At 35.0% G+C, this 72,089-nt stretch overlaps 4 protein-coding genes and 3 pseudogenes across 7 annotated transcripts; 5 read left to right on the top strand and 2 right to left on the bottom strand.

The window, feature by feature from the left end:
- The first annotated feature begins 18,883 nt into the window (after nucleotides 1–18,883).
- LOC120194553 lies at nucleotides 18,884–21,864 on the top strand (annotated as a pseudogene).
- A 5,709-nt stretch (nucleotides 21,865–27,573) lies between these two features.
- Nucleotides 27,574–31,319, top strand: LOC120194551 (probable protein phosphatase 2C 55). 4 transcript variants are annotated; one of them, XM_039196824.1, is made up of 6 exons: nucleotides 27,574–27,700; nucleotides 28,202–28,994; nucleotides 29,087–29,411; nucleotides 29,842–29,991; nucleotides 30,730–31,020; nucleotides 31,260–31,319. In XM_039196824.1, the coding sequence occupies exons 2-6, from the start codon at nucleotides 28,207–28,209 to the stop codon at nucleotides 31,278–31,280; spliced, it is 1,575 nt and encodes a 524-aa protein (XP_039052755.1). In that variant the 5' UTR covers nucleotides 27,574–27,700; nucleotides 28,202–28,206; the 3' UTR covers nucleotides 31,281–31,319. The 4 variants fall into 4 exon arrangements, with proteins under 4 accessions (XP_039052755.1, XP_039052754.1, XP_039052753.1 ...); XM_039196823.1 differs by having other exon boundaries at nucleotides 28,169–28,994; XM_039196822.1 differs by lacking the exon at nucleotides 27,574–27,700 and adding an exon at nucleotides 27,786–27,813 and having other exon boundaries at nucleotides 28,169–28,994.
- A 691-nt stretch (nucleotides 31,320–32,010) lies between these two features.
- Nucleotides 32,011–33,601, top strand: LOC120194566 (annotated as a pseudogene).
- A 1,059-nt stretch (nucleotides 33,602–34,660) lies between these two features.
- Nucleotides 34,661–35,547, bottom strand: LOC120194556 (annotated as a pseudogene).
- Nucleotides 35,548–36,824: 1,277 nt separating this feature from the next.
- LOC120194554 (probable GMP synthase [glutamine-hydrolyzing]) lies at nucleotides 36,825–39,547 on the top strand. Its single transcript, XM_039196826.1, has 4 exons — nucleotides 36,825–37,418; nucleotides 38,190–38,331; nucleotides 38,499–38,640; nucleotides 38,949–39,547. The coding sequence occupies exons 1-4, from the start codon at nucleotides 37,028–37,030 to the stop codon at nucleotides 39,246–39,248; spliced, it is 975 nt and encodes a 324-aa protein (XP_039052757.1). The 5' UTR covers nucleotides 36,825–37,027; the 3' UTR covers nucleotides 39,249–39,547.
- Nucleotides 39,548–41,339: 1,792 nt separating this feature from the next.
- Nucleotides 41,340–43,278, bottom strand: LOC120194555 (protein BRASSINAZOLE-RESISTANT 1-like). Its single transcript, XM_039196828.1, has 2 exons — nucleotides 42,977–43,278; nucleotides 41,340–42,505 (listed from the first exon to the last, which is right to left on the bottom strand). Exons 1-2 carry the CDS (start codon nucleotides 43,220–43,222, stop codon nucleotides 41,810–41,812), a joined length of 942 nt encoding a protein of 313 aa, XP_039052759.1. The 5' UTR covers nucleotides 43,223–43,278; the 3' UTR covers nucleotides 41,340–41,809.
- A 15,484-nt stretch (nucleotides 43,279–58,762) lies between these two features.
- On the top strand, nucleotides 58,763–70,557 carry LOC120194560 (NAC domain-containing protein 82-like). The gene is made up of 8 exons (XM_039196831.1): nucleotides 58,763–58,806; nucleotides 59,266–59,309; nucleotides 59,456–59,624; nucleotides 59,740–59,966; nucleotides 60,071–60,193; nucleotides 60,397–60,739; nucleotides 60,817–61,051; nucleotides 70,530–70,557. Exons 3-7 carry the CDS (start codon nucleotides 59,462–59,464, stop codon nucleotides 61,047–61,049), a joined length of 1,089 nt encoding a protein of 362 aa, XP_039052762.1. The 5' UTR covers nucleotides 58,763–58,806; nucleotides 59,266–59,309; nucleotides 59,456–59,461; the 3' UTR covers nucleotides 61,050–61,051; nucleotides 70,530–70,557.
- The last annotated feature ends 1,532 nt before the right edge of the window (nucleotides 70,558–72,089 follow it).

Genomic DNA, 72,089 nt, shown 5'->3' with positions numbered 1-72,089 from the left:
AAGTTTTGGGAAAATGGTCACCATCTGACGTTAACAAGGGCTATCGGGTACAGATAACATGGTTAGAATCTTAATTCCAAGTGACGACAGAGTCTACTGAGGTGGAGGTTATTTTCGTGTCCCGAGCATTTCCTCTCAAAGTGATCGGAGGGGTATTATTACCAGATAAATCCGATAATTTGGCGTGCACTCAGTGTCTGCAATATTTACAAGACTTCGTTGTGTGTCGTAATACCAGTTGAGGCTCGACGATTCTAGCCTTTGTGTACCGGGAGCTTTGCAAGGCTGCAATTGTCCAGCCAGGTCAAAAAGCCGATGTATCAGGTTGTCAGATATTGCTACAGTCATGGACTTGATACCGATTTCTATTTTTGACGCCAATTACATCAACCCCGGTTGAGTTTCCGCTGGTTGCAAGGCAATTGTTTAACTTCGTTCGTTTAACCTTTTCTTTAATTTCATTAATTAATTAATTTATAATATTTTTATTTTTAAATATTTTAGACAACGTCATAAAATATCTGAGACGAAGTTGGCGAGTGCCACTGCACAAGACATATGGATGAGGATCGACATTGTCGATCGATATGTTATATGATATACGATATTTTTATTATTTTTTTGAATTTTTTAACTTTATATATACTAACTTTGATATTTAATATTTACAGTTTTCTTGACATCCGCATGTTGATAAGGAGATCAATCAGTTCTTGTCGGATCAATTTTTAAGGGGTCTCACTTATGGTGTGTCATGGCGATGTTATTGTATTATGCGATTGTTGAGTGTTACGCTGTTGAACATATATTTTGATATAACAAAAAATGCAAAATGAATTTGAACTTAATTGAATTTGCTCAAGTATTTCAAAAATAATTCAAAATCCAACAAACTTAAAAAATATGTTTCAAAGTTTTTAAAACATCAAAAATATGTTATATTAGTTATTTTATTTTTATCAAATATTTTTGAGTTGATTAAAATGTTTTAAAGTATTTAAAAAGGTTTAAAGCTTTTAAAATATGAAAACACTATTATGTTACTATTTGACACTATTCTACTATTGAATATCGATATCGGGCTGTAAAAAAGTTAAATTTGAGCTTGTAACGGATATTTTGAAGGAGTATTGTTACCCATACTTGAGTATCAATATAACTAAGTGCATGAGCCTAAAATTGCTCGAAAATTCACCTCCAAACTTCCTCAACGGCTATAAACCGCTTCAAACTCATTTATTCTTATAAATACACTTCAAGAACACTTCAAGAAGTAAGAGATGAGCATCCAAAATTAAAGATCAAGAGAAAAGAGCTTCAAATCTTTATTATTTTATTTTCTCTTGTATTTTTAGAGAGTTTTATTGTAAATATTTAGTGTTCGTCTTTTGATAGCTTAATTGTGCAAATATATTTACCTTGTGAGGTTTTTCCTTGTTTGCTAAATTTGTATTTCTCTAAGGGAGAGTGTAACTCAAAGTTTAGGAGTGTAAACTTTGAGGGAAATGATTCACAAGATTTTGGGGTATAAATCTTAGTGAATGGTGTAAGGTTACTCTTTCCCCTCAAAAGAAAGACAAATTAGTAAATTTATGGAAAATCATTAGTGTGAATAGCTAAGGTAGTATATGTAGACTTTATTGAGGAAGTCAAGCTACTATAAATCGTTGCATTAATTTTTTATCTTTCGGTTGCTTCCACCACATTATCTTGTTTGCCAATTCAACAACTTCTTGGTGGCTTTCAATTGATCGGTTCGAGCTCAACACACCCCGCTGATAGAGTGATGCGACATAGCACTAGTCGATTCCTATGCATATGGTTGATATGGACGCGCTCCATATAATCGATACGCTTGGGAAACATAACGAAAATTAGTCTTTATATATAAATGAATTCATTTTTCTTTTAATTTAATTTTTATTAAATTTTATCCGGCCGAACTCGTCAGCTCTAGATGACGAGTTTTAAGTGACCATTGTTTACCGTTCTATCTGCCTGTTAACCAACGACAAAAATTTTTAGATCTCTATTTCTAAATTTCTAGATTCATCTTGAATAGGCCCCAAGCAAAGTTGGCTCTTGTTATTGTATGTTATATGCAAGAACCTTTTTCTAAAGTTGAAAAAAAAATAAAAAAAGGTGAGACGAATGTGCCTGTCTGTCTGTATATTCAAGGTGGGCCTTTTCTTACTTATTGCCATTGGAATCAGGAAACTAAAACAAAAAAGCTAATCAAATTGGTGATGATTACTCCAGGGCATATCTTTCGATTTCAATACCTTTCTTTTGTCCTTTTTTGACAGCTGCTCGCCACCTTACATTTTCTATATTTGCAGTACATATCTGTTGAAGATGAAAATAATCATGAAAAAAATCCAAAGCTTTGGGTTTTCCTGGAACCGAAACCTGTTAAAACTAGATTGCTTCATAATATAACTTGTTGCACATCATGTTGTTCTGTTTTAGAACCAAAAGCTCTCCTCTCTTTTTATCCCCTAATCTGCAATATTTACTTGCACCCTACAATGGCAGACAAAGGAGAGGAAAACAATTAATGCATTGTGCTGAAACGGGAACACCCAAAGGGCCAGCCGATGGATTTTGTTTTTTTCATTGAATCGAGAATACCAATAATAGGATGTATCTCGGATTTATATGGTGTTGAATGTTGATACATAACCATCAATCACATCCACCTTGTTACACAAGTTGAGCGCAAATGTCGTACCTATGAACTTACATTCCTTTTTCAGTCTTCGTACATGTTACACAAGTCGGTCTAAATGAATGTTCAAACGATGAGCTTCTTTGGTGAGTTTTGATTATTCGGTTTTCGTTGTTGATTAAGCTTTACATGTTTCCATGGTAATGGATGACCGAATATTCACGTCGTTTTAATATTTTTCTCTCTCTCGTTGGCCGTGATATCATAATTAATTACCTTTTAATTTTTGCTACTATCAAATAATACTAGTTATTATTGTAATATATTGGATTTAGATTTAAGATTACGATGAACTTATCAAGTGGACTTGGAGTTAAAACGATTGTTGTTTTTCTTAAAAAATTACGAGTTGAAGTAGCTACGTTTTGCAAATGTATGTTACCAACTACTACAAAATATTATAAATAAATACTCTCGTATAATTACTCTAAACTGTTAAAAAAATGAAAAGTGTAGTTTTCAAATGTTGATGGGTGACTTGAATTAAAATCGGTGTGATCATAAATAAAGGTAATATAGAAAATGAGAAGCCAAGCTCTATGATTAATTAAAGTTAAAGAAAAGGCAAGAGAATAAAAAAGAAAAATGATATCCATTCATGCATGAATCCCTTTCTGATCTTTTATACCCTCGGACTGCAACTTCAAAGAAAGTAAAAAATGAAATAATTATCCCAAGTTCAATAAATTTGTGGATTATGAGCAATTAATACATGGCCCTACTACTTTAAAACATAACACCTTTGAATAATCAAAATCATCTAGGCCGTTCACTATGTAATCATGCTTAAAGACATGTTAGCGTTGTCAATCATACTGAAATTAAGTGTTAACTTTTTTGGCAATGGCCGGTGCCTTTTTCTCACTACAAAACAAACTTTACTTTGCCTTTTTATACGTTTCTAAATTAAACAAAGTTTGACGCCCTTCTTACAATTTTCAATTAAAAAGTTCCAAAAATATGAATTGTTTTTGGATTTGTTTATGTAGTAATAGTATTATACTTGTTTCTATCTTTAACATTATAATGTTATCTTTCTAGACACTTTCGTTCATCTTATGTTTGTTCCCGATGCATGACTTCTACATGATGATATTACAAGTACGAAGATGTTTATGAGAAAAAAAACGATTAATAAATGTATTCGTACGTACATCTGCACACTATATTTTGAACGTGGGGTTCAAAATTTGATCAATCCCTGCACGGGTTTAATTATTATTTTTATCTAATATTTGTTGCATACATCTTTTCGAAGTATTGATTAGATAGAAACAAGTTAACCCCACAATTTTGGCACTTCTCTTTGGCCCCGAATATTATTAAGGTCTTCAATCTCCATCTCAGTTTGAGACAGCATAAATCCATGATAATTCATGAAAACAATTCACGGCCTCACTGACATTTGTCGTCACCCGTATCATGTAACGTACGGACTACACGATACCCCAAATCAAATGTATAACATTTATTATTTTGACTAGATTTACATCTTATAATAATATTTTATAAAAGAGAATCATTTACGAGTTGCTCTTTGGATAATATATCCGAATTAAACCGCATCGAAATCAAAGTACATATGGAAACGCATACTCATAACGGGTGATAAAAAACATCTTTGCTTCTTTTATATTCACGGCCTGCAATTCTTCAAATTTCTATTTCAAGAAGGATGGATTATTTACCCCCAAAAAAAAAGAATTATGAACGCAAAAGTGAGACTTTTTGTATTTAAATTGAAATAATTTTATTTACCAAAATTGGGAGTGTGATACAAATTCCAGTCTTCACAAGGAAACTCCAAGGATTCAATAAAAGGAAAGGCATGAAATCATAATGGTCGTTTTGACGAAGGATCATCGACATTCTTATATAGAGGAGTACACAAAAACCAAAAGAAAACCAGCTGTCTCGGCATTATCAAGATAAGGACAATAACTTTGAGCATAATCACCAGAAAGCCACCAACTTTCGGACCGAAATCTTTCAGCTTTGTCTCGTTGTGGATTGTTCGTCCTTATCTGTTCAAGGCCATGCCATTGCTGTTACTCTAATATAAAAACAAATAGCAATCCTTTAGAAATCATCTTTTTTACGGAGCAATATTATTTTATTAAATAGAAAAAAACAAATACATGTAAAGGTAAATAGGTGAGTGCGACCTTCAACAACACCGGTTGATTTTCGAAGAATATCAAATATGGGTAGTTCAATAAATTATCTGTCTCTTGAATTATATTTACTTTTTTATTTGTAAATCTGTTTACTGTTAATGTCTAGTTTTAATATTTATTTTAACGTCATTAATTTTGTTATTGACATAATTGTATTATGTAGTATTTTAATAATAATTAAATTAAATATTGTTTTTAATAATGTTTTAATTGAATATAGTAGTTAGATACTAAATCTTTTACTCAAACGATTTTGTAATTTCAAAATTATTTAATATTTTTTTAACTTTTACCCTGAAATAAGAAAAATGAAAACCTACAAACCCTTTCGCTTTCTTCCGAACCATCTAACCACGAAAGCACCAAAATCAGTGACGACTTCGGTTCCTCCAAATCCGAGATAGATGTATTATATTATAATAATCGTACTCTAATATGGCAATTAGTGTTAGTTTATTGCTCAGTTGTGCAAAACACAAGTTGAATGGGATTTCAAAAATATCATCCTTCGAGAACTGTAATTTTGGATTTATCAAGGGGTACAATGGACTTTTTGTTTGTGTCTCAAAAGGGTTTGCAAAAGATAACAGCACAGATTATGGTGGGGAGGAAAAAAATTAGCTTACCTTGAGGGACGTGAGGTTAAGAGTAGTTTCAATAAGAGTTTAATAAAAGTTTTTAAAATAATATTCTTTTTGGGTTTTTTTTCCCTAAACGACAAGTACCGTCTAGTCGGGTAGTTATGTGGTGCGGCGTTTAAAAAACGATTAATATATGGCGTGATCGGTTAAATAAGTGATCAGTTAAAATTTAGACCGGTTAAATTATATTATTTAATCGAAAATATTATAAAGTACAATAACATACTAGGTAGCGCTTATATAATGTAATAGGTAGTGCTTATATTGACCTATTTTATAAGTAAACCGATATATTTATACCGATAGCATTGCAAATTTACCTATTACATTATAATATGTTGAAAGTGTCTATATTTTGTTATAAAAAAGATCGATACTTTTTTTAAAGTTATATAATTTATGTTTCAATTTTTTAATAGTGTTTCATGTTTTCCACCTATAATATTAATTTAATAATTTCATTTGCACAAAAAATTATTTGATTGTTTTGATATTTTATAAAATAATATTTAAAATTTAAATTTAAATTTAACAATATTAACCAAAGATAATAATAAATATGTAATATATATGTTTATTGTTTTTAATTTAATGATAATATATATTATAACATAAAAATAAATCATTAGATACATATAATTACTAAATTGATATCTTAAAACTCACTCAAAAGATAACCTTAAATTAATATTTTCCACAGTGAAATAAGTATGAACACTTTTATAAAAAGGATAGATATTTTACAATAAAAACACTACCTATTACATTATATAAACGCTACCTATTACATTATATAAGTGCTACCTATTACATCATATTTTTACCTATTATTTTGAAAGTGTCCATACTTTTTATAAAAAAGATCGATACTTTTTTTAAAGTTATGTAATTTATGTTTCAATTTTTTTAATAGTGTTTCATGTTTTCCACCTACAATATTAATTTAATAATTTCATTTGCACAAAAAATTATTTGATTGTTTTGATATTTTATAAAACAATATTTAGAATTTAAATTTAACAATATTAACCAAAGATAATAATAATATGTAATATATGTTTATTGTTTTTAATTTAATAATAATATATATCGTAACGTAAAAAATAAATCATTAGACGCCTATAATTACTAAATTAATATCTTAAAACTCACTCAGAATATAACCTTAAATTAATGTTTTCCATAGTGAAAAAATTATGGACACTTTTATAAAAAGGATAGATATTTTACAATATAAGCACTACCTATTACATTATATAAACGCTACCTATTACATTATATAAGCGTTACCTATTACATCATATTTTTACCTATTATATTGAAAGTGTCCATACTTTTTATAAAAAGGATCAATACTTTTTTAAAGTTATGTAATTTATGTTTCAATTTTTTTAATAGTGTTTCATGTTTTCCACCTACAATATTAATTTAATAATTTCATTTGCACGAAAAATTATTTGATTGTTTTGATATTTTATAAAATAATATTTAGAATTTAAATTTAACAATATTAACCAAAGATAATAATAAATATGTAATATATATGTTTATTGTTTTTAATTTAATAATAATATATATCGTAACGTAAAAAATAAATCATTAGACGCCTATAATTACTAAATTAATATCTTAAAACTCGCTTAAAAGATAACCTTAAATTAATGTTTTCCACAGTGAAAAAAGTATGGACACTTTTATAAAAAATGATAGATACTTTACAATATAAGCATTACCTATTACATTATATAAACGCTACCTATTACATTATATAAGCGCTACCTATTACATCATATTTTTACCTATTATATTGAAAGTGTACATACTTTTTATAAAAATGATCGATACTTTTTTTAAAGTTATGTAATTTATGTTTTAATTTTTTTTAATAGTGTTTCATGTTTTCCACCTACAATATTAATTTAATAATTTCATTTACACAAAAAATTATTTGATTGTTTTGATATTTTATAAAATATTATTTAGTATTTAAATTTAACAATATTAACCAAAGATAATAATAAATATGTAATATATATGTTTATTGTTTTTAATTTAATAATAATATATAACGTAACGTAAAAAATAAATCATTAGACGCCTATAATTACTAAATTAATATCTTAAAACTCACTCAAAAGATGTACATACCTAAATATGTAGTTATTGTACGTACCTAAATATGTAGTTATTGTACATACCTAAATTTAATGATAATATATACTTGTAGTTATTGTACATACCTAAATATGTACTGCGAATTTAATGTTGTACCCACCCTTTAACTACCACTACCAATACCACATCCTATTGAAAGCAGCACGACTGAAACATGTTCAAAATGAACCTTTGCTTACATCTCCATCAACTCCTGGACCACTGAACTTGCACAACAAAATTTTTGCCATGGATAATACTGATGTAGACAATGTTAAGCCAACCGAGGAATGCCATGAAGTACATAATGTTGATGAATCTGACAGATTGGTTGGTCAGCTCTTCTGTTCACGTGATCAAGCTTGGTACTTTTACAAGGGATTCGCACGGGAACATGGGTTTAGTGCACGTAAGGGAACAACACGGCTTGACGTGGAAGGGAATGTGAAGACATAAGAATTTTGTTATTCCAAAGAAGGGTTTCGAGTATCAAAAGTCAATAATGTTGATCGTCAACGTGCTCATACGCCATTCACAAGAACAGGATGTAAGGCTAGAGTCGTAGTTACAGCAACAAATACAAACGATCAGTGGGTTATAAGTAAGTCTAATCAGAAACATAATCATGCATTGTACACACCTGCTATGACACCATTTATGCATTCTAATAGAGCTGTAAGTAAGGCTGATATCGATGAGGCAACAACATTGAAAGAGGTCGGTGTTGGCACGTCACAAGTAATGAACTATTTAACGCAGCAGGCAGGGGGCTATCATAATGTTGGATTTACACATAAAGACCTCTACAATGCACTTCAAAGAGGTAAAGCAAAGGAAATCGTCGATGGGGATGTGAATGCGCTTATTGCCTACTTTGATTATAAGAAACATGATGATCCCGAGTTTTTTATGACATACTCGGTAGACGAATCGGGGGCATTGTATAATCTTATTTGGTCGGATTCTACATCGAGATCAAATTACACATGCTTCGGTGATGTAATTGCGTTCGACATAACGTACAAAGATAATTTGTATGGTCGACCAATTATGCCTATTGTTGGTGTCAATCATTACCATAACATAATTGTGTTTGCCACTGCCATAATCGCTGACGAGACGTCTCAATCTTTTGAGAGGGTGCTACAGAATTTTTTAGAAGCCATGATGAATAAATCACCTATTTCAGTTGTCACCGATGGGGATAGGGCAATGCAGAGGGCTATCAAAACTGTTATCCCTTATGCTAAGCACAGATTATGTTCTTGGCATCTTTCTCGCAATGCACAAGCTAACATTGGTAACCCAAAGTTTACAGTAGCATTCTCAAAATGCATGGCTTCCTGGTGGACAACCAAGGAATTTGATATTCAATGGCGTTCGATTGTTTCAGAATTCAACGTCCAAAAGCTTCCATGGGTGATTGAGAAGGGAAATACACGACACTTATGGGCACAAACATATCTAACCGGTCATTTCTTTGCCAATATTCGCTCAACACAAAGGTGCGAGTCTACGAATGCTTCACTAGCTATTGCACTGAAACACAAGAAGACATATTTAGATGTTGTTCGTGCAATTGAAGATGGAATTAGTAGAATGCGTATGAACGAGTTGAAAGCGGATTACTTAAGTTCCCATACGAAGCCCTTCCAGATCACAAAACTGGTCGACCTTGAAAGCCATACCGCTGCGATTTTTTCCCGCGAATCTTTTCGTGTGTTCCAAGATGAACTTATACAGGAGACATTGTACCGGATTGAGGCAGAGATTAAGTCCTTATCAGATGAATGTCAACATTATATTTTGTCAAAGTACGCAGAAAAAAATAGGAAATTTGAAATTAGTTTTGATTCTCGTACGAAAACTCTAATTTGCTCCTGCAAAAAATTCGAGACCGTTGAACTTCCGTGTCGCCATCAACTTCACATTTTGAAGCACTTGGACTACACATATTTGCCCGAGACTTTGATTCAAAGTAGGTGGACTAATGATGCGAAGGCTTCTGCACCCAGTTATGTTGATTTGAATGTGTCTCCAGAAGTGATGCAAATGGCAAGGTTCGCTGCTCTACGTTCAACGTCAAGTAGGTTATGCTACATTGCATCAAAGACAGACGAGTCTTTCAAAACTGAAAGAGATGAGATGAAAAAACTAATAGAAGAATTAGAAAACTCGTTTGGTTTGAATGATTCAGTCAACCAGAGCATTGTAGTAAACAACGTTCGTGACCCTCAACGAAAACAACGCAAGCGAAAAGAAGTGCCGAAGAACAAGGTCGATAAGAAAATTAGGCGATGTGGGTACTGCAACGGTGAGGGACATAACAAACTAACATGTCATCAAGTCAAACTCAGTTTGAGTACAAGCACACAGCCTACATCAACTGATTTTTTCGAAGACGGAATGGAATGACAACGATCTCCATATATCGTAAGTATCAACATGACTCCTATTGTATGTAAATATAAATATTTTGAATGAAGAAAAACCGCGTTACTTAAAATTAGCGACACAATATTAAAAAGTGTCGATATAGGTTGTAGATATATTCGCTCATAAAACCGGTATATTTATACCGGTTATATTACAAAATTATCTATTACATTATAATTCTGGGTTCCGATGTGTAAATGTTGACACTTTTTGACAATGTATTGACATATTTTTCTTCCAATCTGGACATAAAGTACCGACACAATATTAAAAAGTGTCGATATAGGTTGTAGACCTATTCGCTCATAAAACCGGTATATTTATACAGGTTATATTACAAAATTATCTATTACATTATAATTCTGGGTTCCGATGTGTAAATGTCGACACTTTTTGACAAAGTATCGACATATTTTTCTTCCAATCTGGACATAAAGTACCGACACAATATTAAAAAGTGTCGATATAGGTTGTAGACCTATTCGCCCATAAAACCGGTATATTTATACCGGTTATATTACAAAATTATCTATTACATTATAATTCTGGGTTCCGATATGTAAATGTCGACACTTTTTGACAAGGTATCGACACATTTTTCTTCCAATCTGGACATAAAGTGCCGACACAATATTAAAAAGTATCGATATAGGTTGTAGATCTATTCGCTCATAAAACCGGTATATTTATACCGGTTATATTACAAAATTATCTATTACATTATAATTCTGGGTTCTGATGTGTAAATGTCGACACTTTTTGACAAGGTATCGACACATTTTTCTTCCAATCTGGATATAAAGTACCGACACAATATTAAAAAGTGTCGATATAGGTTGTAGACCTATTCGCTCATAAAACAGGTATATTTATACTGGTTATATTACAAAATTATCTATTACATTATAATTCTGGGTTCCGATGTGTAAATGTCGACACTTTTTGACAAGGTATCGATACATTTTTCTTCCAATCTGGACATAAAGTATCGACACAATATTAAAAAGTGTCGATATAGGTTGTAGACCTATTCGCTCATAAAACCGGTATATTTATACCAGTTATATTACAAAATTATCTATTATATTATAATTCTGGGTTCCGATGTAAATGTCGACACTTTTTGACAAGGTATCGATACATTTTCTTCCATCTGGACATAAAGTACCGACACAATATTAAAAAGTTTCGATATAGGTTGTAGACCTATTCGCTCATAAAACCGGTATATTATACCGGTTATATTATAAAATTATCTATTACATTTAATTCTGGGTTCCGATGTGTAAATGTCGACACTTTTTGACAAGGTATCGACACATTTTTCTTCCAATCTGGACATAAAGTAGCGACACAATATTAAAAAGTGTCGATATAGGTTGTAGACCTCCTTGATCTAATCCGACCTCCTTGACACGCTTCCAACCGAGTTTTTCAACAAAATCTATCCGCTTTTTTAATAAATACCATGTTAATCTTGCGGGTTAATCGACAGGGGCGTCATGCGAAAAATCAACTTCCTTCTTCTTCAACAGATGGGTGATGACACATCCATATGGTAGTGTAGTTGAAATTGTTGCTCCCTTTGTGACCATATATATAATTGTATTAAATATGAGTTTTGCAATGTTTGGAGCCGTTTTGGATTTATATTTTGCTATCCACTAATAATCGCTGTCTCGAAGCGTTGAATGTTTTCCCCCACTAGGCCGGATATACCATGTGAGCATTTTGTGAAACACTCTCGACTCTACATCGAGGTGAATTGGGCTATTTCTAGCAACCCGTTTAATTGTAGACCAATCTACACCATTTTCATCTGAATCCCCTTTATTCGCTACACCTAAACCCTCCGCCATATTTTCTGGAGATATATATATATCCTTCCCCATGACATGTGTATTAATTCCTATTATATTAGTCTTATTAGGCTCGTGCTGTAAGGAAGCATTGTTGTAGAAGGCTCTAACTAGGTTGGGATAATATCTTGGTTCTACACCAAGGAATTCAAGCCAACCCCAAGATGTAAATGTGGATTTAAAACTAAATGCATATTTATAATCAAACAAGAAACCCAGGTCAATGACACGTTCGGGACGAATCTTCCTTACTTTAAAACTCGTCTGCCATCTTTGTTTCTCCATATCAGATCTAAAGTTCAGAGTTTCGAAGGACCTGATTTCCTCAGAAGAATTGTTTGTTTCAGAAGGAGGTTGTGGTTGAGAAGAACTAGGTTGAGAAGAGCTTTGAGAAAGACTGCGCTTCTGACGCTGACGTTTTGGAGCCATTTTGGTTGGATGCTATTACAATGGAACACAAACACATTCAGGAAAAAAACTCCAATATAGAAATCAATCAAACCCATAAAATATCGATAAATTTACCTGAATATCTGATCGTCACTGTTATGATAACGCTAGTATTCTTCGGAGAGGAAGAGTTATCTTCTGCCTGCTTGCCTTTATGTTTAGGGTTTTTCGATTTAGAGTACTATATATAATGAACGGTGGAAAAACATTTGATATTTAATTAGTATCGACAAAACATTAACAGTGTCGATACATATTATATATCAATTCTCTCATAAAACCGGTATACTTGTACCGGTTAGATTGAAAAATTACATATTACATTATACTTATGGGTTTCGATGTTTATGGGATCGACACTTTTTATATATGGATCGACACTTTATTGTTGCACCCTGTTTTCCATTCATTCTGGACCAAAAATATCGACATAAAATAAAAAAAGTGTCAACACATTATTTAGACATATTCTCTCATAAAACCGGTGTACTTGTACCGGTTAGATTGAAAAATTACCTATTACATTATACTTATGGGTTTCGATGTTTATGAGATCGACACTTTTTATATATGGATCGACACTTTATTGTTGCACCCTGTTTTCCATTCATTCTGGACCAAAAATATCAACACAAACTATAAAAGTGTCGACATATTATTTAGACCTATTCTCTCATAAAACTGGTATACTTGTACCAGTTAGATTGAAAAATTACATATTACATTATACTTTTGGGTTTCAATGTTTATGGGATCGATACTTTTTATATATGGATCGACACTTTATGGTTGCACCCTGTTTGCCATTCATTCTGGACCAAAAATATCGACACAAACTACAAAAGTGTCGACACATTATTTAGACCTATTCTCTCATAAAATTGGTATAATTGTACCGGTTAGATTGAAAAATTACATATTACATTATACTTTTGGGTTTCGATGTTTATGGGATCGACACTTTTTATATATGGATCGACACTTTATGGTTGCACCCTGTTTGCCATTCATTCTGGACTAAAAATATCGACACAAACTACAAAAGTGTCGATACATTATTTAGACCTATTCTCTCATAAAACCGGTATACTTGTACCGATTAGATTGAAAAATTACCTATTACATTATACTTTTGGGTTTCGATGTTTATGGGATCGACACATTTTATATATTGATCGACACTTTATGGTTGCACCCTGTTTGCCATATTGTAAATTTGCCTTTTACTTTAAAGTGAATTTTGTAGTTATTGTACATACCCTCAATATATATGGAATGGCCATTCATTCTCGCACATGATGATAATTATGATGACATTTGGTATAATACAGACAACAATCTCCATATATCGTAAGTATCAACATGACCCTTAATGTGTATAAGAAACATGTACAACAACATACTGCTAACTTTTCTCATCTCATTCATAATTATATTCACATACAAAATTATAAATCGTATACAAAATTATAAATCTTATACAAAATTAACCCTACATTTACATCATTGCATCCTTTTGTTATTATTATGTATCATGGCAGCTTTTGTTATCTCCTGTCTTTGTTGATTTTGATTGTGGCTTACGAGATCGTTTAATATTCGCGATCGATCCCACTCTCCAACAACCTATATTCAAATTGTCAGAACGTTAAGTATTGTAAACTATAACATTCAATCTACGACTTTTAACAATTTTACCACAAACGAATTTTTCTTTCCACTTACAAAATCACCAGTTGCCCCTGTAGAACCGATCGATTCCATCCACATCATCACATACATGCCGCAATCATGTCTGTTACAAAATTTGAAAACCACACATGTCAATTACGATGAATACTGCATAAATTAAGCTTTCTATTTGTGATAACATCTCATACCCATTCAATTGCTTATTCTTCTTATGCTCCACAAATTTGAAATTTTTCAAGGGATACTTTCCTAGAGATCCACAGGATTCAACCCAAATACGTTTCTTATTATAAAAATCTAATATTTTAATCTGCATTAAAATAGAAGTTATGATCCAAAAAAAATATGCATTATAATTTACATAATGTCCTTTCATACATACATACATACATACCAATCTCTTAGCATCCTTCACTCTCTGTTTAGCTGCTTCAGTTGTAAACATACTATCATATATTGTTGCAACACGATCTACCATATCCAACACCAACAGATACCAATGTGAATTATGGTAGTTTATTGTGATCATGATCTGCAACAAATTTCACACCCAATTTGACAAAATTCAACATTCTATATCCGAAAACATCATTTGCAATTGGTATGGTGTCTTACCTTCTCACAGTCGGTGAATTTCACATAGTTATTCAGTATGGGACCCCAGAAGGTAGCAATACTCTCAACACTTTCTTTGTTGTTGGCATCCAACGCCTGCTGCTGCAATTACGCAACAAACATTATTAATTTACCGTTTATAACACTACTTATCTCCATTTATTAATTTAACTCACCGCTAAGTGGTATGGAAGGTAGCCAATCCTCCGAAGTGACTTCTGAGAATCGTAGCATACTGTCTAGGCGAGCAAATAAATAACCTAACAAAATTAATTACACAATCAGAACATATTCAATAAGTTTTAACATTTTCTACTTTCTACTTACCACACCGCCAACCCATTCCGTAGGCTTCAACGTTGCAACGTCGTATACACTAGCGAATTGATTTCCCATTGAGATTACAGAATATCTCTATGAATCATTAGGATTAATATGTTGTCATGAAATATTTAAATATAACTCACAAAGCAATATATTTCACTTACTCCGATTCTAACTCACTATTCCATAAATAATCACAAATTGCAGCTTCGATGTCATCAATTCCGCTTGGAATATCCACTTTTTCAACCTACAATTTTGCATACAAATTTTTGTCACAACAACATAATAAAAATCAAATTAAGTTTTCTTTTATTCAACTTACCTTCTGCTTCTTCTTCTGGGGTGCAGGACATTCCGAATCCAAATCTGCTGATATAACACTCTCCGGTGTATAAATGACATCGACTTCATTCCTCCTCATTTCTTCCATCTCATCTTCTTCCTCCTCCCTCTTTTCTTCTTCATATTTTTTCAGTTCATCGTATTTTTTTCTACATAGCTCTTCATCTCTTTTATTTCACCCTTCAATTGATCTCCTTCATCCAAGTATTTATCAACCACCCCCTTCACCCCCGTAAGTTCACTCCTCAATTCCACAACCTCCTTCACCACTCCCTCAAATTTTTCACCTGCCGCCATCTTAATATCACCCCTTAACACCCCAACTTCTTTCATCACTTCACCCCTCAACACCTCTACTTCTTTCACCACTCCATCTATTTTTCCTTCCACTACCCCCTTATGCCTCTCAAGTGTATCTTCGACTCTCTCAAGTTTCTCTTCGACTCTATCAAGTTTCTCTTCGACTCTTGATTGTCTTTGCATGATATCAAATTGGATTTTTTTGATATCAGCCAATTCAGACATCAAAATGTCGAAGTTACTATGTTTTCCCTCACCGTCGTCCCACTCACCGTCATCCCCCAATACAACCATCTCTCCTTGCTTCTCCTCTGCCTCTACTGCCTCCTCTACATCCTTGCCAATAACCTTCAAAATTAAATTACAATATTAAGACATTGATTATATTCTTAATATTATTTAATTACATTTATTACCCTTTCTTGCTTCTTCGCTCTATCCAACTTCAACTTCACCATCACTCTAACCACCTCTTCCTTCCCCCATGCACGGATGCGTGCCACTCCGGTTCTTTCATAAGCCGGCACTGCCTCACATCCCGACCAAAAATCGAACAGTACAACCTGCATTTATAATAAAATTTATATTTTTATATAAAAACACAAAAAAGTTCTTCAACTCATTTACCTCTAAGATTGCTATGCACCCTTTGAGGTATCTCTGGCTGCCCTTTTTAAAGGTGATTATTGATTCAATCAATCTCGAATGGATATATTCAGCCCAATTGAATTCACCCTTCAAGCCTTCATCGCAAATGAGCTTCATATGTTCCTTGTTCGTTGACGTATGACCCGTTGGACAAAGAAAGATATCAACAAGGTATAATAGAACTCTGGCCTTCAGCTCATCCCCAACGTAAGATCCACTTTTTATTTCCTCTTCAATTTCAGCATATGTCACCTTCTGCTTCAAACCATATTTGGAGGCAAGTGTTTTCCAGTCCTTACTCTTACAGACTTCTACAATACTTTTGCCTTCATTTTCTACCCCCAATACGGCTGCAGCACATGGGATCCCGAGAGGAAATGAAAAATCACCATACTTAGCAATACATTGTCTGACATCAAATTGCGCCATCAAGGATTGACACAATTCCCTCCGAATAGGTCGATCCCTTACTCCTACCAACGATCCAAAACCTATTTCTCCCAGCACATTCAACTGACCCTTCTCCTTAAGGTGTTTAATTAATGAATTCACCCTTTTAATGCTGCATCTTGTCGACACTTCCTACATTTTTTAACAATATAATGTTATAGTTCTTATATTTTATATTAACGTATTTACAAGTTTAATGAATACCTTATTTTCATGTGCTTTCCTCCGTTCTTTGTATTCTTTACTATCATTCCTTGACTGTGTGATGTAAGGTTCCTTTTCAGCATCACTCATTTAATTCCATTTGGACCTCACATCTTTTGTCACCTAATATTAAACATAAACGTTTCTTAATCAATACATTAACACTAAATACTACTCAATGTCAATTTTATTTTACATACCGAACCGCTCTGTGTGCCATCTTCCTTCATCCTTTTGCATTCGGCCATACTGTCAACATTTAAAATTTGTAATCAATTTAAAGTTTATCGATACTTTAATCCAATTACCATTTCAACAATAATAACAAAAAGACATTAATACTTACTAGAAGTACATATATCCACCCTTTGGTTGCTTTCGAGTCTCGACCTCAATTTCAAAGTCATCTGCGCCACCAACAATTTTCCAACCCATTGACTCCATTTTTCCTTCATATATCAGTTTACGCAAATCAAATTATTTTATTACATACACTTTATTCAATATACAAATATAGATAACTACTCTTGTGGTAAAACGGTTTTCTTCAAAAGAATTTGAATGGCCACTACAAAATGTGTCGGCACATTTATACAACCTATAATATCATTTTGTACCTATAATATTTAATAAAAGTATCGACATTTATATTTTACCTTCAATATCACTTTCTACCTGCAATCGGTCCCAAATGCTTGTTTACTCCAAAACCCCAAACAACACTTAAAAACCCTATTCACGATTACTGTAATAATAAAAAACTAGGGTTTCGACAATATACTTTTCGATTCGACTGCATCAACAACAAACAAACTTCGCTTTAGAAACGTCTTCTGAAATGCAGCAACAATTACGCTTCGATTTCAAAAACTCGTCCGTTCTATCGATTTTCAGAGAATATTTATATATGGCCTTTATATTTTCATCGAATATGTTATTTATATTTAATCGATACAAATACAAATGTGTCGATACTTTTATGTCAGGTGTCGATACTTTCGAAAGGATAATTACCTATTTCTTTGAAAGTGTCGATAATTTATTACACGTACTTACGAAAGTATCGACACTTTCAATATATCCGGTATCATTTTACCGGTTTTATCATTTTGATACCGGTTTTATCATATTTTTTACTGTTATATCGTTGTGATCGATATATTTTTTTAAAGTATCGACACATTATAGGCGCTAAAACTGCTTCTCTTTTAAATTCACAAAGTGTCGATCCTTATATAAAGTATTAACACTTTCAATATATCCGGTAACGTTTTACCGGTTTTATCATTTTGTTACCGGTTTTATCATATTTTGACATGGTATATCGTTTTGGATCGATATATTTTTTAAAAGTATCGACACTTAAAACTACTTCTCTTTTAAATTCACGAAGTGTCGATCCTTATATTAAAGTACCGACACTTTAAATGTATCTGGTAGCGCGTTACCGGTTTTATCATTTCAATACCGGTTTTGTCATAGTTTTACCTGTTATATCGTTTTGGATCGACACATTTTTAATTTGGATCGATACGAACCGACAAGTTAAGTTTACTGGTTGCACAATTTTTTAATATTTCTTCATGACTTAGACCTACTACATTATTATTAATCAACATTTACGGTAGCGCTAAATCAAATTTATTAAATATCTTTTAATGTATCTGGTAACACCGTATATTAGTCGTATATTAACCCGTCTTTCATGAGACAATCCCCGCCTAGTCCCGACTGCTCCCGACAAATGTCCAGTAAACTGGATATTTTGACACGTGTACGGTCAGATTTTGAAACGCAGCCAGAACTCTGAGTTGAAAGACAGCTTACACCTTAACTCATTTGGCGCCGCTTTAACTCTCTCTCTCTCTGTTGCTTGTTTACTGTTTTCTCCCTTTCTCCTTCTCTATCTATATCTGTATGTATATATTATGGAAATGAAGCCGCCTTATGGGACCTCCCCGTGCTCTTCAGGTCTTGACTCGACGACGACTTAGTTGAATCGAGGGGGCTTTTATTTTTCTTTTACTCAAACAATCGCCATTTACTTGGACTAAAAACTTTTTGTCCTTTTCTTTTATATCATTTTTCCTTTCGAAAAATGAAAACAATTCATAGTCTTTGAAACTCAACCATCATTTGGTGAATCCTTGTATCAGAAGCCGGGATTTTGTTTGTTTCATAGCTGAAAACAAAGAAACTTTTTGATTGTGTTTCATTCGGATTTTAAGTTGATAAAGAACATGGTGGAGTTCGAAAATTCATCGCCGGTGACAGTTTCTACAGCTTCTGGAGAAGCCACTGCTTCTTCTTTTGGTAATCAGATTCAAGATACTCAACTAATAGGAGGAGGACCACCGAAGAAGAAAAGAAATCTTCCTGGGATGCCAGGTGAATTATAATACCTTACAAAGACCACCTTTCTTTTTTTAATATCAATGATTTTGAATTTCCAAGTTTGCTTATGGAGTTGTGAAAAAGAAAAATATCTTTTTGGATTCATTTCAGATCCAGATGCAGAGGTGATAGCTTTATCTCCAAAGACCCTACTAGCGACCAACCGGTTCGTTTGTGAGATCTGTAACAAAGGCTTTCAACGCGATCAGAACTTGCAACTCCACCGACGGGGTCATAACTTACCATGGAAGCTAAGGCAAAGAACTAGCAAAGAATTCGAAAGCGGGTCTACGTGTGCCCCGAACCGAGTTGCGTCCACCACAACCCGGCTCGAGCCCTCGGTGATCTTACCGGTATCAAGAAACACTTTTGCAGGAAACACGGGGAAAAGAAATGGAATGCGAGCGGTGTTCTAAAAAATACGCCGTTCAGTCCGATTGGAAGGCCCACATGAAGACTTGCGGCACCCGAGAATATAAATGCGATTGTGGCACCATCTTTTCTAGGTATAACACAAGTACAAAATCATCCGTTTTCCATTCATAATTCAACTCTTTCTTTAATATATTCTTTTTTTTTTCTGGATCGTTCTGGGTTTTAACCGTGGATGATGATGACGATGGTATTTTGAAGGAGGGATAGTTTTATAACGCATAGAGCTTTCTGCGATGCGTTAGCTGAGGAAAGCGCAAGGGCCCAGACGCTAGCAGTTGTTACAACAGAAGGAAACGTTAATGCGAATGGAAATGGTGGAACTATGGTTGGAGGAGCAGCCGCCGCTGCTGCTGCAACGTCACCGCCTCCTCAGCCTTTAACACCGTCTACCACTAGTGTAGCTTCACCGGGTTTATCAATTCAGAGTTCAGGTAAAAGAAATCAGTGCGAGTCTTTTTTCATGTATATATACACATTTATGATGAAGATTCCCCACTTTATTTTTGTCTTTTATTGATTTAGATTTGGTCAAATTTAAGATAATGGTAGAGGGTGTTTCCTTTTTAAATCGTTTTTGTGTATGAGAGTCCATTCAAATGAAGTTTCTGGTTTGTTAATGGCTCTGTTTTATCTCTTATTGTTGTCGTTCTCGTTTGTATATTTAGTCTTAGGGAACCTAACAAATGTGGTAGGTGAGAGAGAATCAGCAGCAGAATATAATAAGAGAGATGTTGAGTAGTTTAGTTTTGGGTTCACGAGCAAGATAATTAAATAGTATCAATAAATAAAGCTCATTGATCAAAAAGCAAAAAAGGGGTGAACTGATCAGAGAAAGAAAGGAAGCCATTATTGCCTTTTGCTTTTACTTCTCAAAGCTTTTCAAGTTCCATAAAAAAAGGGCCATAAAGAAAAGCCCTTCCATTTGATTTGTTTTTTCTTTTTGTTCTTTTCTGCTACTTAACCTTCATTGTTTTCTTTCTTAATGGCTTACAGAAATACCAGAAAACCCAATGACACTTTCTCCGGCAACTCCTGCAGCAGCTAGCACCTCTACTTCGAACGCCAATGTTTTCGTTAGCATTTTTGCAGCACACTCTCAACCATCTAAAATATCTGCACCGTCTTCGTTCCTTCAGGCAACGACACCATTCGAGCGCACATCTCTCTCTCTTTCGTCTCCTCTTTACCTCTCCAACAATGGTTCCTCCATCTTCACTGGACCTGCAAACGACCATTGCAACTATGCTCCAACTCCGCAGCCCGCCATGTCGGCCACTGCACTGCTGCAAAAAGCTGCCCAAATGGGTGCCGCTGCATCGAACCCTTCCTTGCTTCGTGGTCTGGGCTTGATTGTATCAACGGCTCCTTCCGCTGGTCAAGATGCTAACATTAAGTCCGAGAGCAATGTAACCACCGCTGGTCTTGCCCTCGGCGTTGTCTCAAATGGAAGTTCTGGCTTAACTAATCCCATGATGGGATCATCCTCGCTGTTTGGAAACAAGCCTACAACGCTCGATCTCCTCGGCCTTGGCATGGGTGATGGCGGAGCTTCCTCGAGTGGACTATCTGCGCTGCTTACTTCCTTTGGAGGTGGCTTCAATGTCGGAGCAGCAAGTGCAACATCATTCGGTGTAGGAGGGAGTAGTGATTCGCCTAGGGAAACATGGGACGGTGCACCTGAAAGAAAACCCAATGGCTCAGCCATGCTTTAGAGAGAGATTTGAGTTCCCCGGTTAAGGAATTGAAAAACAAAAGCTGCAGCTTAGAGTCCAAACAAAGGAGGTTGCATGTTTAAAGTTGGACATTAATTTTGGGTTTCCTTTTATTAGTACTTGCATTTGAAGTTTAATTTCCTTTTGAGGTAAACCCTGGGAGGAGATGGGTTTGGGGGAAAAGGTTGTTCAGGAGCTCCTCTAGTTAGCAGCTTACAGCTAGCAAATGTAGCACGAAATATGATGCTAATATATACAGTTTTTTTGGGTTTATTTATTTATCCACTATTGTTTCACTTCAGCTCCGATTCGACTGTCAACTCAGGGTTCAGTTTCCCAGAAATGAACACAACAAAGCACACTTAAAATTATATGCCAACTCTCGTTGAAACCTCCATATAAGGTTATTTATGCGTATATGAAATTATGATGGGCTATCAGATTTAAATAGCGGTCTTTTAGCGTGATTCAAATCCTTTTTCGTTAAATCTGAAGTGAGAGCGTTGGTCTGGTCAAACGAAGGGGATGGGGTAGTCAATTTGAAAACAGAAGATGTGGGGGACCCTTTGGAGTTGAGATTTCAGAACTGAGGAACCCTATTTAATGAGGTGAGTCGGCAAAGCTATAAGTGCATGTGTTTGCCTGGCAGCTGGGCCCTTTTGCTTTTATGGATGGTGGGGTTGTCTTATCCTGCTGTTTCAAACGATTACGCCCTCCGAAGAGGATTGGGAAAATCGACCGAATATTATGATAAATGAGAAACAATTGTTCCGTGGGATTCACGCGTTGGTTGTAATCGCTGACTCGCTGCTGTTATGTGTGATCGACGTTAGCTTTGCCTAGAATGGGAGTTTCGGGGGCAAAAAACCATCAAATTTGGTCCTTCAACGAGGAAAGCGCCATTGAGGTTGTTTAATGCTGCTGAGTAATCAAATACTTCAAGAAAGGAAGAAAATCAGAAAACATACGATCATGAACTTGGAACCAATCTCATGCTGAGATATTTCGATGCATCAATAAATCCATATAATAAATGTTTGTAATAATTTAGCTAAAGGATAGTTGTTTTTTTTTTAATTTTAATTAATCCTTTAATGCCCTTTACATAAAAAAAATACAATAATTAAATTTAAAATTACAGGTTTTCGTTGGTACATTGGTCCATAATCTTTCTGGTTTAAATTGAAATTAGAGAACTAGTTAGATTCATGCTGTTCTAACATACTGGTGAAGTATGTAGAGTCAATGGATAAGGTTATTGTTAGATCATAAATATGAAATAATGTAACGGTCCGCATACTTGGGTTTGCAATGTGCACGCAAAAGCTCGCAGAAAAGATTCTGTGCATAATGTTGGGTTTGCCCAAACAATCAAGCTTGCCCCATTCTTTGAAGGAAGAAGCATATCTCATTTAATTTAAGACAATCACTTAAATTAAAATGATAATTTAGATATTAGTTGAATTTGAATTCCTTAGATAAGATAAGGTCTTTCATAGGATTTCATTTCAATCTCAATCATTTATCTAATTTAATTTAGGCCATTGGATCTAGGGAAACTTAACTATAAATAGGAGTCTCCCTCATTTGTAATCAATCATTCATTCTTTCAGGTTAATACAACTCAGACATTTACTCTAATTTTTTCTCTTGTTGCTTTACTCTTTTATTTCTTAGCTTTATAGCTTTGATTCTCTAAATTTGTTCTTAAACATTCTTGTTTTGTTATGTCTTGGCGGCTTGGATAGGCCCGATATTGTTTACACTTACATAATATTGTCCAACCTTGGTGACTTTTATGAGCTCGTTGGTTATTGCTCCGCACCTTTGATTAACCTGAGGGGTTGGTTGTTGCTTAGTGAAATTAATTCTCACACGAAGGACGTGGTTAAGACTTATTTAAGCGCTAATTCAACTGAAAAATCATTTAAAGTCGCACGAATTAACTAGTCGAAACTCTAATCCCTTGACAATAAGAATAAATATATTAATTGTCAAATATTATCGATTCAGTATGATGCATGATCATTTCTTACACCAACAATCAATAAGAAACAAACTTGTATACCAAGCATAGGACCATGGAGTATTATCTCTAGGGATGATAATTTAATCTAAAATTGATAGATTTCAGATTTTGACCTGTTTCGATTGCGCCAGATTTTTTTAAAAAGAAAATTTGGGTTGTGGTCAGGCCAGTTCAAGTGGAGAGTAAAAAACTTCGACCTTGAGGATAATAATGTAATTTCTTTTTAAAAAATTAATCAAGTCTTTATTTTATACCAGATCAGGTCGAGTTGAGTTAGATTTATACTCTAAAAATTTGGATCGGGTCAAAATCGAGTGGAATATATATTTCATGGTCAAGTTCGAGTGGAAGATATACAATTTAGGGGTTGAGTCGAGTTCGAGCATAGAATACATATTTTTTTGATCGAATTAGGTTGACCAAAAACTTGACCCAACCCAATCGTTTGTCATCCCTAATTATCTCTCCTTTCTAAGCTAAAAAGCTGCTTATTTTCCCATGTGCTATTTAATACTAATAATCCCCAAAGTCAATTCTATACAGAATACCGAAGGGTTGTGTTTTTATTTTGTATGCTACAAGTAGACCATGTAAGTCCAAAGTAGTTGTCAATGCATTACTTGTAAGGGTTAAAATATGGAGGGCCTGGCTGCCGTCAGATCTCTATGCTACAAGAACTGCAGATGGAGTTTTTCTAGGTGGTTATAAGAAGTATTTATATCCCAGGGTGCAGGTAACTTTTACCTTTTTCATTTAAATTCACTTGAGAAATTAAATTTTATTATGTCAATAGTATTCAAAACCTTTTGTTAAGGGATTTTTAGATTGTTATGTCAGAACTCCAATAACCAGAAAGTTATTGCTTTGGGTGACGTGTGTTATTCTAGTCTCAACATTTGTCTTATGACCCACAAGAGTATCTTAGGAGCGTCTCAGCTAAGTGGAGCATAATTCGTAGATTGTGTACTTATTATGGTTTACCTCATATGTCGAGCAATTGCGTGGTTCACACTGTTGATTTGAACAGGGAATCATAGAATATAGGGTAAATCACACATTTAATACTTAAACTATTAATTTTGATATGTTTTAGTAAACATTTAATTTTGTTCAAAATCATATCTAACGTTTAGTTTTAATTTCATTTAGTACTCATCGTTAAAAACTTAACGCGTTTAATATCTAAAATATCAATTTTGGTCGTTTTCGTACCTAAACTTTTAAAAAAAATTCAAAACTTAACATTAAATTTTTAACAGGGATAAAATTTACAAAAAACTAAACTTCAAGTATGATTTTGGTATTTTTTAAAAGTTCAAGTACTAAAACTGATAGTTTAGACATTAAACGCATAATTTACCCCAAAATATAACCCAAATTATAGATGAGTGTCAGCTAGGTGTACAGTATATGATGGAAAAATAGTAGCAAGGGATGACCTTCCATGTCGTAATCAATCCATACATGATAAGTAATTGCATAAATAACTGCTGTTCAGGTTTCTGCCTACTAGGAATAACAGAAGAGGGAGGTGGAGGGAAACTCGTGAATATGTAAGGGCAATGATCCGGTCTAACAGCAAGAGAGGAGAAAACTCTAGTCTACTTTGCCTTCTGATGTCTGATATAAGAATCGGGATGACAAAGAAGAGATGTTAGGTGAGGAAGAGATAATAAACGAGTGCAAGACCTTTTACTTTGCAGGAAATGAAACGACCGCTATTGCTTTATCATGCATTTGACAGATTTGAAGACTAAGTTTTTATCCTCTGGTAACCTTCAACTTTAATGTTTAAACTAAAAAAAGATAAGATTGAGTAAATGATTTTTATGAACAGGTGAGCATGGGAAGCATGCAAGGGTGTTAAGCTAGAAAAGCTCAGTAATGTTCCTGCACCAGCTTTAGTTTGCCAGTGACGGATCCAAATTTTTTTAAAAAAATCCAAAATAAATAATATCATATTCACTAAGAAAAAAGTTACATTATCCAATATAACAATCCATTCAAAAGCATAAAAAATTACTAATACTAAATAATTACAATTGTTCTTGACGACTTTTCATTCCTTGAAATTGTTTCATAATTTCTTCGTCATCAATTTAGAGAAAAACATTTCTTTCTATATAAGTAACCAGCCAATCATTTAGAAATTGATCACCGATATTATTTTGTAACTTATTCTTCACGATGTTTATTTTAGAAAATGTTCTTTCCACACTTGCAGTTGCTACGAGGAGAATCAACACCAATTTTATTAGCAAATAGACTTGTTGGTCAAACTCAAGAAACCGATATGAGATCGAAATATGTTGCACATGATGATAGTAAAAGATTTTCATCAAGGGAGATGGAGAGTCAAGTTGATGCTAGTTTTATGCCATACGATCCAACTAAAAGAAAAAAAATTGTTGACTACATCCAATGGATCGAAAATCGGTGAGGAAAGAACACAAACAAAGAGGTGTTTGTTAACCAAAGAAGCACAAATTTCCTCAAGGGGAGGTATATTTCGCCGCCTTAATAAATATTGGCTTAAGAAGTATTCATGGCTTGAGTATAATGTTTCAAAAGATGATGCATTTTGCTTTGTTTGTTACTTGTTTAAGAATAAAACTACTAAAGTTGGAGGAGGAGATGCCTTTTTTGTTAATGGGTTTAGAGGTTGAAATAAGTCGGCTCAATTTAAAATCCATATTGGTAGAATTAATAGTGTCCATAATCAAACTTTTCAAAAGTTTGAGAATTTAAAGAATTTTAAGTCATCATTTAAAGTTTCTTTAAATAAAATAAACTAAGTAAGTTAAAAGTGACAACCGAATTTATTTGACTACTTCTTTTTATTATTTGAAAACTTTTTAAGCTCTTGCATAAATTGACTTAGATAATTCACAGCAACAATGATATCTGATTGTGTATGAGTTAAGTAGATTAACATGTCGACGAGTGTATGAAAAAACTTTTGTTATTTTAATTAATATTTTAAATATTGAATAAAAAATTAAGTTTAACTTATCATTTATCTAGCACGAGGTCCGAGAAATATATATTCTAAGAAAGCTTCCTCTCACGTCATATGTATGGATTTAAGTCAAAACTTTTTAAATGGGTGTGTAGATTTTTTTTCTTCTATCAAATAATACACTACACTCGGTAGTTTTCTAAGAAAAATGGGTATGCAACTGCTACCTAATTAGCTTTACGGATCCACCCCTGCCATTCATCATGACACTGATATATGGGTAGAAGATGATAACAGATTCAACCCCTCAAGATCCAAAGAACCGTGAAAGCATTTGTCTTCCTTTTTTCCATTGGGTTTATGGCCTATAATTCGTGTAGCTCAAAATTTAAGATATTAAAATATTTTTAAAAATAGACACGTAAATGTTAATAATAAATCTTTTTTTATATAATAGAAACAAATAAATTTTTATAGTGGACACCAATAATAAAATAAATAATTAATATAAAGAAAATTAGATTTCAAAGTAATTACATATCCACTTTGAACAAGACTCGTCCACCACTAGCATGGCCAATGTATGTTCATGCCCCTATGCTCTTAATCACCCTGCAGCCTCAATATGGTGTTCAGCTACTCTTAATTAACAAGGATTATGAAAAAAAAACCAACCCGTTGTCTTCTTCGTCGACGTTCCCTTTAAAAAATCACAATAAAATAGCAAAATTTGCCAATGTTCGTTTATGTTAGACCTGTCCGAGAAAGAAACTGCTTCATACATGTATGTCTTGAATAAATATTCATGTATTTGGACTGGTTTGATCCAAGTTCATATCCAATAATAAAAACGGAAAAAACGTGTTATGCCAAAAGGCAATTCTATCCTATTTGAAATCCCAAAATTATGTAAACTATCCAGTCAATATGAACACAACAGCAACTAGTTGATCAACATTAGAATCTAAATCTTATCCTTAAAAGATCGTTTTTAGTAAAAAGGGGAAAGCTTTGGCGGTTCTTTATTCTCATATCACCTCCCTGAAGCAATCTTTAGGGCTCCCGGATTTTCCATATAGACAATTGGCTCATCCTAGTTTTCCAGAACTTTGGGAGTTAGGGGTATACTCTTTGATGGCTTTTTAAAGGTGGGTTTCGCGCCTTGTTAAAGGTGGTTTAGCTCGAAACGAATTTTGGATTCCCCCCCCCCTCTTCCTGTTAGATAATTATGTTAACCAACTGATTTGGATGTATCATCTGGGTAGATTTTGATTCCTTTATTTGGCTGATTTAGGTTGTGTCAATTTTGAATTTGAATTAAGCTCCGGTGCTATATTTATTTTTCCTATGTTTTGTTCAATTAATATCCTTGATATTGGCAGTATTTCCGTTCAGTATCTTGTTCCTTGTCTATTTTGTTTCTTTGTTGATTTAGTTCGTTCGTTACCTTGTCATCGGCGAACTTTTGATTACTTTTCAGGTTTCTGTTCAGGTTTCTGTTCCTGCTATTTTCAATGGAAGAGCAGGAATTATCTATGGCATTAGTAATCTAAGGTTTAGATGTGTTAAAAAGTTATATTCTGCATATTGTATTGACTTTGTGTTCTCCGTAACAGAAGGTTTGAAGCAATTTTACTTTGTCCAAGAAGATAGGATGCCGTCTGCTTATTTTTTGAGGCTGACAAGTGCTGTTCGAAATGGAATCCAGAGAACAGAATGCGTACCACAAGATTCACTTGAAGTTCTCATTGGAAAAGGGAAGCTAGGGTTTAGAAATTATAGGTCTTTTCGTTCTTCAAGGTTTTTGGGACTTGTTGATTTGCAAGGACTTCTGCGAACAGGGACAGTTTTGGCTGCAAGCTTGGATTCTCTATCAGTTAACCGACGAAGGAACATATCTGTTGTTGGAGTTTTTGCTCAAGCAATTTTTGTTCCATCTGTTTCAGGCCCTGCCTTTCAGGTTTGTGGTTATCATATTGATTCTTCCCTTGTTATTCCCGGTCCAATACCACTGCCTGTGAGCAAATTTCAGAGTACCCCTATGGCTTCTTCTTGTTCTGGGGTTGTAATTGGTGGATATCTTATTCATACATCGAAGTTAAAGCACCGGCACCTTTCATCATCCACAAGTAATGGTGATATCTTTTATGGAAATAGAAGTTTGAATAGCCGCATAATTCCTAGAACGAGTTTGAAAAACCAGGAGAAATCTAACAATCGTCCAATTTATAGACATTTCATGTACAGTGCTGGAAAAAGATGGTTCAACTTTAATCCGTCTTCAGGTTCAGGTTCAGGTTCAAGGGCTGTCCACAGTTCATTGCCTTCTAGTTTATTATCTGGGACTGTCCCTGATGTTTCCTTTGATGGTTCTGGATGTGAAGAACTGGCTTCCGGTTCTGGATGTGAAGAACTGGCTTCCAGTTCTGGGTCATCAGAAGAGTATGTTCTCTCTGCAGTTCTGAGTTCCTTATACTAAATCATTTCGTATTTTATGCCATTATATATTTTTGCTGTGTTTGACATCATGACAGGAAGATTTCATCCGGCAAAACTCTGAAGCTGCTTTCAGGTTCATGCTATCTTCCTCATCCTGATAAAGAAGATACTGGAGGAGAGGATGCTCATTTCATATGCGTGGATGAACAGGCTATAGGTATAGCAGATGGAGTTGGTGGATGGGCTGATATGGGTGTTGATTCAGGGCAGTATTCTAGGGAGCTCATGTCTAACTCTGTATCTGCTATCAAGGAGGAGCCTAAGGGCTCAATCGACCCTGCTAGAGTCTTAGAGAAAGCTCACTCTAGCACAAAGGCTAAAGGCTCCTCTACAGCATGTGTTATAGCACTCACCAACCAGGTAAGCCATTTCTATTCTCTGCCTGCCTTATCGTGTAAGGCATTGTTATTCCAACATAAGTAACATTTTCATGAAATGGTTATTTTGAATGCAAGCTCTCTCTTCTAAACCAAATAGAGTGCTTTATGCAGTTAGAATACACCTTATAATTAATGAATTACAGTTCACAGCTGTGTATGAATTTATCTGTAAAGGATTCCATCCACATAATTGCAATGCAGGGAAGTTCTCTGTAGGACCATAAGGGGGTAAAAATCTGTCAATGACTTGAAATGATGAAGTGCCGGACCTTAGAATCGAGGCTTTGTTGTTACTCTACATTCCTCTCAAGCAAACTGCACAAGTTACCCCTTTTTGCCTCTATGGACGAAGTTACTTGTTAGATAGTATATATTTATTTTCATTTTCATTTTTTGGATCTCTCCTACAGGGACTTCATGCCATAAATTTGGGAGACAGTGGTTTTATGGTGATTCGAGATGGAAGTACTATATTTAGATCCCCTGTTCAGCAGCATGATTTCAACTTCACATATCAGCTTGAGAGTGGAAGTAATGGTGATTTACCTAGCTCTGGTCAGGTAGTTACAAAAGTTCCTGTTATTATAATCTTGGAAATGGTCTCTTGTTTTGACTTTCAAGTAATAAAGTTTGGTTGTGTGGGCTTGTGAGAAAAATGTCTTGTTATAGGATAATTGCAAGTATAGTGATCGTACAATAAAAGAGATACGCCAAAATTTTGTGGAAAACCCTTGATGAAAAAAACACGAGAAATTTTACCAATGTTGGAAATAAAAAAGAATACAAGAAGATTTGTGGCTTTGCTCGGCTCAAATTAACTTCTAACCATTATCCCTAATATAGATTTATAGGGATAAGTACTTGATTATAAGGAGACTTGCTTAGAAGAATTTACTCAAACTAAGTTTCCTACTTTTAATCAACATCTAATAGTAGAAGTATAGTCTTATTCGGATTCAAACAGAATTCGGGTCACAAAACTCTAATAAAACTCGTAACATGTCTATTATTTGATGGATATTTGCTTTGGTGGACCTGTCATGTTAGATGGTGTTCTGCTGAATGTTTGCTGCGGATAATAGCTTAAGTAAATGGTAGATGCTACCTTAATATTCTCAAAAACTGATATGTCAACCAAATATTTATAAAGCATTAATGTACAAATTTTGATTCCTTTTTTATTTTTTGCACCTTTTATTTTTCCCTCTTGGTGCTTTAAACAAGAATTTCCCACATGTTTGTTGTATGTGAGGCTTTCGTTTATTTGATTGATTATGAAAATCTTCTGCCCAAATCAGATCATTGATGTTGCCGTTGCTCCTGGAGATGTTGTAATTGCTGGCACGGATGGACTGTTCGATAACATGTACAATAATGAAATTACTGCAGTCGTGGTTCATGCTGTGAGGGCTGGTTTTGGTCCTCAAGTGACTGCTCAGAAGATAGCAACATTGGCACGGGATCGAGCACAGGCTAGAGATCGACAAACTCCTTTCTCAACTGCTGCTCAAGATGCTGGGTTCCGTTATTATGGAGGAAAACTGGATGACATAACTGTTGTTGTGTCGTATATTACTAGCTCTGAGGAAGTACGTTTCTTTCTCTCGTACACTGAATCTTAATTCTTTTATCCCGTTTCAGGGTACTCGAAATAAGATGAATAAGACTATTTTTTGTTGCTTTTGAGAGTTACTGGTAAAAGAAATTTCCAAAACACGATTTGAATGTTCCTACCAAATTTCGGAAATTCATTCCACATCTTCATTGATTGAGTTTTGTTATTATAATTATTTACCTAATTAGTCTCACTTCCTGAATATTTATCTAGGCTTCAAGCAAAAGGAGCTGAATTATGGGCAGTCGCCTTCCAGTTTCCCTACATCTAAATGAAAACTAGGAGTGACTCCAGTTGCTCAGGTATCCATAAAAGGTCATTTTTATATTTGTACTGCAGTCTTTTGGTTTCCATATAAAATTGCCTCGTATTGATGCATAAGCATTCAAATTAGACGTTACAAATAATCTTTGATGTTTATATTCGTTTTCGTTGCATCCTTCTTAGTTACATGAAAGGTGCAAATAAATATGTTTTTCTCTTCCCAGTTATGCAAGGGATCAAGACTTGGTGAGGATTAGGACCTGGTTTTGCTTTGATCTGTGGTTAGGCTATCCGGTTGTCTTTTTGTGCTTTTTTTTCACATGGTGGAGTGAAGTGAGAAGATATGGTCTCCATGTTCAACACCTCTCAACATTATTGTAAATAAAAATATACATCAATGTTCTTTTATTAGTATATGAAATCCTGATTAAAAAGGGCTGCTCTGTTTATTTTCTGACGTCATTAACATTACACAACGTTGGATCATTTCTTTCCTTTTTTTTCTTTCACTAAATCACTTTGAATGTCTGATTTGATCTTTCTGAACAATCAAGAGAATGCTGGTGAAGCTCCAAATCAAACGAGCCTGCTAGATTTTACATTATAACCCAAAACTGCCTATACAGGACAGCGTGGGACGACAAAATGTTGGTTAATAACAAAGTAGTTCGAGGTTGTTTTACTGGGTTAGGTCTCGTAAATGCCATTCATGTTCCCTGTTTGCGCTCAAAAATGCTCCGTTGTCCTAACATAGTTATCAGAGAGGGAAGACGAACTAGCTATATAGATTTTAATGCCTACTCGATCACCGTTGATCATTTCCTCCTCGAAGATTCAAGAGAAAACATGATAACAGGCTGTGGATCTGCATTGGGTTTGCCGACCTTGTAACACAAAAAATCATAAATAACTGTCGCCATTACGACCTAACACCGGATAGTTAAATTGAATACTTAGTTAAATTTGGTTTCTATTTTGAAAAACAGATCAGTCTCTTGTTTTTTACCAGAAGTGAAGCCGGATAGTTTCGAATCCGGCTACGTGCCAGTGTATCTGAATGTATACGACCTAACACCGGCGAATGGCTATTTTTACTGGGCAGGCCTTGGTATCTATCATTCTGGTGTGGAAGGTAGCCTTTTTTTTCCCTTTCAACAGTATAATATTTGCCCTTTTTCTTGTTCACTCGGATTGAAATTTTCGTCAGGAAATTAAGGTTTTGCTTCTCATTTTTCATAATAGAGAATGCATTTGAATTGGATATGCAAAATAAGGCGTCGACTCTTATTCCGTTGTATTGCTATCTCATAGTTGAGTATTTTCTGATAACCTATGCACACTGTTTAGTTCATGGTGTGGAATATGCATTTGGAGCTCATGACTACCCAACAAGTGGAGTTTTTGAGGCCGAACCGCGACGGTGTCTGGGTTTCAAGTTCAGGAAATCAATATTCATTGGGACAACATCATTGGACCCTATCCAAATAAGGGAGTTCATGGAGTGCCATTCAGCTAGGTTCAATGGGGATACTTATCATTTGATCGTCAAGAACTGTAACCATTTCTGCAAGGATATTTGTACAAACTGACCGGGAAGCACATTCCTAAATGGGTAAATCGACTGGCAAGAATAGGTAATTCTTTTGACATTTCACTACTTGCAAGATTGTACTGATATCCCCGATGTGTTACGTTTTTGAGAAAAATGAAACAATTCGGATAACATGGATATTCGTAGTGATAGTAAAAAAAATGATTATATCTTTTGTTGGTGTTAGGTTCGATGTGCAACTGCATTCTACCGTAGGCACTCAAGACTTCAGTTGTGAAACATGATCCAAATTATCAACCGTGTGATAGTGAGAAGAGGAAATTGAGGTGCGCCTGGAGTTGCCTTTCTTCAGTTTCAATTGGGCAGAAGTCTTCATTACTTTTACGATCGCCGTTAAGAGGTGTTCTACGGCCATGGGAATTGAAGAAATCAAGAAGTGTTTTACTGAAGGAAAGGTGAGAGTAATTTGCGGAATCGCTCTATAAGCTTAGCGATTGAAGGTTTCTTTTAGTGTAGACATCCATAGTTTGGTTTCTTTTAGTGTAGACATCCATGGTTTGTGTTGCATGTTGTGATGCCTATAACAGTCTTCAATCTTTTTAGTGTAGACGTCTACAGTTTGTGGTGTATGTTGTAATGCCTATAACAGTCATACCGTTCAGATCTGATTAATGGTGGCTGATGCTGTACTGTCCAAAAGAGCCCGTCTTAATGCGAGTTTTCTTTAATTTGGTGTTGACGTAGATCATGGGCTTTCCTTCTCCCGGCATTTTGAGGATGACAATTTGCGTTGCGTTATTATCCAAGTCTCTACGGTTTTTCTTTCTTCTCATTCGCAATGCGTGTACTGAAAATTTTCAGGATAGAAACCAAAAAATATATATGAAACTATAATCTAACTCAAAACATACAATTTAAAAATTATAATCTACACTGATACTGATATACCTTGGTAACCTTATTTACAACATAAAAAGGAGTTGTCATGATTTTTGTTCTTTAATCTCTCTCCATGTTCTCTTCAACAGTACTACAAATAATCTTTTGTTAACTGATCAGATTTTCACATTGAATAAGGGAAACATACGAACCATTGATTTCATTGCCATAAGTATGCATTGAGGCGACTACTCTTATCATGTTTAGGCACAAAACAGTGCTGAACTTTAACCAAGTTCAGTACGGTTTTAATAACAAACAGTGTACACATTTCTACATTATGTATTACCGGAACATCATCCAACAAGTGCAGCAAACTACAAAACAAGGGTGCTCATTGTTCATAACATATTGCCGTACGAGCATCAGATATTGATATTATCGTAAAATAATCAAGAGCGGATATAAAAACAGGATGGCAGGGAATAAACGGATTCAGAGCACTTCGTCCAAATAGCTGAGAGTTAACTTCCAGTTCAAACAAGTTACTAAACGATTAAGATCCTTGACACACCAAACCAGAAAAATTCTAAGAGGCTCCAGGACTCTGTACTTAAGAACTTGCACTGTTGCACTCAGATATTGATAAAGGAACAGAAGGGCATAAAAGTAAGCTAGTGTTCTTAACTTGAACTAGAAGATCAGGGAAGGGAAAGCCCAGCAGGGGAAATGAAGTTTCCATCTCCATTGTGAGAACTTGCGAGTCTAATGTTGCCTATAGATTATGAGAGAAGCTGAAATGTGAAGTTAAGTCATTCCAAACAGATACTCTTATTCCCTTAACATTCAAATTCATTACCAAACATCAAGTTTCAGTCAACACTTGTATTAATTCAAAAATAAATTTAGCACATATTCATATGCAATAACTGCCCGTGTAAACATTTATTAAACAATAGAAACGTAAATCAAGAGAACCCCAAATTCTCCTAAGGATTCAGTAACAATGATTGGTGAGCCGAGTTTGGTGTGTGATCATACCTAGCATGAAACCCAATTTTTATGGGTACTAATAAGAGCGGATAAAAGCCCGGCGCAAGACAGCAAGAGAGGATCCGTAAAGCTTCCTTTACCGTCTCGAATATCAGCCAATGTCATTAACCCGTCGGCCAAATCTTGAACAACTGAAAGTTGCTTCATCAGCTTCTTTGCCCTCAATTTCTTCCTCCTCTCTTCTTCTTCCTTACACCCAACTCCTCCCAAAATCGCTATCTCGATGCTCGAATTCAAGCATGCCTCGTCCTCATTCATCTTCTTTAATTCCCTAAGCTTAATGGTAATACTCCCGATGTACCCAATAAACTCGGCCCAAGCACTGATCTTTTGTAAATTGCGGATCGATTAATCCCGATTTTGCCAACCAAACGAACTGTTCAATGAAATAGTATAAACCCTCGCCACCGTAGGCGATAATCGAGAGCAAAATCTCTTCCTTTGAATCCAAATGGGAGTTCCTCAAAGCGTTGACGTCTTGAACGAATTTCCCGAGCCGAAATGCTTTTCGACTCAACCCAACGCTTGACTCGAAACTCTTGAGCTGGCGAGAAAGTGGCACCGCTTCCGGGAGGAGCGAGGAGGCTAGTATGATCTTGGTAGCATAACGAGAGATTTTGAGGAGCTTGTCGACGCCGTCTCGCTTCGCGAGGTAAGTTTCGATATGGTTCAGGAAGTCCTTTTCCTTGGGCTTCGATTGGGATTGAGATGGGCAGCGGTGGAAGCTTTCAAATCCATGGCGGTTCAGAGAGAGAAGGCAATCAGAGGGAGGAGAATGTGGAAGGCGACAGCCAGTCAAAGGGAGAGAAGAATTCTGATTTTGTGTTGTAAAACGACGACGTACGAGTGCTTTCGGAGCTGTCAACTTGAGCAAGCCAAAGCGGGCAATGACAGTCAATATCGGTACGTGTGCCATGGTTTGAGCTCGAAAACAATTCCAGAGTCCATATTTTTGAATGGGTCGGAGTCGTGGGTAAATTTTTATGGGCTTAATTAAAGGAGCTGGTGAATGGTGAAATAGCCGTTGGTTAGCCACCAAAGTGTTGTCTTTTTAATTTTGGTTGCTGCTGGGGGGATCTTTATCTCAACGGTAAGGAAAAAGAAAAGGCAAGGAAAGAAGGTTCCTTGCTTCCCCAATTGCAAAGCTATTAACTTTGACAACTTCACCAACCGTTTTACATTACCAACTGAAGACGACCTTTAGCCTAAGGCCCCTTGTTAGGAAAGATACCAACTTTCCATCCCTTCCATATATTTCACCCACTTAACAAAACTTGGGCTTTTTTATGATCATCTTATCCTCAATCGTAATCAATTGCGATTATTACAACACACTTCCATGATTAATCATTTCGAAAGAAACCCTATTTACCTTTGTTCAAATAACGTCCTAACACCTGTTTTAATATCCTTTTCAAAAAAATGTAATCAAATTATGTGACCAATCTTTTACAATTGAAGGTAACCCTGCCTTTAGCTCAAGAAGACGACGACGAAGAAGGTAAACCTGTTTAATCCTTTATGAAATATTACTACTTTAAAAATGTTTACATATCGGTACTTGAACTAGGTTTTAATACTCAATTTGATATTTAATTTTTTTTTACCAATTAAGCATCTCTGAATTTAGCTTTTTTAGTCCAAATTGATGCTTCGGTCTTTAAACTAATTTAAACCAAGATGTCGAGTTTATGTACTAAATTGAATAAAAAAACAAGTTCAAATACCAACTTGGACAGGAAAATAGGTATCAAACTGAAAATTGAAGTCAATTTTAGGTACTAAATTGTATATTTACCCAAGAAAGTTTATAAATGCTTTGGCATTTTGGCTACCAACTTAAGCGACGCAAAGCAGGGCAAAATTCGTACTTAGAAACAACGAAATTAAATACCTTTCAACACCAAAACTGGATTTGAAACCGACACGCGGCCGTAACACCGGTATCTTACCCGTTATGCCCTTGCAGAAATCCGTTTTTAAAAACCTGGACGATTCCTCTGTTTCGTCGTTTAGTATTTTGCCTCTGTTCCTCTCTTCTCCGACAACTCCACCACTCTCAAACTCTATCCACGACCCCATGGCTGTTGTACCCTCCCGAAGCCGTTATTCCTTCCCCTGTGACTTCAAAAAGTAAGAAGAAAAGCCAGTTACTTTGAGTTCACTGCTTTTGAAGCTCAAATCAGGCCATAAAACAGCTCACATTTGAAGGTTTCACTCACTTTTCGAAGCAATGTCGGTAGCTACGAAGCCTAAGTTGTCGACGAAACCAGTAATGGAACCGCGAGCGATTTTCGGTCCGGCCGGGAACAGAGTTAGGGTTTCGGATGAGTCAAAGAGAAGAACCGAAGCTCTAAGAAAGCCCCAAAGACCCAAAGTCCCCATTTCCCACAGCCCACTGTCCGTTGTACAAAGCAATGTCTCCGTTGACAGCTCCAATTCCTCCGACTCTTCTTCAAGCAATTCCTCCTTCAAAACGGCAAGCTCTAGGAAAACCGTTAAGCGAAACGGAGTGAAGCAAGCCAAACCCAAGGTTGCTTCAACAGCTGACGAGTCTGTCACAGAAATTTATCCGGCAATATCGGGACCGTTAAAACGATGTGATTGGATCACTCCGTTTTCCGGTAAGTTAGTTAAAGAGAAAATCCTATAAATTAGTGAAAAAAATTTCCGTCCGAGGTTAAAAAATTCGATTTTACTGAGGCGGTTGATTTATTTTCTTTAATATAGTAGCGGGTTTGATAAACAAAGGAACTTAGCGGTGCCTAATAAATCGTGATAGCGTTGAGGCTTTAACCATTTAATGTTTATTCAAGTTTTCTGTGGTGGAGAGGTTGAAAGCTTTTATTACATGACATAGTGCTTTGAAAATGACACAAGTTGAAGTGAATGTCTGGAAATTCAGATTTCTATGATTTCCCTTTTTCTTGTCTTTAATTTTGTTGTCTACGTTGCTGTCAGGATTATGGTAGTTAGGTAGGATGTTACTCATTAAATCGTAGGCAATTAACCTTATTGTTCCATGCTGGCGATACCAACAAGCTTGTGAAATATAGGAATGTTAACTACCTCTGCATTTTCTCTTCGGAAAATTTTCCTCACATTGGGTTTTCTGGTATTGAATTAGACCATTGTTGAAAGGGTTTTCGCCTTTTTACCTGTGAAAGCTCGAGTTTATATAGGAAGTATGGATGCCGGCCTTTTTCTATTAACCTCTCGTGGTATATAATATAACAGCTTATGCTTTCGTTAACCTTTCTAATGTTGTTGAAGCTTTAAACAATTAAAACTAGGTGCATATGCTTGTTGTATCAATCTCACTTCAGTTCTTCACTGGTCTGTTCTGATCTTGTCTTGTAATAAAATTGAATTTTACAAGTCCATCATTTGTGCAGACCCACTGTATACTTCTTTTCATGACGAAGAGTGGGGTGTTCCGGTTCATGATGACCGGAAGCTGTTTGAGCTACTAGTCTTTTCACAAGCCTTAGCTGAACTCAGCTGGCCAACAATTCTCAACAAGAGAGACATATTCAGGTATCTTTGTTGTTAGTCTTTTAAAGAACCCAACAAGGACATGAATGTGATACTTTCTTGATTCTCTTTTTTCCCTTCTCTTTGGTTTTGTTTTTCTCTATTACCTCCTTTATTTTGTAAGATGTCAACCTAAAAGGAGATGAGAAATTGTTGGATTCTTTCTGCAGGAAGCTTTTTGACGATTTTGATCCATCATCAATTGCACAGTTTACTGAGAAGAAGATGCTATCATTGAAAGTTGATGGTTGCCTGTTGCTTTCTGAACCAAAGCTCCGTGCTATAGTGGTGAATGCTAAAGTTATTCTTAAGGTAAGTATCTGGTTATACCACATAGCATCAAGTCTTTCATCCTTTCTTGTCAGTGCCTGCGGTTGGAAAGTTGTTTTCAAAATAAAAAGTATGATCCTCTTAAATGGTAGTTTCATGTCTGATATAATAGTAAGCACTGACATTTAAGAAACTGATACTTGTTGCTTCTGCAAACTATCTTCGCACACACATAGAAGTGAAACAAACTAGAAAGGGCATCTGGTTGGCCTATAGCAACTGAATCAAGTTTGAAGGAAACACAGATATCTTTGTATGCTAAAGCCCTATGGTTTATTTAAATATTACAGGTTCAGCAGGAATTGGGTTCTTTCGGTAGCTATTGCTGGGGATTTGTAAACCACAAACCATTAAGAAATGGGTTCCGTCATGCACGCCAAGTACCAGTTAAGACCCCAAAAGCAGAACTCATGAGCAAGGATATGATGCGGAGAGGCTTTCGCTGTGTGGGACCGACCGTTGTTTATTCATTCATGCAAGTAGTTGGGATTGTTAATGATCATCTTGTAACTTGCTTCAGATACCAAGAATGCAATGCAAATGTCAAAAAGGAGATCAAACCAAGAACCGAGGAAACAGTGGCTAACTAAAGATGTGGAGAACATATGCTTATCTCATTAGTGAATGCTTAAGCCACACATACCTTTTCCTCGACTAATCACACTGATCTTAGTAGTAAGAAGATTATAGTTGGAGACTGACGATGACCAGATGTTCCGCAATATTCTGTTAGTTTTCCAGCACTGTATTGTATTGTATCATATCATCTTTCTTTCTTCATCTCCTGTGTGTTCCTTGAATTGTTTTTTGTAGAGCTTTTGGTAATATTACCTTTTTAGTGGCTTAAACCTGCTGTTCTCATGATTTGGTTGTAATAAAATTCGATCCATGTCTGTGTGTATCATTGTGTTGACAGTTTCCCTTGTTTTGTGGTTCGTGCATGGCTGAGTGGGAGTTATTTGCACTTTCCACATTCCCATTTCCATGTACGTGGGATGTAGTAGGGTAGTTTTGGGTGGTTTTTGATGGGATGTAGTAGGGTAGTTTTGGGTGGTTTTTGATGGGGAACCACAACTATAAATACTCATCTAGTCAGGCCCGGTTTTTAGATTTTGGTGGCCCTTGGGCGAACCAAAAAAATTAAGCCCCTAATCAGAAATTTAAGTTACAATTTATATTTGTGTCTTCGGTCACGTTTTGTTTATCACTATTGCAGATATAACTCACTGCAAGTATTGTGATTGTGAATTTTTAATAACATACTAGCGTGAACATAACAATTGTGGATATCACGGTTCAGACGATGTTGTTATCATTGTATGACGATCATCATTGTGGTTGCATACCGTTATTTAAGTAGTTGTTCTTAATAACAAGTGTTGAAAAAGTAAATTTTAAGGGCAACTCCATAATAACAAATTTTAAAAAAATAGATCGATAATAACAAAGATGAGAAACAAATTTAAGAGTAATAACAAATACAAAAAATAATTGGGCCACTAATAAAAAGTACTGAAAAAATTAGACTCATAATAACAAATAAATATTAGAAAAAATTTAAATTTTGAGTGTGTCTCTAATAAAAAAATGTTGAAAACATTTGGCCCTAATAATAATTATTGAAAATAATTGGGACTTTAATAACAAATTTTAGGAAAAATATTGACAAAAAATTAGACTTATACAAATATTAGAAAAAATAAATTATAAGAGCTGACCCCTAATAATACATATTAGAAAAAAATTGAGCCCATAACGATAAATATTAAAGAAAATTAAACCCTTAATAATAAGTATTAAAAATAATTGGACTATATAATTGATATAAAACTATTTTTTAAGTATAAAATATAATAAAAATTTTGGGCCCTGGACATGCGCCTCTCCTATCCAGTCCCAGATATGGCCCTACATCTAGCCTAGGCCCCTAAACATCAATTCATTCATTTCAAAACATTTTATTTGAGAGCATTTGGAAATTTACTCCATTTAACTGAGGTTTTGAGTGCTTAGAAGATCTTTGGCGGTTCTAGCTTTTGTGTAGTCAAGTTCGAAGTGTTCGAAGTGTTCGACGGTGATTCGTGGTGGTTCATGGTGGTCAACAGTGGCCTGACGAATTTGACGATAGTGCATTCAATTCCCAGATTTGGACATACGGTATATGCAATGACTGGATGTATTTATAACTTTATCTCTTTTCCACTGCTTTTATACTCAATGAGTGAAAGCATGTCTAACATGTTTGTTTTGAGTTATTCTCTTGCCATCTGTCCGCATCATTTGAAGAATTGAATTGTAGGATATCTGGTTATGTAAATACTGATAATTAGATCAATGATACGATGATGACAGAAAGCTACATGGCTGATGGGCCAAGCTTCGATTGGAAACAAAGTGGAAGGTCCGAAGCTCAATCAAGTGAAGAGATGTACATAAGACCACACCAGACAACTCCAATAAGTTAGTGGAGACTGGTCTTGCAATACCTAAAACATGTTCTCTCATTATTGCTTGGCGTCTATCGTTGTAGTGAACGTGGGATTTGTCGTGGGGACATCCCCACTGTAGAGGCAGCCAACTCTAGCATAAAGAACAGTCTTGGCTGTGGGTGGGAGGTCATCAGCTGAAAAATAGTAAATATAGTAGTAGTACTATTCCATTTGTTTCTTGGTTAGGTGATCGCCACGTAAAGAGAATGAAATCACAGAACTGGATATCAAAAATTGCTTACCAACAAGATCAAATGATTCAATACAACCATTAGGCTTTAACAGTACAAAGCCACTAAAACAATATCATTCACCGCGGTTTTACCCAAGACAACAAAGGCCTAAAAGGAAGACTAAGCTAGCAACTCTGCCACAGTATCCACAACTAATGCTTGTAAAAACAATCCGACTCCCTGAGGATTCAACCAGGGAATACGAGTATCAACAGACTCAAATAGACCCGGAAACGAAACATTACAGACGACCACGCAACTTTTCTTCCACCTTTGTTCTATAATTTCCAGATTTCACTGAGTGGATGAAAAAACAGTACTGAAAATGCTCTCTCCGTTATCTGACTGAGAACTGAGAATGAGGAAGGCAAAACGGCTTTTCCCACTGTCGTAACACACTTTAATGGCATCAGTTGACTGTCAGCCATTTTAACACCGAGCCTTCCCGCTTCCAAGTGTGAGCTCCAGATCATCCAATCCTACTTCATGAATCCTCTCTCCTTCCCACGGATTTACCTGTCCACTCTCAAACTGAAACTCTGAAACTCGCCCTTTCTCCCCGATCAAATTGTTGGGCAAACTTTGTGGAGCCAAAGGTTTGACGAGATTAAATGTTGGCGATGTAGGCACTTGTGACGTAGAAGGTGCAAACTTTTGAAAGCTTATCCACTGACCAGATTCAACTGTGGACGTATCAGATTCATCACATTCGGGTATAGTGGCTGGGGCATGGAACTGACGATGGGTTGGACTGGCTGGAGCAGATACTGCATAAAAAGGGTAGCTAAAAGAAGCCATGGACTGTTTTGCAATGGCCTCCCAGTAGGGAATTGGCTTAGGAGATCTTGAGGTTGGCGATGATAGTGGCGGTGTCACAGGGGCGCTGTTTGAGATTCTGAGAGGAGGGAGAGAACAAGGAATGGCGCTTCGAAGGAATGGAAGGAGACTGGATGGGTTATTTGCATCAGTTCTAGTGGGACTAGGGAAGGAAGAGGAGGAAGGACTGACTTGACAGGAAGGAATTGGACTTGGAAATGCAGAAGATAATGGACTTGGATTCTGGGAAGAATATGGGGTAATTTTAGCTGAACTGCCTGGTATATCAATTGGAGGTGGCTTACATCCCTGAACAACAAATCCAATTAAAACCCCCCAAAAAAATTATTAGCATAGAGTGATCCATGATCAAGGCTCAAGAACATTATACAGCAAAAAATGGCAATAAACAGCTAGACAAGAAAAGTTGTTCAAACTTAACAGTCCAGTTAATGAAGTTTCAGTTCCAGCACAGATCAATAGATTTTTGTCCAATTAGCAACTGTTCTTTCCATAAACGGCGATCTTTTATTTTCCTCCAATATTCCAAGCAAGCAAACATAAGCAACATCAAAATGAAATAAAGCAGATCACCTTTTTTTTAAATATATTTAAACCAGAAACCACAGCCAAAGTAAAATCAAGATGGGAATAAGATCCAACTAAATTAGAACAAAGAAAAGAGAGCAGAGAACGAAAAACAAAAAGTTCCATCTTGTTTGAACAGATCTACCATTATGTAAAAAATGAAAAGAAGTACGAGATGGGTAAATTAGATACCTTTCGATAAGTGGTGCCGTCTTCTTCAACGACCCAACCAGCCTCGGCACAAAGTGCTTTGAGGACCTCGTTGTTATCACAGTGCTTGGGCAAAATGAAATTTCCTTGAGCTCTAAGCCCAGTATATATCTTGGCAGCAATAGCTCGTCTCCTCCTCTCCCTCCTCCTGTTGTTCTCTCTCTCCCTCCAAGATGGCTTCCTCCTCGGCAACGGCGCCGGGGTCGACGTCGCTCCATGTGACGTCATTTCTTGATTGTACCAAGTACCAACAGCGGTGAAGGTGAAATAGGGGGTGGGATGGAAAGAACCAAGGATAGGTTCACGAGGATTACGCTTTTTCTTCGCTGGAAAAATAAATTAAAAATAAATAGAGAAGGAACGATGAAAAAGAAAAGCAAGGAAACACACTCCCTGCCCTCCGCTGATGCTTTTTTTCCTTTTTGGTGTTGGGGTGGGGGAGGGAATTATACAGTGCAGGCGAGTACTGGATTTAATCAAAGGAATATATAACAGCTAGGAATTAAGATTGTCGGATCAGGATGGTGATGATGAAACGTGGGGAAGCGGGACAGAAAAGGGTGGCGCGTGAAAGTGGAAAGCAAGTGATCACCAAATAATAGTAATGGTACGTATAAAGTAGTAAATAAGGGAAGGGTGGGACCAAGTCGTTGGAAGGAAGAGGACCCACCGGATTCGAGAGTATCAGACAGTTCATCTGATAAGTTTCTAACATCAAGTATTTAGTCAGATTTAAAAATAATAATAATATCGTCTACTTTCAATAAATAAATACTTTTTAAAAATTATATCTATGAAATTTCAATTATATTGATAATTCATCATCATTTCTTTGAAAACTATTAAAGAAAAAAAATAATCATTAAATAATGGAAATATATTTATATAAGAAAACGATTACATAATTTCATCAAATAAATAAAAAGGAAGTGTTCAAACTAGGCGAAATCAACGAAATAATACAGTCAAAGTTTTTATTTCACGAGATAATGCAGTGTTCAGATTAATTGTTCGAATGAGGTAAATTCTACAGTGATGGTCGTAGGTCGCCATGCATTCTGGGAGGCCTACGACGTGGCAGCATCCAGACGAACCAGCATAGGTCGCCATGCACGCCCGGCGTCCTATAAGGTCGCCATGCACGCCCGGCGTCCAACGTTTCTCGTGATGCTTTGCCCGGCGATGCTCTGCTTTGGTGCTATGCATGGACCATGCACGGGGCATGGGATAGGTCGCCAAGAGTTGTGTTCACGTGGTCTGCTCTCGGCAAACCTCTGCTCGCATGCAGCGTGAATTCAGCTGCATTATTGCAACACTTATTGCAGTCCTTCAGCTCACGTGAATGGCCCATGCAAAGGTGAATAACTGAAGCAAACAGGGTGGTTGTATTATATATTGGATGGGGGTTAATGAGTGAAACATAAAAGAAAGAAAGGGAGAAGAGAGCAAGGGAAAAGAGGAAGAATAAAAAGGGAGAGCACAACATCGAGGTAAGCTTTTTAATTATTTAAATTAGTTTTTTATTTTAAATTATTAGATTGTTAGTTTATGGTTTAAGGGTTTACAACATTTTAGTTAATTAGTTAGTTAGTTGAAGGTAAAACAAAATTGTAATTAATTAGTTTGCTTGATGGTTATATTTTGGTTGTTGAATTTATATTATATAAAAAAATTAGTTAATTAATTTAAGTTATATAAAAGAATAATTATTTAAATTAGTTTATTGTTATAAATTATTAGTTAATTAGTTTATTATTATAAATTAGGGTAAAACAAAAAATTATTTAATTAGTATGTTTGATAGTTACATATTAATAAAAATAATCAGTTAGCTTGTTAGTCGTTAGTTATATATAAAAAATATGTAATTAGTTTGTGTTAGTTAAATAGTTAAGTTATATTTATTTGTTGAATTTATATTATATAAAAAATTAGTTAATTAGTTTTTTAGTAATAAATTATAATTAAAAATTATTTATTAGTTTAAGTTATATTAAAAAATAGTTTATTAGTTAACGTTATATTAAAGAATAGTTAAAGTTATATTAAAGAATAGTTTATTAGTTGTTTAAGGGAAAATTTACGTTTAACTTATATTTTAAAAAGTTTAGTTTGTTAGTTTGTTAGTTTATTAGTTTAATATATTATAAGTTATTATATTAAATTTTTTTGTTGTGTTGTGAAATAATTAGTTAGTTAGATTATATTAGTTATATTAAATGATTTTTTAAATACTGATGTTTATTTTTTTTACAGATTCATTCCAATGGCTGACCAAATTCCACTGCTGCGACTTGACAATGAACATATTTCAAGTCATTTGGGAATAATGGTGAATAAAATATTTGTTTAATGAATTATAATTAATAAATATTTGAATATTATTTTATGATGATTGTGATGATTTTTTGCATTATTTAATTGTAGGAGGACGAGCAGCGAGTCCTTCGTCTTCGGCTACATAAAGTGCCCAAGTCACACAGATTGATAGAAGAAAACTTGCAGGAGGCTGGATTTTGGTATGTAACATTTGTGTGAGATTACAAGTTGGTCCCAGGTTTGATCAGTGCCTTGATTGAGCGTTGGAGACAAAAAACGTACACGTTTCATTTGCCGTGTGGCGAATGTACGATAACTCTGGAGGATGTGGCATTGGAACTCGGGGTCCAAACAAACGGGATGCCAGTGGTAATATCACATGAGTTTAATAATGTGGCATAACTTTGTAGCTTGTTTCTTGGGAAAACGCCCGTACCACCAGAGTGTAAAGGGTGGCGTGTGAGGTTGTCATGGTTGAAGAATGAATTTCAGCTTCAATCAAATAGTACGGAGCACGAAATTATATATGCAACACGAGCATATATATTACAGTTGATTGGGGGTATTTTAATGCCGGATAAATCCGGTAGTTATGTTCACACTCAGTATCTTCTTTTTTTAAGAAATTTTGAGAATAGTAGGCAATATAGCTGGGGATCGGCGATATTGGCGTTCTTGTATCGTGAGATGTGCAAGGCGTCATTAGTCGTGAATGATAATAATACAACAGAAATCGGTGGATGTTTGTTGCTGCTACAGTCATGGGCTTGGCATAGACTTCCGTTTCTGACACCGATTAGTTGGACTACGGTTGACTTTCCTCTTGCCGGAATGTAATATGATTTTCTATTTTAATATAAAATATTAATTATAAAATAAAAATGACCATATTTTTGTTTTGATTGATATACAGATGGAGGCATAAAATTGAAGGCACGGGGTTGGTGCACAACAACATTAAAGAGTTCAGGCTGAAGATCGACATTAAGGCAAAAAGAAGGTATGCATAATCTGTTATTTTTAATTATTATTTAAATTAACTATATTATTTGATTTAAATAAATTTTATTGTTTTTTGTAATTTTACAGTTTAATTGGAGACCATACATGAATGAAGAAATACTTGCGTTGATACCGCACGATATTTTAGATGGGTTTCAATATTGGTGTGCTGTTATACCATTGATCAATTTTTATTTTGTTGAGATCCAATTTGGGGATAGAGTGTTGAGGCAATTCCACTTCCACCAACCTATTCCGCGGAGTCCATGGGATCATGACCTCCTCCAAATCTTAGATGGTCGTCGTCAGGTGAATTGGGTTGAGTCGCATGACCAGCTGCACAGATTTGATGGTCGTCGTAAAGAAAATGTTAATTGGGTTGAGAAGCATGCAACATACATTAATGCTTGGAACAATAGGACTTCATTCATGCCAACTCTTGACGACATTCAAGACGACGACTTTAATTTTGAGACTTCGGCTTACCTTGCTTATTTTTTGGATAATAGAAAGCCATTTTTGACAACAATTGTAGAGATGCGACAATTTTTGAGGTTTAAAAAAAGATTTGGTAAAGCTGAATACTCTCTACCAAGTGAGAGTGGGAGTTCATCTCAACAACCAGAAGCAGAAATGACTGATGTGGATAATAGCGCACCACAACCGTTCGGCGATGCATACATACCAGAGTTTGTGCAACCTGATGCATCCATCTACTCTCCCATGTTTTCGTCGACGTATGACTTTGAACACATGTCAGTTCAAATGCCCCCAATGAATGAGGAGGATGAGTACCATACTCCTGAGCAACCGCAACGGCCACAACGCATCAGACGTTCGCCTCAACATTATCATTCAACAACACCTCGACATCGGCAACAATTGTAAACTAGTTTGTTATTTGTTACAAATTTAATATTGAAATTAGACTAGCTTTTTCAAACCTTAACAAATCATTACTAAATCATTAAATATTAATAATAATTTCATTATTACTAATCATTACTAAATCATTACTATCAAATCATTAAATATTAATAATAATTTCATTATTATTAATCATTACTAAATCATTATTATAATTTCATTACTAGTTATGTAACAAAAATATGGTTAATTGAACAAAACATTGTTCATTGTTCAAGTCGTAAATCATTACTATCAAATCATTACTAAATCATTAATATCAAATCATTAAATATTAATAATAAATTATTATTACTAATAATTACTAATCATTACTATCAAATCATTAAATATTAATAATAATTTCATTATTACTAATCATTACTAAATCATTAATATCAAATCATTAAATATTAATAATAATTTCATTATTACTAATCATTACTAAATCATTACTATCAAATCATTAAATATTAATAATAAATTATTATTACTAATCATTACTATCAAATCATTAAAAATTAATAATAATTTCATTATTACTAATTATTACTAAATCATTAATATTAAATCATTAAATATTAATAATAATTTTATTATTACTAATCATTACTAAATCATTACTATCAAATCATTATTATTAAATCATTATTATAATAATTATTATAATGATTATTATTAAATCATTATTATAATGATTATTATAAAATCATTACTAAATCATCAAATCATTAAATATTTAAATCATTATTAAATCATTATTATTATGATTATTACTAAATCATTATTATAATGATTATTATCAAATCATTATTATAATGATTATTATCATATCATTACTAAATCATTAAATATTAAATTCATTATTAAATTCATTATTAAATCATTATAATGATTATTATCAAAACATTTTTATGGTTAATTGAACCACACATCCATTCAAATCTATTCAAGTCCTCGAAATATAAATGTCATATCAATTAGGTCATTCTATTTAAAAACTCCGGTCGAATATTTTATCGACAAAAATTACATAATTTCAACTTAAATGTGAAGATATAATAATTTATCACCCTATTAGTAAATCATTATTATTATAATTTCATTATTATTAATAATTACTAATCATTACTATCAAATAATTAAATATTAATAATAATTTCATTATTACTAATCATTATTATCAAATCATTAAATATTAATAATAGATGGGTGCCTCAGACTGTACAAACTCTGGTATGTATGCCGGGACAATATTAGTCATGTAACGAAAATGGCGTTAATTGAACCACACATAATCCAGATAAATACATAGAAATACATATATGATTACTAATTATGAGGCCTATATCTTGGTAAATTAGGACAATTGTTTTTTGAATGGCCTTCACCCTTACATAATCCGCATCTCTTTGCTTGACCTCTCTCTCTAGCATGGAAATCCATACTGGTATGAATTCGAGTGGACTCAGGTCGACCCTTCGAACTTCTGCGAAGCATTGGATTTGGTAGCCATTCATCATGATTTTTTTTGGGCCAATATGATTCATTCGGGATCTGTCTGAACGCATATCTGTTTAATATCCTACGTAGGTGGAAGCATTCATCAACATAAGTGTATGCGCTTACACCAGTATACATACATCCAGCGACTGCATGAGCACATGGATATTTCCATGCCTGAAAACGACCACAATCACACCATTTGTTTCATAAATCAACTCTAAATGTTTGGTCTTCTCCTCCGACGTTACGACGTATGCACGACACGACAAAAGTATGACCAACTCGGTCGAAATTATGAACAACCATTGATATTGCCAATCGCTCATTTGCTTCCATTGATTCCACCACTGTAGGAGCCCAAGTTTGACCTCTATTTATGAGACTCTCAATTTCCGTACCTTTGTCCGACCAAACTTTAGCCAATCTAAAGTACGTGTCTTTCACCACACTCGCTATTGGGAGATGGCGTGTACATTTTAGTACCGAATTAATGGCCTCAGCAAGGTTTGTGGTCATATGTCCATATCTCTGACCTTCATCGTATGCTTGCGACCATTTTTCCCGCGGTATTTTTGAAGCCCACTTCCAAACACGCTGATCATCGTAAAATACATTCAAATTCTCCAATCTCTTGTCAAAATTTGGTCGACGTAGTTTGTATCCTGTTCCATAATATATTTTGTTAAACCGCAATTAAAAAAACCACATAAAAATGCACAAATATTGTAAATAAAACTTACCCATGCTGACTATCTCGCTACGAATATGTGCGTTATGAAACTGGTCGATACTATTCTTGCTAATATGACGGATTCAAAATGTCAGATATGCATACGGAGGTATCCAACGACTTCTTGGTCGTTCAATTACCGCCAAAATACCCGTTCCTCTATCGGATATCAAGCAAACTCCATCTTCACGAACGACATATTGACGTAGATTGGTCAGAAAGAAATCCCAAGCCTCTGTTGTCTCTTCCTCAACAATGGCGAATGTAATTGGGAAGATATTTCGCTCACCATCTTGAGCAACTGCCATCAAAAGTACATGCCTATATTGACCATACATCCACGTACCATCTACTTGGATCATACGTTTGCAAAATGAAAATCCTTCAATACATGCCTTAAATGCCCAAAATAGTCTATGAAATATTTTCTTCCCTCGCAGAAGTTGACATTCTTCGTCATATAACGATATGGTTTGAGACTTCACTATGGTTCCTGGGATAAATCGCTTAATTACTTGTAGCAAATGTGGTAGCTCATTGTACGATGTATCCCAATCTCCATACGTCAGCTTCATTGCCTTCATCTTCGCATTCCACACCTTGCCATATTTTACTTGATATCCAAATTGGCTTCGAATAGATGCAGCTAACACTGAACAAGATATCCTTGGATCCTTTTCAACCATCGCCTTCACGTATTCACATATTACATCGGAGTCCAATAGTCGGTGGTCTTGTTCGATGGAGTTTCGTAAACATGTGTGCGGACCATTGTACCTCGTGATGACCCAAACATCGTGCCTTTGATTTTTTGACACTCTGATCTTCCACTTGCACTCTGGGCCATATTTTACATACTTCGCGTATAGGGTTTTATGGTTGGACTCTGCAACATGGACATCAACATGGACATCAACATGGACATCAACATGGCATTTGATGCAGTACACTTTAATCGCCAGCGTAGCTTCATTTTTTCCTCTGAATTGTACCCCAACTGAAAATTCACCAGAATTATCGAATGATTCAGTCATTTGGTACGGAGGTAAATGCGGCATGTTTGGGAATTCAGGTGCCCTCATCGCATCATAGTCTATCTCGTACATGTGAGGAGTAGCTTCATACGGTGCCGGAACTTCATCAATTGCACCTCCACCAAAAATATTATCGTCGTCGCCCAAAACGGGTTCTTCGATTTCTTTATCTTCGCTTGAATCATCGTGAATTTCTCCCAATCGATTTTCAGCGTCAATATCAACAACCAATTCCGGTATGTTTCTCGTCTCATACTCTGCTGTTGCAGATGTCCCCCCGACTTCATTTACACTTTCCAATAGTGCCATAAAACTGTTCGGGAACCTGTATGTCAGCTCCTCAAACTGACTATATAAAGCCATTTCAGATGGATTTTGAGCCACACCTCTTGATGACCCAGGAACATCACATATGTTACGCACATCAACAAATAACTCAATAATTGCTATATTGGTTGACTCATGTAATCCAACTATGGTTCCAATATCATCATCTTCTTCAAGTAAAACTGCAGCATATCTGACTGGGTTGGGGCATATTATAAACCTATACCTCAAACCATCAACTGCAGCTCGAATTTTTCTTTCTATCTTATGCTTCATTTCTATAAATGTGATGTCTTTTTTGAACATCATATTTATTGGTTTTTCAGACTGAAAAACTACTCCGACCTTATTTTCCATAATCTGTCCATTATAATGGACAATCGTGAAAAAATTGTTGCTCATTTTCTCTACAAATAAAAAAATAAATTAATTTAGATTAAAATATTAGATAAGATAATTTCATAAAACATTAAATCATTAAATATAATATAATATACTATTATATTAATGATCAAATAAAATTTGTTATTTAACTTGATTAATTGATTGATTACTAATATTACTAATAATGATTTAATAATTATTATTAATCTAATGATTTGATATTTAATGATTTAATAATAATATGATTTAGTCATGATTACTAATAATTATTTATTATAAATATTTAATGATTTAGATTTGATACTAATCATTTAGTAATTATTACTAATAATCATGATTAGTTTGATAATATTTTTTATTTTTTAAAAATATCAAACAAATTTGTTAGGCAAAATATCGTGATAATGCGTTGGCCGGATTATTTCATTCAATTAATTTTTACTCCTTACTAATTTACACATACAATATAAATTAAATAAAATATTTTTTTAAAACAACACTAAATATTTTTAAACACAATATTTTTTTAAACAGAAATTATCTCGCACAAATTAGTTTATATAATCTAATATAAACTTACTAACTAACTAATTTACACATACACAACAACAAAAAATAATAAATTACTCACGTATTTATGTCTTCCTCCTTTCCTTTCTTTTCCTTCTTTGTTTCTTTCTTCGAATCAATTTGAACATGGGCAAATGTTGTGGAATAATGCTCCTGTATGTGTAAACCGTTTAATTTATTTAAACAACAATAACTCCCACAAATTAATTTTATATAATATAATATATTATAATATAACTTAAACTAATAAACTATTTCTTTATTATAATATAACTTAGTTAAAATAACACACTAATTAAGCACTAATTAATTTTTTTTATAATATAACTTCAACTTCAAAGAACAACCTAATATACGTTTAAAGACACTAACAAATTAATTAATATTTTTTTATATTTAATAACTTAAACTAATAAACTAATTAACTAATTTTTTATATAATATAATATATAACTTAAACTAACAAACTAATAATTTATACTAACAAACTAATTAACTAGATTTTAGTTTTACCCTAAACCCTAAACTAACAAACTAATAATTTCATATAATAAACTAAATTAAATAATAAAAAATTACCTCACGAACTATGTTTGATCCTTTATCTTATTTTCTTCTTCTTCCTTTTCTTTCTCTCGGCAAAGTTTATATGTGCTTATGTTTATGCCCCTGATTCTGCTTCTGCTTCTACCCTAAACCCCATATCATTTATATAAAGCAAAAAAGCGTTGTACAGAGTCATTAAATTTGACTATTGAAGAAAATAATATTAGGATTGAATCGTATAACTATTGAGCATTGAAAGTCTTCAATTGAGCAACAATATTTGCTGCATTTAGCAGCTAAATTAACGCTGCAATCATGCAGCTATGGATGCAACGCATGCAGCTACGGATGCAGGAATCTCCCAGCTATGGATGCAACGTATGCATGAGTGATAGGGTTAAAGCTTGGTCGCGATGCAGGAATCTCCCAACTATGGATGCAACGCATGCATGAGGGATAGGGTTAAAGTTTGGGCGTGGTGCAAGACTCCACAGCTTGGTCGCCGGGACTCCATGGCGACCTACCATGTCGCCGGGACTCCATGGCGGCCTACACACTTTGGTCACCGATCTCCCCATGCATGCACGATCTCCCCATGCATGCACCGATCTCCCCGAGCATGCACGATCTCCCCATGCATGCACCGATCTCCCCCCATGCGTGCATGCACCGATCTCCCCCCATGCGTGCATGCACCGATCTCCCCCCCATGCACACCATGCAGCTCCCGCTCCTTGGTCTCCCCGAGTGCATGGCGACCTCCTTGGTCGTTGGGCGTGCATGGCGACCTCTTTGGTCGTTGGGCGTGCATCTTTGGTCACTGTAGAATTAACCCTATCTCAGCAAATAATATGTCCAAAGCATTATCTTGTGAAAAAAAAATCGAGAACATTATCTCGTGGAATCAGCCGTTCAAACTATAACTTTTTTTTACGAATAGGTGCTTAAACTAATTTTTAAATGATCCTGATGTTTAACATTACAAACATTATCATTTTAGGTGGTTAGGTTGTGAGTTATCTTAATTTCCTCCATTAATTTACACGTTTTATAATATGATAATTTTTATTTTTAAAAAAAAAAATTTAAAAAATTTATTTTATTTATAAAAAAAATCATAATTTCTCTTAGATTAAATAAACCCAAAATTCTAACCCTAACATGACACGATGTAGTTCATGTCGTCCTCCTAGTCATACGTCGTCGTAGTTGTTGTCGATTGACCGTTAAAATCGCGTGGGATCACGATTTCATCAAAGGGTTCACGGTGTATAAAACGTCGATCATTCATGATTTCATAGGGTTTTTGGTCGTCGGGGGAGGTGAGGTTAGGTGTGCCTTCGTCGTCGACAAAGGGTGGTGGGCGGTTTGGGTTTAGGGGTTGAAATGAAGATTTTCAAAGCCTCGGGGTTATTTCAAAATCTATTTTTTTAAAATATAATTATCAGATTGTGACATGTGTCACTCAACGAAAAAAATTAATGTCGTTGACAGCCCAGACACTTAAAGTAGTAACATTTGTAATGTTACGCACTAGGATCATTCAAAAAATAATTTATGCACATATTCGTAAAAAATGTTATAATTTGATTACTTATTTTATATTTAAATTTTGAAAAAATATAAATAAAGATTACCGTAAACAATTAAATTTAGAGAAAATCGCCTCAGTGACCAAAAAAAAGTTATAATATACGATTTTAACCAACTTTTTTTGGATTTGCCAAAATGACCAACAAAATCGCAACGCGAAATAAAAATCGCAACGCGATCCCCAGAATCGCAAATCAGTTTCCAAAATCGCAACGCGATTCTTGAAAATCGCAATGCGATAGTACAAATTCGCATTGCAATTTTCCAAAATCGCAACGCGAATATTAAAATCGCAACGCGAACACATAAATCGCAACGCGTATCCGTAAATCGCAACGCGTATGGGTAAATCGCAATGCGTATCCGTATATCGCAACGCGTATCCGTAAATCGCAACGATAATCCGTAAATCGCAACGAGAATCTGTAAATCGCAACGATAATCCGTAAATCGCAACGAGAATCTGTAAATCACAACACTGAAATTTTGGGTATATAACACTGAAATCATAAACTAAATCCCTAAATCGCAACTCATTCCATCTCCATCTATCACTCTCTCCGGCGACATCCGTTCCTATATCCAACGACATCCTTCCCAATCCGGCAACAGGTTTTAGTTTCGCTGCTCGTCTGTTTAGTAAATTAATTTACAACCATGAAATCATCTAATGTTGATCATGTTTGGATAGATTTGTGTTTTGGAGGGTCATGGGATAATGTTCATGGTGTTTTACAATATATGCCTTTACCCATGAATCTTCAACTAAAATTGTCTTTACAAAAGTTAACTTATGAAACTCTAATGCTACGTGTTTCAAATAAATTGAATTTAGAGCCCCTAAGTGGATTTAGGCTATCTTATCAGAGAAATGGTAAAGTTTATTTGTTAACCGACAATGAAGATGTTGAACGATTCATTGCTTACATTAGTGTTTCACAAGATGATGTTACATTGTATGTTGTTGAACCTAGAAGTAGTATTGTTGGGTCAGTAGCGGGTAGTAATCAACTAAGTTTTTCTCAAAACCCACAACCTTTCTCTAATCCAAATCCCAATCAACTTTCAGCACCAAATTCCGGTTTTCGTATTGACCAGTTAGACGATGATGAGCCAACAGAAAAAATTGTGAGTACTAGTCAGTATTCGAAATTTGGTCTTGGTCAATATCCGGACTTTGATATTGGTCAATACACGGATTTTGATGATGTTTCAGAAGAAGAAACATACCATGCGTGTAATGATATTGATATTGGTCAATACCCGAATTTTGATGATGAAACAGCCGTTGCCGAAGAATGTATTGTTGATGATAATGAGGAGGAAGTTACGACTGTGAATGAACATGTTGAACATCCATTCTGTAATTCATATAATCCTGAAGAAGAAAAAGATGAAGAAAAAGTCCCCGAAGAAAAGAAAATGCCACGGGCGTATAACTGGAATATGCCAGAATTACTTCAGATACCGGAAGAAGAGTTGATAAAGAAAGCAGTTGATTGTTACACAAAAGTTATTCGTATCAAGAAAGATGATTGTTTTGATACAAAGGAAGACTTGAAGATAGCTTTATATACGAAATGTGTGGAAGATGGCTATCAACTAAAAGTTAACAAATCAAGCAAAGATCGTTTCGAAACAAGGTGTATGATTGACAAAAACTGTACGTGGTGTATGATTGACAAAGATCTTTTGGTTTCGCGTTGCGATTCTCTCGTTGCGATTTTCATTTCGCGTTGCGATTCTCTCGTTGCGATTTTCATTTCTCTCGTTGCGACAGTCATTCTCTCGTTGCGATTTTCATTTATCTCGTTGCGACTCTTCTGCAAATTGAAACTTGAATGGATTGCATTACTTCAACCAAAAGACAGAACAAAGACAAAGACAAATACTAACTTGAAAATCGCAACGAGAGAATAGCAACGCGAAATGAAAATCGCAACGACAGAATCGTAACGCGAAATGAAATCTAAGTGAAATGGTTAATCTATTATTGAAATGACCAGTAAACTTATCATCAGTTTCAATATGAAAAACCTACAATAATGCAAACATTTCAAAATAAAAATAATTAAAAAAACTAACCCTCGGAGGTTGATTTTCCATTTCTGAATATTGTGAGGGATTTCTGACCGTGAATGGTTGTGAGGGATTTCGCCGGAGATGGGGATGGAAATCTTCGGAGATGGGGACGGATTTCTTCGCCGTAGAGAGTGAGAGATGGAGATGGGACTGAGTTGTGATTTTAGGTTATGAGTTGCGATTACGGGATTTTGTCTTAATATTCGTTTTTGTAATTTGAAAATAAAATACGCGTAGCGATTATAATGGCGCTTTAAATATCGCGTTGCGATTTACGGATACGCGTTGCGATTTTATGTATTATCGTTGCGATTTACGGATACGCGTTGCGATATACGGATACGCATTGCGATTTACCCATACGCGTTGCGATTTACGGATACACGTTGCGATTTACGGATACGCGTTGCGATTTATGTGTTCGCGTTGCGATTTTCATATTCGCGTTGCGATTTTGGAAAATCGCAATACGAATTTGTACTATCGCATTGCGATTTTCAAGAATCGCGTTGCGATTTTGGAAACTGATTTGCGATTCTGGGGATCGCGTTGCGATTTTTATTTCGCGTTGCGATTTTGTTGGTCATTTTGGCAAATCCAAAAAAAGTTGGTTAAAATCGTATATTATAAGGCATTTTTGGTCACTGAGGCGATTTTCTCTTAAATTTATCCTAATTCAAATATAACCGACCAAAAAAATAACGTGAACAGAAGAAAAAAACTATATTATCAATTAAAGCACTGATCATTGGACTGTTGTCTTTTCTTCAGCTACTACCCAGAATTTCATTCCCCTGGTTAGAACCATCAAGTTGTTGCAAAACCGTGCTTGGACTGTTGATTTCGTTTGGACTCCACACGAAGCCAACTTTGCTGCCGATGCCTTGGCAAGGTATACTCCCCGCTCCTCTTTCGTGCTATCTTGCCATGAAGAGCCACCTTTATTTCTGCTTAATTTGCTGCGTAGAGATGTAGAAGGCCCAACTGATTGTTTCGACTAGACGACCTTAGTCTAGTGCTGTTTTCCAATCTCATTCAAAAAAAAAAACATTGATCATTGGAATTGGTAATGAAAATTTTAGGAAATTTACGAAAATAATAAAGCAGGAAATTTAATAAAGAAATATTCAGACAAGTGAGAATCACACAGCTGATATGAGTGTTACAGGTTAGAGCGAGAAGGGATATGCAGCCTAAAGTGAATGGAAAGACGGGGAGTAACGTTGGGAACCTGCCTTAAACCGAACAAGATTCATGCATCCAACAACTAAGCACATTATAAAAATTACACTTTGGTCTTTTTGCACATAAAAAAATGTAATTTTAGCTATACAATATCAGTACAAGTCTATAACACCAAATGGGCTAAAGCATCTAACTGTTCAAGAAACATTCTGATTCTTTTTCTTCAAGGTACAACACTGATCCTTCGGTATAGGTTTTTTGTGTTGTGGGCTTTCATTTAGATGAGTATTTTCTTGGGTTTTTACACTATTATTATTTTGCGCAAAGATGTTTTCTATTGGTATATTTTTGGGTAAACTACACGTTTAATACTAAAACTATTACTTTTATTATGTTTTGGTACTTTAGCTTTATTTTTTTTCCAAAATCACACCTGATATAGTTTATGTTTCATTTCGATACCCGTCGTTAAAAACTTAACGGTGATGTTGATGTTTCATTATAAGGTAATGCCACATAGCCATTGAAAAAATATCACATCAAAAATTCTCTTAAGTTTTTAATGATAAGGTACCAAAATGAAACCTAAACTAAATGTTAGTAGTAGTTTCAAAAAATTAAGTACACAAAAGAAACAAAAGTAATAATTTATATATTAAACATATAATTTATCTTATTTTTGAATCCTTTTCATTTTGTTTCAAAAGCTCTGGCATAAAAAGGAAATAGGGATGAATCGAATGAGGGCGGATGGAGGCATTCATTCCTTAAGAAAATAAATTATACTTTTTTTATATTTTCAATTTATAATTTATTTATAATAAGTTTGTTTTCTCCTAAAATTTTAGACTCTTAATATAAGATCATACATCTATCTCGACTATAATCCTTTTCTCTCGAACGGAGAAAAAAAAACACTAACCTCACATTATTTTCGATATAGCTATTTGTGATCAACTCAAATGAGAAAATTGATATGGGACATGCCATAGGTTAAATTTTACATCGTCTAATATTTACAATGCAAAAACAAATGGTTTAATTAACTACTAATATACTCATTATTACAAAGAAAAACTCATAATATATTATTCATTGTTTTCCTTAATCTTTTTTTCAAAAGGCCGCAATTACCCTTCTTAAATTCTTTAATTACATTGCTTGTTTGTAGAGGTGGCAAACGAGTCATTCAGATAGGGTAATAAAATAAAATTAATTTTTAATAAAATAAAATCTATTGATTATATTATATAAAATTATTATGTTAATAAAATAAAATCTATTGATTATATTATATTCAATATTTTTAAATATCATAAATAATATAAAATTAATATTAAAATATTTAACCCTTAGCTTATCTACAAGGATATTTTTAAAATAAATTAATTTTCCACCCCAGTTTTTTAGAGAAATTAAAATTGGAATTATGACAAGGAAATTTCTTACAAACCCAAAATAAAGTACAAAAGACAAAGCCAGTTGAGAATAGGAAAATAATAACATTGCATCCAATAAAATTTGAATTACTTAACCAGGGTTAGTTTCCAATTCCCATCTCTTTATATACAGCATCAGGACTCATTGATACTACGAAATATAGAGTGGTCACCAAGGAAACGAAGAAGGCGCGCGCGCGCTCTCACTCTCCGGTGGCGGCTTCTTCCGATATTTCCGGTTAGAATTTGTTTTAATTTCCTGACATCATTTCCTGTTTCTTTAACTTATTACAAAGTTCTTTCTTTTTGTTGTCTATATATTAATGTAATGACTAATGAGCTGAGACATTGACAGTTTGGTTGATCGGAAAAAACAAATAAAGAAGATATCGTACGTTTGGTTGATCGGAAAAACAAATAAAGAAGATATCGTATGTTTGGTTGATCGGAAAGACAAATAAAGAAGTAAGTATAGGAAGTGGGGGGTTTTGTTATGTTTTTTAACATTAAAACTTTAAGGTCAACCAAAGTCAATCGGAACCCAAAGACGATTGTTGCTGTTGTTTCACTTACTTTGAAACTGAACAGAAACAAATGATCGTACCCTGTTGCTTATCGGTTTCTGTAAATTTTGATTTTTTTTAACAGATTGTGCGATTGAATTTCAACGGGTCAATTCCACTGGACTTGAGGTATGCTTTCCGGTTTTCCCCCTTTTCTTGGTTAATCGTGTTACTCGGTTTCTTTCTTCCATTTTATTTGTAAAGTATCGAAGTTTAGATCAAACTGGCGAAAAACAGAAAGAATTTGGTCATCTTTTTTTTTTGAATTTAAACAGAAGACCATGGCCACGCCGGTAGATCCTCCGCCAGCGAGTATTAGTTTCAACTGCTCCGACATGGACGAGCTCTTTATCTCTTTAGATAAATTGACTAGTGGATCTCCTCTACCAATCAATGTTATTGATTATGTAAATCCTTACGGACATGACCCACAAAATTTACCTGGTCAGGGCCTTCAACTTATCTGAAGTTCAAACCTTATTTCTTGTATAACCTGGTGATGATGGTCAGTTGTCGGAAAGTTTCTTAAAAGCTTATTGCACTTGCTCGCTACATGCAGAAGCTGTTTGGTTCTTGATTAGCTCAAAGGATAAAATCGATATGGAAAGTGGTGCCTGGAAGACCAAAGAGGAGGCTTGTGAAGTTTTTTCAAACTCAGATATTATTGGTTGGAGAACAACTCTGGAATACTTCGACGGTCAAGTCCCTCATCGGCGTAAAACTGACTGGGTGATGGAGATGTTCAACGTAACTATGAAGAGGCTGCGCGATGACAATGAGAAAAAGGTATATCTTCTAAACTTAAAAGACGATGTTGTTTACATATTTGTTGTATTTCAATTTCAACTGAACCTGCTAGTTTTTAACCAGTTTGGTTGGGTTATATGTAGGAAACTAGCTACTTGTGCCGAGTTAATCTTGTTCCCAGCCACGAGATAGTTGACAATGGAACAGGGAACCATTTCACTTCTTCCCTTGATCTGGATTGTAACAGCAGTACAAGAACCCCTGAGGTATGTCATTATCTGCATCTTTGCATTGCAAGTACTTGTGTGTTTTGGGTTTTCTATTATTAGAACTGTTATGAAAGATCAATGTTAACAATATACCAGTGGGCAAGTAGACATAGGAAATCCAATGGCAATTCATTCACAATCACATGTTGTTTTGCGTGATGTTTAATTTGCGTCTTTGATGTTTTAGCCATTAGTTGCAGGTGAACGACCATGACGCTAAAGAAACATCGGAGAGACTTCCATTTCCCGAGAATCAAGGAGAGAAAGTGTTTGCAATGGACTTATTATCTAGAGGTTATGTTGATTTCTTCGCAGGTGGTGACTATCTGGAACTGAGGGACCTTGATAACCCAACATCACCTCTTTCGAGTTCAGAAAATTCTAGCGCCGCCATTAGCATTTCATCCGATGAATGTTTTGATTCACTAGCTATCTTGAAAGAACTCGAGGAACCGATTTTCGAACAGAATGATTCGGCTAAGAAGCTTAATGTCTTTGCAGCCAACAAGACAGACGAGTTCCTCATGATCCCTGCAACTTTAGGTTTGCGACAAACAATAGGATGTTTATCAAATTCAAAGGGGTATTTTACCCATTGACCTCTTTGATTCTATTTGCAGGATCTTTAGTCAGTATCGAGGGAAGCAACTCATGCAGCGATGATGAATCCTTCAAAACTGCACATATGTCAGCTTCATGTAGTAGAGACCCGAACAACAAGGTCGCAAAACGTGCCAAAGTGGAGCGAACCGACCAAGGTCCATCGTCATCTCGTAAACCATCTGAGAGCCGTACGACAACAAAAGGTGGAATGAAAAACTTTAGAAAGTACTTATGCTTCATGCCATTTTAGATTCTTTCACAGATGTGGGGCAATGTTTCCAAACATTGTAAATTAGTATAATATCACAAGTTAAGACTTTAGTTGGTTAGGTGGAAAAATGAGAGTGAACGAAAATTAAAAATAAAATAAAATTGAACCTATTTAGTGAAAACTCATTTTCCATTTTTATGCATGAAACAAATCATTTTAATTTAAAAGAGATGAGTTATTTTAAAATATATATGTTTTGAAAATTTAATTTAATTTTTCTCATTTAAACTTTATTAACCCTATCTATAAATAATAATAATAATATATATATATATATATTTTATTTTTTGTACTCCTTTAATTTGTAATCCTTTCAATTTTCACTTTACCTACCAAAATCTAATTGTTTAGGTATCTCAATTATTGTAATTTTTTTTAATATTCCAAGGTTTTTGCAAGTTAGTATATGTTCGTAATATATTTTAGCCATTGTCAATTCACACACTTATAAGAACAATTGTTTGAATCCAAAATTTTTAAAAATAATATTTTCTTTAACCAGTATGAGTTGAGATATACCGATATTAGAAGTGCAAGGACATGCCTTTGACCAAATTAATGCAAATTATAAAATGGAATCTCTCAGCTACGAGCGTTCTAAGAAACAATTCCACCTCACCACTGCGCCATCTAATGCCGTATTGCTACATAAAAATGGGTTTAGAGCACTTCCAGAACTAATGAGGCGGGCCTGGTTAAGTAGGTAACTACAAACTCAACAGCCCATTGAAATCCGATTTATCAGTTAGATGATATACTTAGGAGCATTCCGGAGGACCAAAGAGTTTTCATAGGGGGAGACTTCAATGGCCATATAGGAAGTGCAACCGACGGGTATGACGGTGTTCATGGGGGTTTCGGTTATGGTAGCAGGAACGATGGGGGGCGTACGTTGCTTGATTTTGCTACTGCTCACGATTTGGTGATCACTAACTCCTTCTTTAATAAGAGAGATGCGAACTTGATTACGTTTCATAGCGGGGGACATTGTACCCAAATCGACTACATCTTGATTAGAAATCAGGAACGATGGGCTTGCATTGACTGTAAGGTTTTCCCTGAAGAGGCATGTGCATCACAACACAAATTGTTGGTTTTGGTGTATCGCGTACCCCACGGGCGGAGCACTCATAGGAGGGCTAAACTTGGTAAACCTAGGATCCTCTGGAAGAATTTACATGGAGCGACAACTGATGACTTTAGGAGTAAGGTTTTGTCTAATATTAGTTTTGAAACTACAAACTCAAAAAATGCAGATATGTTATGGAAAAATATGGCAAATTCCATCAGAGATGTTGGCAAAAATACCCTTGGGTTGTCGACGGGGAAGGCCAAGGAACATAAAGAATCGTGGTGGTGGAACGACGAAGTCCAAACTAAGGTGAAGACAAAACAAACTTGCTTCAAGGAGTTTCTACAATGCAATGACGACGAAGAAAGGTCGAGAGCTAAACAAAGATACCAGGAGGCAAAGCGGGAAGCCAAGAAAACGGTAGCTAAAGCAAAGGATAAGGCATACGAGGAAATGTACAAGAGATTAGACACCAAGGAAGGACAAAATGGCATCTTCAGACTTGCAAAATCTAGGGAGATTAGGAAAAAGGATCTAGGTAACATTAGGTTTATTAAGGACAACAATGGTGTTCTTTTAGAGAAAGATCACGATATTAAGAGGGTTTGGGGTAGTTACTTCTTTAGCTTATTTAATGACGGTGCCTCTCCATATAGAGATAGTATCGCTGATGGGTTAACCGACTATCATACTACGGCCAATGACTGCCCTACAAGTAGGATTGGGTTTGAGGAAGTCAAAATGGCTCTTAGAAAGATGGGAAGGGACAAAGCTGTCGGTCCTGATCAAATTCCTATCACTGTGTGGTTGGCCCTAGGAGAAGAGGGAGTTAAGTGGTTGACCAACATCTTTAATATTATTCTAGAGACTGCCAAGATGCCAGAGGAGTGGAGAGAGTCTACGGTGATACCAATCTATAAAAATAAAGGAGATCCCCAACGTTGTGGTAACTACAGAGGTATTAAACTCCTCAGCCATACCATGAAGCTATGGGAAAGGGTGATAGAGGCTAGGTTGAGACAAGTTACTAGGGTTTCGGAAAACCAATTTGGCTTTATGCCAGGCAGGTCTACCACGGAGGCGATTCATCTACTTCGACGGCTTATGGAGAAATATAGGGAAAAGTCTAGAGATCTTCACATGGCGTTCATTGACCTTGAGAAGGCTTATGATAGTGTTCCCCGCGATACGATCTGGAAGACTTTGGAAACGAGACGGATCCCAACTGTTTATATCCGGGCGATTCGTGATATGTACTGTAGATCTACTACTTACGTCAGGACTACAGTTGGCGACACCGAGGCATTCCCGGTGGAAATCGGACTCCACCAGGGGTCGGCTCTTAGCCCTTACATCTTCGCCTTGATCATGGACGACATCTATTGTGCGACACCAGACGGTGTACCATGGTGTATGCTTTTCGCTGACGACATTGTCTTAGTTGCTGAAACAAAATCTGAGTTGAATAGTAGACTGGCTACCTGGAAGACTGCTTTGGAAGAAAAAGGTTTAAGGATCAATATTGAAAAGACAGAGTATTTATGTTCAAACTTCAATGAGAACCAAAACGATGAAGATGTAGAAGTATGCATAGAAGGACACGTTCTCCCCTCAAAGGATTGTTTCAAGTACCTAGGGTCTATGATACATAAAGATGGGGGTGTAGATGATGACGTTACACACCGTATAAAGGCGGGATGGCTAAAGTGGAGGGCCGCTACTGGAGTTCTGTGTGACAAGAAGGTCCCTCTAAAACTTAAGGGAAAATTCTATAGAATGGCAATAAGACCAGCGCTGTTGTATGGATCAGAATGTTGGGCAACCAAGAAGGATCACGTAAGGAGGATTGAGGCCGCAGAAATGAGAATGCTTCGATGGACATGTGGTAAGACTATGAGGGATATGACGACAAACTCTGCTATTAGGATGTCCTTGGGGGTGGTGTCTGTTTCCGAAAAATTGAGGGAGGGAAGACTACGGTGGTTTGGGCATGTCCTTAGGCGACTACCGTCGGATGCGGTAAGGAGGGTAGAGTCGATTACAGTCGACGGTGCCAGAAGGAAAGGACGACCAAGGCGAAAGTGGGAAGACTGCTTGAGATCTGATTTGAGGGATTTAGCCCTTACCGAAGACATGACCTCTGATAGGAAAATATGGAGGCTAAAGACTAGGGTAGTGGAGTAGTGTGGGTCACATCTATAGGGTGTATCATATCTGTCTTCTTTTAATGTCTTTGTAGTATTTTCCATGACTTATACTTTTTATACGTTTCTGTTATTGGTATTTATGAAGGATTAGAACTGAGCTTGCTAACGTTGACTTCTGTGTATCATTCTCTTCATGTTTCCTCTTTTAAATTTAGCCGGATCTTATCTTATGTTTATGTCTATATGCAGAGATTCTTTCGCAGGGATAATTATGCAGGGATTAATTCCTGTTACAGACGCACATATGATTTTAATGACTGCATATGAATACTGTTTAGCTATGTATTTATGTATTTATTTATACATGCATTGCATTTTATCTAAATTTTTAATTTTCTGACTGCCGGAGGTCTTCCACGGAAGTTACTCTCAACCTGGCGTTGGGGGTAGCCTACTACCCTACCTCCCCCTTACCCCATACATATGGGAATTGGGTTTTGTTGTTGTTGTTGTTGTAATACTTGCTACTACCAGAGCTTATCATAAATAATCCCAACGAACGCCACCTAACCAACAATAACAAAAACCAGTCCTCGCTTTCACCTAATTTATCCCTACGACACGTCTGCCTAATGCCCTAAGGTCAGCTTTATGCTCAGGTACATGTTAGGGTTTTACTTATATGTATTATTAAAGTTATCGTATTAACCGAATCATTATTTTTCAATGTATTTGAAGCTTTACAAAGTTATTTTTATATTATAATATTTTATAAAATATTTGTTTTAAATTGTCTATTTAATTGTTAATTTCAAAAATAAATTTTACACAACATATTTAAATATATTTTAACTATTAATTTGATTGTTACATTAACAACTAAGGACCAGTTTTACATAACTTTTGAAAAATGATTTTTAAAAGTGATGTAGAAAATAATTTTTAAAAATATTATATTATTAAAGTTATCGTATCAATTTAAACTATAGTAAAAATATAAAAAATACAAATAAAAAAATATAATTATAATAAAAATATATTTTATAATAACTCATTATTAATATTTTAATATATAAACCATGAATTTTATTTACTTTTAAGTAATTAAAATAAAATATTAAGTGATAAATTATATTTTAAGACGTTAATATCAAATTATTAAAATAAGATGTAAATACATAATTAAGTGGAGTCCATGCATTAGTAAGATTAAAATTATAATTTGCTTCCAAATGCAAAGTTAAAAATGAAAAAACTATAAATCATAACTTTTGCAGTTAATTTGAAACCACCGTTTTCACTATAATTTTTTTCTTCATTTTTTATCCTATTTAACATTAATTTTATGGTGAAAACAAGTTTTTTTATATAGCTAAAATTGATTTTAGAAAATCACACCAAATGAAGTTAAGATTAGCTATATTTCAAATATTTATTTTTATTTATTTAATTAAAGTTTATTAGGAAGGAAAGGAATAGGCCTGTAAACGAACCGAACGCACACGAACGAAGGAATGTTCATGTTCGTTCATTTAATAAATAAACGAACATAAACGAACGCGAACATAAACGAACAAAATTTTTTTTGTTCATGCTCGTTTATTAAGGAATATAACTTGTTCATGTTCGTTGATTTAATAAATAAACGAACATAAACGAACACGAACATAAACGAACACGAACATAAATGAACACGAACATAAACGAACATAAACGTTGGAGACCCTACCTTCCATTGTTCTTTCATGAAAAATAGCCGACAATGCAAATCAACCAAATCTACAGTGATAAATAGCGTAAGAGCTTATTAGTAGTGATGAAATGTTTGAAGATATCAAATATTTCGATCGATCTTTTAAAGATATTAAATGATTCACGCGACTTTAATTTAACGCTATAACATTTATCTTAGTGTTCCATGATTACATATGAACAATCATTTTCCGCTATTACACTCTTTTTCAGAAATTGCATAGAAACTTTTGTTTTGTTTTCTGGCAAATTCTATATATTTTTCTTTTTACTGATGCCCATATACTTCCGATTTTTACCTTTATCTTCTCATCTATTTCTAGAAAGAAGTATTATGTTTTCTTGAATTTTAGATGTGAATATACCACAATAACTTTACATATCAACTATTAAGTCAAATAAAACAGAGAAAGAGATGAAAACAGACCTGTAAAACTTCATATTGCACTATAATATAACTTGTTTTGAATCTTTCAGAGATCGTCTCCACTCTCCAGTGAACAATAAGGTTTGGGAAAAAAAAGGGAAAAATGAATATAAGTGCGAGGTGCCTCACAGGTTAACATATTGGATTTAATCTCCAAATAAAATTGGGTTAATTATGGAGTTGGTCATCAGAATATCAGATTAATATTTTTAAGATACTTACAAATTGGTCACCAAAATTGATTTAAGAAGATTGTGTTAAACATAAATGAATGAACATAAACGAACATAATCGAACGAACATAACCAAACGAACATAACCGAACGTTCACGAACGTAAATGAACGAACGATACCTATGTTCATGTTTGTTCATTTAATTAAACGAACAAAAAATCTTGTTCATGTTCGTTTATTTAATAAATAAACGCACATAAACGAACTTCCCGCCGCACGGTTCATGAACGGTTCGTTAAACGTTTAGTTCATTTACAGGCCTAGAAAGGAAGCAGCTATAATATAAGGTGGAGCCCATTTGTCTTTGTCTACTGCCATGTTTCTTATGGGCTCCTTCCATCCCTTTCCCTTTTCTTTTCTTTTCTTTTCCTTTTACACTCATTCTTCTGGGGTTGGCTGTTTCGCCCGCCCATATATGCATTGCATCGTATTCTACAAACTACAAAATATCATCTTTTCATTTTTACTTGTCTTTTACACAACATCTATGTATATATACAGGGCCGTGGCTGGGGAACGCAAACTGCGCGACCGCGCAGGCCTCCCAAAAGATGGGGCCTAAAAAACATATATAGTGGCGTTTTACCAATAAATGTCACTATAGATAGACCTATTGCGACGTTTTTTTAAAAAAAACGCCATTATTATTGCGGCTTTATTGATAAAACGCCATTATAGATGAATTTATTGCGGCGTTTGTCAAGAAAACGCCACTATTATTTCCCCGAAATCGAATATATCTAGAAAATAGAGACCCCTTTATACAAATTTGTACAGGGCCCCCGAAAACCCTGCCACGGCCCTGTATATATACATAATATACTGGATTGAAATGAACCAAGCAACCACGATGATAATAAAATTATTGTTATTTATTGAGGTCTCTAGCTCGAGCACAAAAAATGTTAAGGATATAAGTGTTTAATGTCAAATAGTTGAGAGTTGGTTATCTTTGAACATATATTACATTGTACTTACTAGTGGCGGATGTATGTAGTGTCTAGGGTGGGCACGTGCCCGCCATGAAATCCAAATTTCTTTATATTAATTATTCATTTTACTGAAGGTGACCACCCTGAAATTTTATTTGTACTTGCCCCATATGAATTTTTTTTTGTTATTAATATATATGTGTCCACCCTGAAAAATATTTATAGATACATCACTGATACTTACCTCAAATTAATAAAAAATAATACACTCGATTGAATTAAAATTATTAATTAATCAAATACTATCAATCTAATTAAAAGTATTAAAATATTTTATATAATAATACTAATTAATATTTTATCACATAATTCATAAATTTATTAATAAAAATTATTAAAAAAATCCATTTTTTTCTTTATTTTTAGCCGAGAATGGTTCATCCTAAGTTCCTCTGGAAGTAGGCACCTTCGTCGCTCACTCGATCACCACCGATGCAGACTCCTCTTCCATCACATGTCATCGCTTGAATGGTGATAACTATCTTCCCTGGTCTCAATCAGTTCGTCTATATATCACTGGTCGCCAGAAACAGTAGTATCTCTCGGCAAATATGCCGATTCCAGACCCGTCTGATCCTCAATATGAAACATAGTTAATCGAAAATATAATTATCATGTCCTAGCTCCTCAACTCCATGACAGTAGAAATTGTTAAAAAAATTCTGCTAAATACGACTGCTGCCAAAATATGAACTGCTGCCCATGAAACCTATTCTAATCTTGATAATTTAGTTGCCTTGTTTGGAATCAAATATCATATTAGTGATTTCAAACAAGGCGATATGAGTGTTACACAATACTTTACTCAGTTGTCTCGCCTGTGGCAACAATTAGATCTCTATGAATCCCACGACTGGTACTGCGTTGCGGATGTAAAACTTTTCAAATGGTTGCTCGAGAAACGTCAGATGTTTCAGTTCCTGTCCAGGCTAACAATTATTCTCAATGACGTCTGTGGTAAATTTTTTTGCATTAAACCTCTTCCATCCCTCCGTGAAGTGTTTGCCGAAGTCCATCGTGAAGAAACCCGTCGTTCATTGACGCTTCATTATGCTGTCATTGACAGTTCAACGCTAGTTACTCACTCGACAAGTGATGCTCGTTTAAAGAAAGGTCGTCATTGGTGCGACCACTGTAAGAGAGTCAGCCATGTTCGGGAAAAGTGTTGGAAACTTTATAGTCGTCATGCTGACTGAAAACCTTCCAAATCATCCTCCCAGCGTGATTCTCACGGGAATATTGTAGTAATCAACACTGGTAGCAGTTCGTTTAATTGTCATCAGCTGAAAGAACTCAAGGAAATCTTCGATCAAATCCAGTCCTCTTCTGAGTCGAAACATACATGTGTTGTGAATGAAGGTAGATCTAACTTTGTTCAATTCTCTAAGGGTTGTATTTCTTGGATTGTTGATTCAGGAGAAAGTGACCACATGACTGGTGATTTCATCCTCTTTAAAAATTTTACAAAGACAAATTCTTCATGTAGTATTCGAACAATCGATGGTTCACTTTCTTCTATTATAGGTAGTGGCTCAATTCAGATTAACAACCATACCACTTTATCTAATGTTCTTTATGTCCCAAATTTGGTTTGCAATCTACTTTCGGTCAGTAAATTATCTACAGATTTGGGTTGTGCTTCCCAATTTAACTATGATATTTGTGAATTTCAGGATTTGAGCTCGGGGACGGTGATTGGCAATGTTAATCGTGGTGGTGGTTTATACATACTTGAAATAACTTCTTTGGTTCACAAAACAACACCCTCCACTACTGTGTCCTCATATGTTTTCATATCTCCATATCTCAGTGATATGTTTACTGAAATTGTTTTATGGCATTTTAGGTTAGGTCATCCGAGTTTTAGTTATCTTGTAAAATTGTTTCCCAAATTATTCGTTAATAAAAACCCTTCATATTTTTCTTATGATACATGTCATATTGCTAAACACATTCTCAATACGTATTCTCTTTCTACTTGTCATTCTTCCAAATCGTTTTACGTGGTACATAGTGATATTTGGGCTTTATCTCGTGTTAAAGGCTTATATGGGGTTCATCGGTTCATCTCTTTTATTGATGATAACTCTCGTACCACATGGACTTTTCTCATGAAGGATAAATTCGAGGTTGAGGGAATTTTCAAACGGTTCTATTAAATGATTAAAACCCAATTTCAAAGCTTTATCGGTATTCTCAAATCTGATAATAGTATTGAATATTTCTTTAACTTGTTAGGGTTTTTATTTCAGGAAAAATGAATTGTCTATCTCGCTTCTTATGTCGATACACCACAACAAAATGGGGTATCTGAACGTAAAAATTGTCATCTTCTTGAGGTAATTCGAGCTCTTCTCTTTTCAAACAATGTTCCTAAGTACCTTTGGGGTGAGGCTCTCTTAACCGCAACATATCTTATTAATCACATGCCTAGTGAAGCCCTTAAATTTCAAAGTCCCAGGATGTGCTTTCTTAATTTTTCCCTCATTTTAAACCATTCACTATTATTATTCCTCTTCGTGTCTTTAGCTGTACAATTTTTGTTCATGTTCATTCCCCAACTAAGTTTAAACTTGATCCTCGTGCAATTCATTGTGTCTTTGTTGGGTACTCTTCTCTACAAAAGTGTCATCGGTGTTATTCTCATTCTACCAAGAAAATGTTCACTTCGATGAATGTTACCTTTCTTGAACATAAACCTTTCTTCTCTAAAACTGAAATCCAATGGAAGGGTGAGTGTGAATTTCAACTTTTTCCAATTCATACAGAGTTACCCATCAAATTATCTCCCACTGAACCTATAGAACCTCAACCATCTCCTGAAACAATCATTCAAACACCACCTAATACCGAAACCTCACACTAAATCGATTCACCTAAAACTCCTAATCCACCATTGTCTCCATTTGCTCCCCAAACTGGTATTCGTACCTACAAAAAGTGATCAAAATTCACCTCACACATTACCACACCATCGATGCGTTGTCAAGAGCCAGATCCAGGCTCAGATTCCTTGGAAAGAAAAGAAGGTGATCAGAGTAAGTTAGATGTTTTTGTTGATGCTAGTGAGCTGCTCATTGCTAAAAGAAAGGGAGTAAGAAAGTGTACAACTCATCCTATCAATAAATTTGTTTCTTATGGTAAACTAATGTATGGGTTTAAGTCATTTACAACCAAACTTGATAGTATCCGCATTCCAGAGACCATAGGAGAAGATCTAAAAATTCCCGAATAGAAGAAGGCAATAGAAGAAGAACTTTCAACTCTTGAAAACAATAAAACATGGACTATTTGTGATCTTCCTAAAGAAAAAAAAGCAATTGGTTGCAAATGGGTCTTTACAGTCAAATACAAGGCAAATGACAACATTGAACGGTATAAGGCTAAACTTGTGGCAAATGGGTTTACTCAAACTCAGGGAGTAGACTATCAAGAAACTTTTGCTCTAGTTGCAAAACTCAGCACTGTAAGAGTACTTCTATCCTTAGAAGGTAATATGGATTGGACACTTCATCAAATTGATGTAAAAAATGCATTCCTCAATGACAATCTTGAAGAGGAGGTTTGTATGCAAACTCCACCGGATGTGCAGATGAAATAAAAAAATCAGCAGGTATGCAAGTTGTTGAAGCCATTATATGGACTAAAACAATTCCCTCGTGCCTGGTTCTATAGATTCATATAGGTATTCTTACAAGACACCCATAAGCGATGTCAACCTAATCATACTCTATTTGTGAAGATCGGTTCAAACAATAAACGGACAATCTTAATTGTCTACATTGATGACATCATCATCACTGGTGATGACTTTAGAGAAATCAAAAATTTGAAGACATTGCTAGCAAGATAATTTGAAATCAAAGACTTAGGGACCTTGAGGTATTTTTTGGGCATGGAAGTGACAAGATCAAAAAAAGGGATTGTCATAAATCAAAGAAAGTATATTCTGGACTTACTCTCTGAAACTGGATTTACAGATTGCAAGCCTTCGGAAACTCCCATGGAAGAAATCTGGAGTTAAAGGAAAATGAAAGTCTAGTAAACAAATAACAATATCAAAGGTTAGTGGGCAAACTCATCTACTTGTCATTTACTAGACAAGACATATCATTCTGTATGAGTATTGCGAGTCAGTGCATGAATGATCCTAGAGAAGAATATTTGGAAGCAATATATCGTATTTTAAGGTATTTAAAGATAACATCAGTCATGGGTTAATTTTCAAAAAACATGAAGATAGAACAATCAAGATCTTCTCATATTCAAGTTGGGTTGAAGAGTTAACATATAGGAGATTAAGAACCGATTATTTTTCATTTGTTTGGGGAAATTTGGTGACTTGGAGAAGCAAGAAACATGTCGTAGTTTCCACAAGTAGTGCAAAAGAAGAA

The sequence above is a fragment of the Hibiscus syriacus genome, unplaced genomic scaffold, assembly GCF_006381635.1.
Source record: "Hibiscus syriacus cultivar Baekdansim isolate YM2019G1 unplaced genomic scaffold, ASM638163v2 tig00116999_pilon, whole genome shotgun sequence".
Classification (NCBI taxonomy): domain Eukaryota; kingdom Viridiplantae; phylum Streptophyta; class Magnoliopsida; order Malvales; family Malvaceae; genus Hibiscus; species Hibiscus syriacus.
Note: the sequence above shows the minus strand (reverse complement) of the source record. Positions and strands in the feature narration are given on the sequence as shown.

Bases quoted from the DNA above. Each gene is read 5' to 3' on its own strand.
- LOC120194551 (XM_039196822.1), top strand. The intron at 29,992-30,729 runs GTAGTTACAAAA...TGCCCAAATCAG, and splicing joins ATTTACCTAGCTCTGGTCAG to ATCATTGATGTTGCCGTTGC. The intron at 31,021-31,259 runs GTACGTTTCTTT...ATATTTATCTAG, and splicing joins ATATTACTAGCTCTGAGGAA to GCTTCAAGCAAAAGGAGCTG.
- LOC120194554 (XM_039196826.1), top strand. From the start codon at position 37,028: ATGTCGGTAGCTACGAAGCCTAAGTTGTCGACGAAACCAGTAATGGAA. The intron at 38,332-38,498 runs GTATCTTTGTTG...TTCTTTCTGCAG, and splicing joins AACAAGAGAGACATATTCAG to GAAGCTTTTTGACGATTTTG. The intron at 38,641-38,948 runs GTAAGTATCTGG...TAAATATTACAG, and splicing joins ATGCTAAAGTTATTCTTAAG to GTTCAGCAGGAATTGGGTTC.
- LOC120194555 (XM_039196828.1), bottom strand. From the start codon at position 43,222: ATGACGTCACATGGAGCGACGTCGACCCCGGCGCCGTTGCCGAGGAGG. The intron at 42,506-42,976 runs GTATCTAATTTA...TTTGTTGTTCAG, and splicing joins ACGGCACCACTTATCGAAAG to GGATGTAAGCCACCTCCAAT.
- LOC120194560 (XM_039196831.1), top strand. From the start codon at position 59,462: ATGGCCACGCCGGTAGATCCTCCGCCAGCGAGTATTAGTTTCAACTGC. The intron at 59,625-59,739 runs GTCAGGGCCTTC...CGCTACATGCAG, and splicing joins TGACCCACAAAATTTACCTG to AAGCTGTTTGGTTCTTGATT. The intron at 60,194-60,396 runs GTATGTCATTAT...CATTAGTTGCAG, and splicing joins GCAGTACAAGAACCCCTGAG to GTGAACGACCATGACGCTAA.